The sequence below is a fragment of the Dipteris shenzhenensis genome, chromosome 25, assembly GCF_047967505.1.
Source record: "Dipteris shenzhenensis isolate YYH24624 ecotype China chromosome 25, Dip_SZ_1.0, whole genome shotgun sequence".
NCBI lineage: Eukaryota > Viridiplantae > Streptophyta > Polypodiopsida > Gleicheniales > Dipteridaceae > Dipteris > Dipteris shenzhenensis.
The window spans coordinates 43,575,992-43,648,080 of NC_141620.1; the positions used below are offsets into that span (position 1 = coordinate 43,575,992).

Genomic DNA, 72,089 nt, shown 5'->3' on the forward strand with positions numbered 1-72,089 from the left:
AGGACTTTTTCGTTGAGCATGGCACGAGATAGGAAATGGTTTCCTTGCCTATTTTCCAAATTGAAAGGCTTCACATACCTTATGCATTTCTGCAACCTTGAACTTAGGCAATCCTGCAATAATATTTTTGGCCTGCATTAATTTTAGTCGATGTACATTAACATGACCAATGTGTTTATGCCAGATATCAATATCTGCAACTACACTGGTCCCATGTGCAAACATTGCTGCACTCAATTGAGGCATGTCCACATCCAATGTAAACATCCTGCCCTTCTTCTTCCGTTTTGCTATCAAGCGACCTTTATTTTTCATATCCTCAACAAAGCATCCATGAGGATTAAATCTGACCTACAAGCCTTGCTCAACCATTTGACCAATAGAAACCAGGTTCTTGGTGATATTCGGGATATGAAATACATTAGACAGGTATTTCTTTTTCCCATCCTACATAGACAAAGGAATTTTGCCAATCTGCACAATAGGATGTGCAGTATCATCACCAGTCTCCAGAAATATTGGTCTTTCCATTTTTCTTGCATCCTGCATCCATTCTACATGACCTGTCATGTGGTTTGACGCACTTGAGTCAACATACCACACATCATTGCTTTCTTCTGCACTTGTCACAGAATTGGTCATGTGCTGCACCATAAACAAATGCTCATTTCTGTCATCACCTTGTCTACTACAGGATCATAATTGCCTTGCTAAAATTTTCCAGTCATGATGTCATTTTGCTTTTTATGGCAGTCTTTAACCATATGACCCATTTTACCACAATAGTAGCATTCAACATTGCTGTTTGCATTTTGGCCTCTTTGCCATCCACCATGACCTCTTTGGCTCCCCTGCCTCTAAAGTTACCATGTCCTCCTCCATAGGAATGGTTTTCTTGAATTTGCTACATATTCTGATTTCTGCTTAGAGCTAAAGCAACATGAGGCCTAATGGTGGAAGAGATGATGAACAAGTAGAGGAGGGCTCCTTTTATAGAGATTTTGTCACCCTCTTTCACCCATTTACAATTGCTGCCTATAGATTCCTTTCCCCATCAATCACATAAGCCCGTATGTCACCATCCATGTTCTTTTTGGCTACTCTTGCCATGTGTCCCATCAAAAGATGTTCAAGACTCTTAAAATATTGAGAAAGTCAAGAGTCTCCCCACATGGAGCCCATAGAGACCCTCTCTTTTTCATATGTCCACATCCTACTTGTTCCACATAGGAATTCTAGAAGGAGTCCTATTGACTCCACACTCCTCCACATGCCTTCCACATTCTTGGCATGTGGCCTCTCTTATATGATTGAAACACATGGACATGAGCCCACCTCTTTATACGACTCACTCTTTCTATTTTCTAAAAACCCCATAATGTCCCATACACAAATAACTCTCACCCCATACCAAGGTATTTATAATTCATACCTATGGTATTTACAATGATCCATTCCACTCATCCTCTCAATCCCATACAATATCTTAGAAAATAGAAATAAGTGAGAGCCGCTAGGCTATCACTTGATACTCAAACTCTTATCAAACATAGAAGAAAATAATACCAATGCCAAATAAAAAATATCAATTTTTGGCATCACAGTAGTACAGAATATGTGTGTAGAGTAGTGGCAAAGCTCCGCTTGTACTTGCATAAGGCTAGGAATAATCCCTCTTAGAAATCCAACTCGCATGTTCTACATGCAAGTTCTACATACGATTCCTACGTGCAATTCCTACATGCGAGTTCTACATGCAACTCCTACGTGCAAGTCCTACATGTGTGTTCTACTTGTAACTTCTACTTGCAACTCCTACATGTAAGTCCTACATGCAAGTCCTACATGCGCTTCCTACATGCATGTTCTACTTGCAACTTCTACATGCAACTCCTACATCCAAGTCCTACATGCAATTCCTACATGCATGTTCTACATGCGAGTTCTACATGCAACTCCTGTTGGGGTAAGTATGATCAAGGGCATGTTCTATGGTGCATGTGTGCATCTAGGGGAGTCACATGTGTGTTTGTGTGTGATGTAAAGGCACATCAAGTGCTATGATGTGTCTAGTGTGTGACCTAAGTGATGATGTAAGACAAAGGCAATCCCACTGATGTAGGGATTGATTCCCACTGATGTAGGGGCTGATTGCCACTATGTAGGGAAGGTATTACCTTCTCCCCCTTTCTATAAGAGAGAGTCCTCTCTCTCACAATCATAATAGAAATCTACCATCTTTCTTTCATTGTGCTCTCACACCTCTTGCAAGATGCATCTATTCTATCCTATGGGATCCTACAACTCCTACATGCAGCTTCTATATACAAGTTCTACATGTAGAGAGAGAATGTCTTACAATTCCTACATGCAGAGAGAGAAGCTCTCCAACTTGTATAAATACCCCATAATGGAATGAAGCCCACACTCTTTGGGACATTGTGTTGAGTTCTAATTTGGTATTTCAAGCAATTGTCTCAAGTGTCCATGCTTCCTTGCACTCCACGTCCAAAAGCATGTCCTAACCTTGCAACTCCTCCTCCCCTCTCCTCCAACCTTGCAATCCATCCTCTCCCTCTCCTCCTCCCTCCTCCTCCTCCCTTCTCCTCCTCCTCCTCCCTCCTCCTCCTCCTCCCTCCTCCTCCTCCTCCTCCCTCCTCCTCTCTCTTCTTTCCCCCCATGCTCTTACACCTTCTTCCTCTCCCACTCCTATGCAATTGTCTCAAGTGTCCATGCTTCCTTGCACTCCACATCCAAAAGCATGTCCTAACCTTGCAACTCCTCCTCCCCTCTCCTCTAACCTTGCAACCCATCCTCTCCCTCTCCTCCCTTCTCCTCCTCCTCCTTCCTTTTCCTCCTCCCTTCTCCTCCTCCTCCTCCCTCCTCCTCCTCGTCCTCCTCCTCATCCCTTCTTGTCCTCCCTCCTCCTCCTCCCTCCTCCTCTCTCCTCTCTCTTCTTTTCCCCATGCTATTACACCTTCTTCCTCTCCCACTCCTATGCTCCCCCTAAGCCCTTAGTTCCTCAACCCTTAACCTCCATGATCTACAAGGGAGACGAGTTCTCCACCATGTACTCTACCCTAAACCTTGGATCCTCCTTCTAACCTTGGAACCTCTTCTAAACTCTGGAACCTCTTCTAAACTCTGGAACCTCCTTCTAAACTTTGGAACCTCCTTCTAAACCCTGAACCTCCCTCTAGCCCTTAAACTCCTCCTAAACCGTACAACCCCCAACAAAGGCGAAAACCTTCATTACCTCAACCATGATGATGCACGTTCCTTTTACACATGCATGCACTATGTTTGCTTACCACACTTAAGCTACGTCTCTCATCGAAATACGACTCGAGGTCCTAAGCTACACGTATACTACAAATGACAACCTAGATATATCTATAGGTGACAAAAAGCCTCAGAACCCTACATACTGAGAATACCCTGTTCATCCTATGGAAGCCGTGGGAAAGAGCAAATAGTAACCATCTAAAAGCCCATTCATCCATGTCGTGAAGCTGTCTCTCAACTGTGTCTACTATTGTAGTTCTCTCAGAGCATACTAGCCTAGGTCCCATATAGCTGGCATCTTCCTCTTGAGTGTCGCTGCTACTCAACCATTATTCCCTAGTGTTCTTTCTTGATTCTTATCTAACAGCTCTAGGTTGTCAACTAGAAAGCATGGATCATCAGGTGATGTTAGTTACGGCTTTATGTCTACTTTGCTATATCGGATGGGTCCCTAGATTGTGATCTTGGGTTGTTTCCTTTGTATTGTTTGTGTTCATGGTAGTAGTGTTTTGGGCCCTATGTTTTTATGTGCTTAATGGTGGGTTAGCTCTTTCCTTTATCAAATTTTTGCTGCTAAACATTGATTTGTTAGCAGATCTTTGCTTGCACGTCATAGTCAGGAAGATTGGTAGTTAGTTTCTTTTGTCATCAAGTGGCTCATATTGATTGGCAAAGAGCCCAATCGTGTAGTCTGGTGGCTGTGGGCATCATTGAAGGTGCTCGCTTGTATTCGCCTCTCGAATACGATAGATAAGTCACTAGATAGTGTAATTTATGTTCGATGATGATTGCATGGTTCGAGATGTAGGTGTTCTTGCTACTTGCTTTCATTTTGATTGTATGGCTTATAGTAGATCTTTTTAATAGCTGCAGCTAGTCATTTTTATTTGTAGCTATTTCCACGTATACTTATCTACACGTATAGTTTAAGTTAGTAATTCTTCTTTATATATAGATTATAGTTTATTTAAGGTGAGTTAACTAGATGTTGAGACACACACACACACACACACACACACATATAGGTAGCGGATTTGATGATTATAACAAAAGTACTCTGCTACTCTTATCGGGTAAAAGTGATGTGGTTGGGTCAAATAGGATTTATTAATAATACTTCTAAGGTCATGTGTTCTTCATGATTAATTGTAAACTAGATTGTACTCCCTATATTGATTTATTTAATGTTTTCTTAGGGAATATAAGAGTAGTCTAATAAGTTAATGCTATATATGTTATTTCTATTGGTAGTTGAATAGAATTTTATTCTTTAGATATAGATAATGTTATAGGAATATATTTAAATATAATTTTTCTAACACATGATCATAGAAGTAACAATATTGGTCATTCTTGCAATTATTGATAGGAGCTATCGTGATGTTAGGTGTCATTAAAAAATTTGTTTGAGCTAAGTATGAGTGTTGGGAGTAGGTAGTGTTCTTGCTAAGTTTATAGCTTATATGAGATTCTTGGATTGGAACAGTTTATATCTTCTTTATGGCTAGCTTCTATAGTAATTTTTTTTAAAAACAATGCATTTCATTTGAACTTCATTCTGGAATGCGGGTTTCTCAAATTTGTCTTAATGTTTATTTGGTTGGACGTGTCACTTGTATACTACGATAAAATCTTCAATGTAGCAAATCTAGGCATAAATCTTTTAGCACAATGTTTTAGTAGTGTTGTAGTTTAAAATAATATGTCAATGTCGTGTGACATGTCCTTTTTCTTTTTATATTATATGACTATTCGGTATCAATGTAGTGTCATATTTGGCCTTTTGGCACAATACGTTGATCACTTGAATTGTCACATATATTTGAGTTGTCTTCTGGGCCATGCATATGTATGGTGCTTATCTCTCTGCATTGGGTCTTTCCGCTCGGCTGTAGGTGTAGTTAGATAAGTAAGTTTGCATTTCGACACTTGGTTGTAATACATGACTTTCGATGTTGTTATAAGGACTCCTTCCTCTTGTTTTGAAACTAGTTCAACACTTCATTGTACTATTCCGTTGCATGTGTTGTTCACCACTCTTAGAAGGGTAATAGGATTCAACATTTGGTCATTTATTCGGCTCAAATGGTACATATTTTCTAAAATAACTAGTCTTCAACACTTGGTAATTAATTTGGCTTTCGGTGTGGTTGCGTACATCATAGAATGAATGTTTAGACTGTGGTAATTAATTTGGCTTGCAGTGTCATTGTAACTCTTCACATAATATAATAGTCTAATCTTCAACACTTAGTAATTTATTCAACTTTAGGTGTTGTACTTTAAATTCTTAGTTGTAATTATCTAGGTTTTGACACTCAGTCATTTATTTGGCTTTTAGTGTCATTATGCTTGAATATGAAATGGTTGGATATGCTATTTACTTTAAAATGTTTGTGTAGTATGATTAAGATGTATGAGCTGTGATTTTTATATTTCAATCATAAAGTAATTGCAATAAGATATAACACATTATGCTTCGAATTGGCCACAAAAACTTTCTCATTATTGTAAGGAAGAAGATCTGGCAGAGTAAGAGAAGCAACTAGAATTTGTAAAAGGGAGAGGAAGGGAAGGAAACAAGAAAAGAGGAGTGAAAAAATGTGGAGAGAGAGAGAGTCAATTAGAGAGAATTGTCTTCATTAAAGATTCTATATTAAATCTCAAATAATTTTAAAGGTCCTTGTGCTTCCTTAACATTCTAGGGATCTTCAATCCTCTTATTTAAGGCCCTAAACCTTCAGTTGCACTATTGTAATTTTCTTCTAATATTGACAGCATGAGGTATTTGAAAGATGATATGTGTAAGATCTCCAAGATGAAATACTCATATTCTACCAGTTGAGTTTGATTTAAAGTCTATGCATTCACATAGTCACAACCCCCCTCATGCATTGCATTGAAATATTGCTAAAAACTAAGTGCTAGAGAGATAGGACTTTTCAAAACCATTCACATGAGTTTCAAATGTGCCACATGGTAGTAGTGAAGGGAGATCTCTATCCCTTCTTTTAAGCCCCACCCAATGCTTGGTTCTTGGACCTTATGCCCACAAGGCAATTGGGTTGGTTCTTGGACCTTATGCCCATAAGGCGATGGGACTAGATGGGACCAATCCAAGGTCAGGTTCCTGGACTCTTTTGAAGAGAGAGGTAATGGCTTTTTCTTTCCTATATAGGAAGCATGCCTATTTGATTTAAGGTCCACTCTATGCATTCACATAGTTACAACCCCCCTCATATGCATTACATGAAACAAAGCTAAAAATATAAGTTGCATTCACATAGTCACAACCCCCTCTTATTCATTGCATTGAAATAAAGATGAAAACTAAGTGCTAGAAATAGACTTTTTGATAATCATCCACATGAGGTTCAAATGTGCCACATGGTAGTAGTAAATATAGATATCTATCCCTTCTCTGAATCCCCACCCAGTGCTTGGCAAGGGATTAGTTCTTGGCCCCTATGCCCACAAGGGATGGGACTAGATGGGACCACTTCTAAGGTCATGCTCGCAGACTCTTTCAAAGAGAGAGGTAGCTTGAACAATTTTCTTTTCAATGGATTGAAGGTTATTCATTATACTTGAATAATTTTATTCTTTGCTTACTTTATAGCATCTTAAATGTTATCTATTTCATGTCTTTTGGATTTTGAAATGGAAAAAAGAGGTAGCTTTTAGTATTATTAGTTTTTAGTATATTTGTGAACATAGAAAGTTTTTTTAAATGGTCAGTAATATTTCGCCAAAATTTAAAACAAAATTTCTAGAAAAAGATAGAATTTGCCAATGCTTTGAAAATTAAAAAAATAATCTATTAAAAATTTTGCTAGGATATTATAATACTATATTTCTATACCTTCAATAAAAACATCCCTACATCTAGGCAACATTTGTCATCCCAAATAGATACAAAGTTATGGCACATACCCTTCTAACAATGGAGATGCAAACTATAGTAAATGTACCACACCACGAGTGTCAATCAAAAGCCTTGTATATAAGATTTAAGAGTCTTAGAAGTTAGCATTGTTCTTGCAACACAGGAAACTCATGTATGTGAAGTGCAACCAAGAACTGCTTGTATTAAACTGCTTGTATTCAAGACAATCTGGTTGAATAATAGAAATACACTTGCCCTCAACCATCACAAACTTTCCTTCTTGTTCTCTTTCAATATTCATTTTACGGAGTATGTTTACTCCTTGACCCCCATACTATGCACATGCTTCACACCCATTTGCATTTTTTCAATGAGGGTTATGCTCTTTTGGCTATCTGGAAGAGAAAATTGCTCTATACACTAGACAAACCAATGCCACCATCACCACGATTTGGCATTAACATTTGGCAATCCTGCTAGGAACTACGAAAGTTTGTGTGGTGGAGAAGCCAATGGAGTATAAGTGAATAGATGTGCAATCAATGACAGAGATGACAAATGCAAAAACTGTGAAGATAGTGGGAGAGAGGGAAGGAGTCTCACTTGAGGCTTTCTCACAATCACAATGGGGGAATACACACAAAGGTGGAGGCTGAAAACAGTTTTCCTCTTCTTGTTGTGAAAGCCAAAAGAACTCTAGTACAAAGAAAATAGAAGAACCCTATATGTGGGTCTCAAACCAAACTCAACTAACTAAGGTGGCATACTAACTGAGCCACAAACTAGAGTAGATAAGGATAGTTATCATCCAGCCATTATTCGTGGGCGGTGTACCAACCGCATCTCCAGCTAACAAGTCGGTGACATAAATACACAACGGTCACCCTGGCATATCGCGAGTGGAGCGCTCAATATCTCAACACTCTCCCTCGAGCTCAATCCCAATTCCTGCACACCAAGCAGGTCTCTGAACTTGCGCAGCTTCTCTGCGCCCAATGCTTTCGTGAATATGTCAGCTATGTGATCCTCTGTGCTGACATAAACTAGATTAATAAGACCTAGTAAAACCTTCTCCCACACATAGTGATAATGCACCTCAATGTGCTTTGTTCTAGCATGAAAGACTGGGTTCTTTGCCAAGTGTATGCTGCTCATGTTGTCACAATAAATGACAACTGGCCCAAGATGCATATCATAGAGTAGCTTATGCAACCAAGCTACCTCACATGCAGCCATTGCTGCTTGCACCCCTGTACTCGGCCTCTGTGCTCGACAAGGCAACTGTAGGCTGTTTCTTGCTGCTCCAAGTGACTGCAGCACTCCCAAAAGAGAATACATATCCACTGGTAGATCGTCTATCAGAAATACTACCAGCCCAATCAGCATCAGTGTATCCATGCAACTGTATCTGAACCCCAACCTCATAAAATAGTCCATACTGCAATGTGGACTTCACATACCTGAGTATGCGTCTAGCCGCATCCAAATGCGGTTTCCTTGGAGCCTACATAAACTGACTTACCAACCCAATAGCATAGTTCAAATCTGGCCTGGTAATAGTCATGTAAATCAAACTTCCTACTATGCGTCTGTACATAGTAGGGTCATCCAGAAGCTCACCTGCATCTGCGCTTAGCTTCACATTCTGCTCCAAAGGAACTGAAATAGGCTTACAGCCTGTCATCCCATATTTGGATAGCATGTCCAGTCTGCAAGAGCTGTATCCCACTTGGTGATCTAATCACCTCAATGCCCAAGAAATAACGCAGCTCTCCCAAATCCTTCATCTCAATAAACTTCTGCTCAATAGCATTTTCACATGAAGGATATCTTCATCACTATCACCTGTGATGATCAAATCATCAACATAAATGACAAGCAGCATAATCCCTTTCTCTGTTTTTCTCACATAGAGTGAGAAATCTGCCTTGGAAATCTGAAAGCCGATAGTGACAAGATACTGTCCTATCTTGTCAGACCATGCTCTAGGTGCTTGCTTCAAGCCATACAAGGCTTTCTTCAACCTACAAACAAACTCAGGATGCATAGCATGAACATAACCTGCTGGCTGCTCCATAAAGACCTCTTCTTGCAAATCACCATGCAAGAAGGCATTCTTTACATCCATCTGATGTAAAGACCATCCCTTTGATGCAGCCATAGCAATGGCTGCTCCTACGGTTGCCATCCTTGCAACCGGACTGAAAGTTTCTTCATAATCAATGCCATATGTCTGTGCATACCCCTTGACAACTAATCTTGCCTTGTATCTATTCACAGAACCATTTGCATTGTGCTTGATCTTATAAACCCACTTGTAGCCAATTGCATTCTTGTCTTTAGGCAAAGGCACCAATTCCCATGTAGCATTAGCATCCAAGGCATCCATTTCTTGATCCATGGCTTTCTCCCATTTTTCATTTCCCATGGCTTGCTCAAAAGAAGTGGGTTTTGGTTCCTGTATCACTTTGACCATATAGGCATAGTGAATGGCTGTAAATCCATCATATTTCAGCCTATCCATAGGATACCTAACCCTGGTAGACCTGCGCAAAATAGGCTCACTTCCAGGTGCTCTCAAAACATCCCTGGTCTTCCTTACTCCAGGTGTAACAACAGAAGGAATACCCAACTCATCATCAATGCTCTGCTCTGAGCCACCGGATTCACCATCCACATAAGAGTGACTTGCATTCACATCAAACATGGGCTGATCTACCTTCTCTTTTCCTTTTCATGATACCTGCGTACCATTATCTGCATTGCTTTGAGGAGATTCTCCTGATCTCAATCTACCTGTCCATGGCGAGGTATGTGAACCACTACTAGAGGACACTGCAGGTCCACTGATATTTTGTGATTGCTGCTGTGAATTCTGTGCAGCATTACCATTTTGTGCATCTACATCAATCATCACATTTACTGGTTTATACCAGCTGCTCATCTCATCAAAAACAACATCTCTGCTCACTGTAAACTTACGAGTAGAGGGGTTATAGCATCTATACCCTTTCTGCTACAGAGAATAACCAATAAAGACACACTTCTCAGCTTTTGGATCCAACTTGGACCTCAACTCATCTGGCACATGGACATAGGCAATGCAACCAAAAATTCTCAAATGAGAAATATCTGGTTTCCTACCAGTGTACATCTCCTCTAGCATCATGCCATGTATTGCTGCAGTGGGAGTCCTGTTCATTATATAAACTGCTGTAGCAACTGCTTCAGCCCAATAATAATCTAGTAGATCTTTTTCATTTAGCATAGCCGGAGATACCTCTCCAATATGCCTGTTTTTCCTTTCTGCAAGTCCATTTTGCTATGGGGTATGATTGCATGAATATTGCTGCTTTATGCCATGCTCCTGCAGGAACCTTGCAAACTCATTTGAGAGGTACTCTCCCCCTCCATCTGACCTTAGGCATTTTATTTGCAGGCCTGTTTCTTTTTCAACCATAGCTTTGAAAGCTTTGAAGTGCCCCAACACTTCACTTTTCTTTTTCATAAGGTACACCCAAAGTTTTCTGCTGAAGTCATCAATAAATGTGACAAAATAGTGACAGCCACCAATAGATGCAGCTTTAGTAGTCCACACATCAAAGTGGATTAATTCCAATGGCTTTTTACTCTCTTGAACATGCCTAGGAAAAGGTTTCCTTGCGTGTTTCCCAAATCGACAGGCTTCACAAACCTTGTGCATTTCTGCAACCTTGAATTTAGGCAATCCTGCAACAATATTTTGGGCTTGCATTGATTTAAGTCGCTGTATATTAACATGACCAATGCGTTTGTGCCAGATATCAATATCTGCAACTACACCGGTCCCATGTGCAAACATTGCTGCACTCAATTCAGGCATGTCTGCATCCAACGTAAACATCCTGCCCTTCTTCTTTCCTTTTGCTATCAAGCGACCATTATTTTTCATATCCTCAACAAAGCATCCATGAGGATTAAATCTGACCTGCAAGCCCTGCTCAACCATCTGACCAATAGAAACCAGGTTCTTGGTGATGTTCGGGACATGAAATACATCACACAAGTATTTCTTTTTCCCATCCTGCATAGACAAAGGAATTTTGCCAATCTGCACAATAGGATGTGCAGTATCATCACCAGTCTCCACAAATCCTGGTTTTTCCATTTTCCTTGCATCTTGCATCCATTCAGCATGACCTGTCATGTGGTTTGATGCACCTGAGTCAACATACCACACATCATTGCTTTCTTCTGCACTTGTCACAGAATTTGTCATATGCTGCACCATAAACAAATGCTCATTCCTGTCATCACCCTGTCTACTAGAGGATGCATAATTGCCTTGCTGCAATTTTCCATTCATAATGTCATTCTGCTTTTTGTAGCAGTCTTTAGCCATATGCCCCATTTTACCATAGTAGTAGCATTCAACATTGCTGTTTGCATTTTGGCCTCTCTGCCATCCACCACGACCTCTTTGGCTCCCCCTGCCTCTAGAGTTACCACGTCCTCCTGCATAGGACTGGTATTCTTGCATTTGCTGCATATTCTGATTTCTACCACGGCCTGCAGATCGGCCTCCTCTACCTCTGCCTCTACCTCTGCTAGCATTTGAGTAGAAGACATTTTCTTTTGAAGTTCCTGCTAAAGAAGATGCACCACCATTTCTCTGCTCTTCAGAAATTAGAAGAGCAATCAACTCCTCAAAATCAGGAAATTTTTCACGGATGGCAATGGATGTCTGGAACTGTGCATAATCCTTTCCTAGACCATTCAAGGTCACAGAAACTAGATCGTCATCATCCACTGGCGACCCAATGGAAGCAAGTGCATCCGCAATTTTCTTCACCTTCATGTGGTAGTCATTGATGCTCATATTTTCTCTCTGCACATTGTGCAGCTCCTGCTTGAGCTGCATTTTCCTTGCTTGTGTATTTGTGCTGTACATTTTTGCCAAAGTATCCCATGCCCCCTTTGGCGTACTTGCATCCTGAATATGCACAATCATGGAGTCCGAAATACTGATAGATAGCCAGTACATAACTCTCCTGTCTCTCTCATGCCATCCTTTGAATGCCTGCATTTCCTGTTGATTGGGAACATTAGGAAAGCAGGTTCTTCTTCATTTCCTGTAATAAACTCCCAATAGCCTTTTCCCATCAAGAAATACGTCATTCTAAACTTCCATGCCTGGAAGTTGTTCTTGTCAAGCTTTTCAGTGACAATCTGTGAAAGAGAATCAGATGCCATTACAGAACACTGCAAAATATTCTGTCACTGCAAAAAACACAGCTTTTGCCTCACACGGGCAGATCTACAAAACTGACGAAAGTGGTATTTCACCACACAGTCACTTCCTAGTGACGATTTTGCATCAACAGGCAACAAGCATGAATCTGCAACTTCCAATGTCTCTACGCACAGGCATACGATGCAATTTCTGCAGCAACTTTTCACCGACCTGCAGAACAGTGGTCGCACAGCAAAAAAAGGGCCTTTTTCTGAGTGCCTACGGAGAACTTCCGCCTCCAAAACGGGCCCCGAAATGACCTCGAACTAGAAAAATAAAGTCACCATGGGCTTTGCCCTCTCGCCACATTGCGAAGGGCGTCTCAATCTGAGACAGCGCACTCTTGCACTTCCGGCTGTGCTACCTATAGAGATTTGCTCCCAAACTCGAAAAAGGAAAGCAACACTGGTCCTCTTACCAAGAAACTGCGAACTTGGTTTGCTTTCTTGAGCTCCTTACCACGAACAAGGCTCTGATACCATGTGAAGATAGTGGGAGAGAGGGAAGGAGTCTCACTTGAGGCTTTCTCACAATCACAATGGGGGAATACACACAAAGGTGGAGACTGAAAACAGTTTTCCTCTTCTTGTTGTGAAAGCCAAAAGAACTCTAGTACAAAGAAAATAGAAGAACCCTATATGTGGGTCTCAAACCAAACCCAACTAACTAAGGTGGCATACTAACTCAGCCACAAACTAGAGTAGATAAGGATAGCTGTCATCCAACTATTATTTGTGGGCGGTGTACCAACCGCATCTCCAGCTAACAAGTCGGTGACATAAATACACAACGATCACCCTGGCATATCGCGAGTGGAGCTCGATATCTCAACAAAAACATGAATCGAAATACCAACAACAAAGATGAGAGAGCATTGATGGACTCAACTGAGACGAAAAGACTCGAGATGATTGGTGTTGTAGCTTGCTACAACATAGGGAAAACATTGAGACATGGAAGAAGGGGGCAGCACTGTTACATTGCTTACTTGCTAGTAGCAAAAGAGGCCAGGATACAAGTCCCAAGAAGATCCCCCCGAAAGTTACGTGTGCACACTCTCCAAGATGCCCCACACACCATGATGGATACAAGTCCCACTAAGTTCCCCCCAAAAGTTACATGTGTTGCCCCATAACCCATGTCTATTGTAACTTTCTCCACTACTACACTAGTGCTAGGACCTTTGACCAAGACCACAGTCAAACTCTATGTCTGTCCTATGCGTGGCGCCTAGATACCCCTCAACACCTGGCACTCCCGGTGGATAGTACTTTTTGGAACAAAAAGATGAAGACTCAAACCCTTTCTAACCTCCATGGTGTAGGTTCTACTGATTACAATTGTACCATTGCATGGCTACATGCTAGGGCTGGGAACCCATCAAGTATAACATCATCCATACATGCTGATAGAGAATGAAAATATAGAACCATGAACGTATGAGCATGTCTAGACTTCACTGGCAAGGAGTAGACATAGTGTGGGCATAGCATTGCTCATAAAAGTATGTTGATGAAGCACCAATAGCTGAAACATTATCTATGGGCTCCATGAGAGTCACATTTGCATCATAAGAAAATTTTGTATCAATCTACTTGACCTTCCTCATGCACTGGCATGCATGAGGAAGGTCTTCAACCAACACATGTGGTGAAGGCATGAAACAAAATATACAAACACATAGAGCCATAAATACATCATGTTTGCATGCCAATAGCACATCAATCCATGCTATCCCATCATGCCATATCATGCATAAGCATAATTTAGAACATCCATCCATATGTAGCATGATAGAAATAGACAAATCAACCATATCATGGCTGCTTAAACAATGGTAGAGACCCTCAATATCATGGCATAAACCAACAACCTGCATCTCTTAATGCATGGAATATGTATCATCAAGCATCATGTCATATCCCTGAGAAACAACGACCATATCCTAAGAAATAGCATCATCGGCATATTCTCATGCAAATCATCATCCAATGGAACATCAACACATAAAGGCATATCAATTGAATCATAAACAACAATATCCATGTCAAAAACATGAGCATCATCCTCATGAGCATCAAAAACCTATAATACTGCCTCATCATGAGACACATGCATATTAGCTGAAAGTATAACTATACAAATCATATCATCATGGTGATCATAATCATCTACCAAATCATGGGATATGTCCAATGTGAAGGTGGATACCTTTGAGACCTCTTCTTGGATCTTTTGGTTCACTGGGTTCTCTTGGAGTACTCTCATTCTTCATCATGGCTGGCCCAATGTATTTCCAAACAAAGTAATCCTCCTCACTATCATCATGTCTGGCATATGTGTCCTCTAACTCTTCTATGGCTGACTGCAATGTTTCTATTTTGTTCAAACTTGAACATGATTTGTGTTTATTTCCATCAACATAATCATAAGCATGATGCAATGTCTCAAAAAAATCTGCCAACTTGCCTTTAGCCTTTTCCAATTTCTGAGATGAAGGTGCTTTTCTCCAAGATTTGATGATGCAATACAATTCATCAATCAATTTAGCAAAGCAAAAGTACTTACAATTATCCCCTTGCTAACATGGTTTGCTCAAATATGAACATGCGGAAGTGCTATGATCCTTTTGCAAACAAATAAATCATTTTTTGTTTCCCATTTCGCCAAAAATAAAAAAATATTGAGGTTGAGAAAAAACTTGAACAATTGCTACAGTAGTGACCTCAGACTCTTAGTCTTCTACCTAAAAAAATAGTTTGAATTCTATCAAAACAATGTCAGACTTCAATTGAAATAATGCCAGACCTCTTTTTGTCAAAACTTTCTTCTTTTGCTCATAGGATGGTCTTCAATCTTGCAAGAGCTTCCTTCATGGGCTAGATGAATTATTTACAGCATTTCCTAATGGTGCTTCCTCCCATTGCGAGTATGACCAATAACCTCTTTCTATTGCATTCTCTTCTTTCAAAGTACTTTAAATAAGAGAAGTTTTTAATGACATCATCTCTTTCAAATTTCATCAAGATCCTTTCTCCACAAGGATTTCATCAAGATCCTTTTAGATGAAGTTGGAAATCCTCCTCGCTTATCACAAGCTGCCAATCACACAAGGCTTTTTCTTTGGAATGTTTCATTGTGTAAGTGAAGCATGCCTCTAGGAAAGTTGTCTAGGGTCCATCCACCTCGAGTTTTCATATCAGGATATTTACTCCAATGTTCCCTGATGGGGTTACTGGGAAGTGGTATCTCATCAAAATCATACCCATCATTGGAATTTGGCATGGGAGTACGAATTGGATTATCCGGATTCTGATATTCAAAATCAAATACTGTGTCATTTTGTGCTGATGGAAGCACAAGTAGTGTCGGAGGTGATGATGGGGTAGGGAGAGAATCTGAGGACATTGGGGAGAAATATGGAAGAGTGTTAGTTGTAGAAGGGGGAGCGGAGGGGAGGGGGGGGAAGAACTGGGAAAATGTTTTGAGCAACTTGGTAATCCTCAAGGGTAGGATTAGGAAGTGAGGGGAAGAAGCTAGGTGTGAGGGGCTCGTAAGTTTGTGATTGTTGGGTTAGTTGAAAATGGTGAGAGGCATCAGCAAAGAGATGATGGAGGGAATAGATGTTAGGATGGAGCTCGGGGAAGGTTAAGAGGGTGGTAGCAGCAAGGGTAAGTGAGTTATGAGGTTGGCAGAAAGAGTGGTTAGATATGGAAAGTTGGATGTGAGATAGGCCTTGTCATTTTCCGACACTTCTTTTTGCTGGTGTGATGGGATCATCAGCTGTGCATGGGTGGGATGTCAGTTATGTCATGCCTTGCAAATAATAGTGATGGCCTTTGTAGCAATGGCAACAAACCTGCAATAACCCTGAGGGGAGGACTACCCATGAGGCATACATATGCAATGAAAGCATCCATCCCGAGTGCTATAAACCCGGCATGTGTAGATAGGTAGAAGATATTTTTCTCATCTTCATACAAGTCTTGGCAAATTATGCATAGGGTTTTGGTCCCTATGGAACATTCCCATTTGATTGTTGGATGAGCAAATATGATCCTGATTTGGAGTTGCTTCCATTGGATAAGCACACGTGCATTGAGGTGATCTTCCATTTATAGAGCAGCCACAACCTCTTGGTACACCACCATTGTGCATTGTAGTGGGGCGTCATTGGTGTTTCCTTCCAATGCCTCATTGTTGTGCATTAGCAATTGGAGCTCAAGCTTGGAGATGATTATCTTTTGGGAATGCATCTCATTCATTTTTTCTTTGTATTGCTGGTAGATGGTTGTATATGCTGCCTTAAGCTTTATCATTTGCAAGGTGACCTTTGCCTGTTGAGGAATGTCTTCAGTGGTATTGGACCATTGGTCCAAGACTTGTGCTTGTGAAGTGCTAGCGTCTTGAGCGGTAGCAAGTTGGTCATTTAAGACTCTGCATTCCCTTGTAAGCTCGTTGATGCTGAAGGCTCGTACTACCAAAGATTGTTTCATGTCTTTAAGCTCGTCTTTGCAATCTTGGAGCTCTTCTTCTTTGTGAATTAGAGTGAGTCAAGCTTGTGCCACTACCTCCGTCTGATGAGCATGTGCGGATGTCAAGGAGTTATAGTAGGTCTATAGGATTGCCATTGCTTGTACTGTTAACATCAGCTGTGTTTGACTTTGGTGGAGGTTGGAGGTCACATCCCTCACTACCTTCTCTTGAGCTTGGAGAGCTTGGTTCATGCGCACTTTTTTTACCTCCTTCTCATCTATCTATGCCCAAAGTACCTTGACCTCTATGGCAATTGCCTGGAATTGGTCTTCAATTTCTATTGTAGTCTGTGTATCCAATTCTCTTGCATATTCTTATTTGGCCAAGCTACTGAATAGTTTTGACATTTATATCATTTGGCTAGCTTGATGTTGGAGAATGACATAGGATGATGAGGACTGGCGATACTGCTGATACAAGTGGTGCCCATGTAGCCATCCCAAAGATTTTGTAGTACTTGTGGGAGGTTTTTCCAATGGTATTTCAGTCCCTTGTGTACAATAGTCATACTGTTGATCTGGCACTAGCTCGCCTTGTGGCTCATTAACTGTCATGGTGTCAATGGGTGGTTCTAGTGATGATGTAGCCTCAGGCTCTGGTGCCGATCTTTCCTCAGGTTCTAGTGTTGATCTTGCCTCGAGCTCTGGTTACTGCTGTTGTTGGAGATATATTGGTTGCAATTGTGCACTGAGCTGTAGCATCTCACGGGGCAATTCCTCAATCCCGACCTCCAAAATAGGTATTTCTTCTAAGGCATATGCACTTATCAATGTGATAGTAGAAGAAGTTGGTGACAGCTCCCATACTAGTGAGAAGGGTATGTCCAACTCCTCAATTGGTTTTGGTGACTGGGGCAAAGTCATTTCTCTTTCTTGTAGTTCTTTTTTGATGATTATAGCCAATAAGTGTAGAATTTTACATTTTTGGCATGATGAACCATCTAGTTTCTTTGTAAAGAAGATGACTAAGTGTTGGACCCCATCTTGTTTTAGCTTCCTACTCAGCAAAACAAATGTGCAAAGTGGAAGGGATCGACTCTTGTTGCACTTAACCCCCAGGATTGTGGATAGGAATTGTGCTGCTTCCTTGAGGTGATGGTTAAGGATTGAACGAAGCAATATTTCGTCCCTATGGAACAATGTGCGCTTGGTGAGGAGAGAGTGTACTTTGAGAAGCTTTGCATCGACAGGCCGTGTAGGGTATTTGGCACCGTGTGTTGGCAGTGAGAAAGCCCTTTGAATGACTGTATTTTGCCGAACCCAGACTTTGATGGTCCACCCCAATGATACCGATTGGACATCAAGCTTAACCTTTGTTTGGTGTGGGACTTTATTTTTCATGGGACAATCCATTCAGGCATGTCCTATGCCACAATCTCTGCAGAGTGGTTGGAAAGAAAGTGGGGCTACCACGATGAGGGTACTTTGTGATCCGGTGATTTTTGCCACAACTGTAGCACTTGATTGGTGCTTGATATGTGTTGGGACGTACTTGATTTGCATAAATTGGTATTAGACCCTCTGCACCTTCTACATAGTACACTGGGTACTCTGTTTCATACTCAAATGACGAGTCTACTTCCTCGGCTTGTAATTGATGTATTGGAACTACTTGAGGAGCTGGATTTGGTGCTCTTGGATATGGTCGTGGATTCGGATTCCTGAGTAGTTGTGGGACTTGTGTCCGAATAGGAATAGGATTTAGCCTTGGAGTTGGGGGTGCTTGTGCAAGTGCTGGTTGCCTGTACACTGGCATGGGTGCCGCTTGGTATTGTTGAGGTCGAAGCGAGTTGTTGTACATGTTGAAAATGCAACTGTTTTCATCATGGCTACCGACGACGTAGATATGGTGGATTTTCTTTCTTAGTCATGAAATGAACCAGGCCGTGAGGTACTTTGCATCTGGGCATGGGTCACATTTGGTGATTAATCTTTTCATCTTGCCCAGGTACGTGCGTACATCTTCTCGACAACCTTGTTCAATGTTAGTTGGAGAGCAGGATCATCTTGTAGCCTCTTCGTTTGAAAGCGTCTTTTAAATTTTGTTTGAAGCAGGTTCCATGTGGCCCACTCTTCCACTAGAAGGTCTAGGTACCATTCAGACACTTCATCAGTTAAGGCCATGGGAAACCAAGCCACCTTGGTTTCATGGGATTGATCTCCACCTGCTCGGCATGCGGCATCCAAATGCTGGAGGAATCGGGCTGGGATCTCCCCTACCATTATATTTGGGAAGTTCCAATTTTCCCAAGGGTTCCCAAGGGGCGCCTGCCTGGAGTGTTATTATTTCTTCGATTAAAGAAATTGTTAGCCTTTGCATCGAGGTCGATATCCCCATCATTATCGCGATGGCGTCCAGCCATGTTGTGGCATGGAGGAGTTAAAGGGAGTGATTGAACCTTAAAGGCGAATTCGAGGTAGAGGATTGTCAGGGGTGGTGGTTGCAGCTGACTTGTATGCAGATTTGGCAAGCATTGGAGTCAGAGGCAGTGGTCGGAACCTAGCTGCATACAGATTGGGCGAGATTTGCAAAGGGTGTCTCTGTTGCAAGTGCGGCTGTGGATGTAGTTTTATTGGGAGGGTTAGAGTGGTGATAGTTTGTGTAGGGACCATCATGTTAATAATGTGCCTAATATTGTCCTACATGTGTAGGGAAATGTATCGGTGCAGACGGATCGTCAATCGGAAGTCACGGCGTAAAGATACGAACGAATTTGTGCGAAACGAGGCTTAGGGCGAATGAGCGAGTGCTAGGGATGCCAAAATGGTGTGAAATGGGCTGGAAAAATACCTCCTAGCGTGGTGTTCTGTGTGTAAAATCTTTGTTCAAACGGGGTCCAGTTTGGGTCCCAAACGGATGAGTTATGAGGGGTTAAAGAAGGGGGAAAATGGACCTTTTTGTGGGGGTTGGACTTTAGGTCCAACTGAGGGGTTTGAACCAAGTTAATTCTAGCTAGTCTAACTAGCCTATTACATTAACTGTGGATCTAGCTAACTATAGCTAGTTGAACTAACTGACCTAACAAGTTCCACTTAACCTAACAACAACTAACCTATCCTAACAACAGTTCGGTTAGACTTAACCTAACCTATATCTATGTCTAACTAACATTGGCTAGTATACTAATCAGATTAGAGTTAATGTAAACCTAACCTAATGCAAACCTAACCACTAGCAACACTAACCTAGCCAAGGGGTGGTGGAGAGGGAAGGGGCTAGTGAAGAGCAGGGGACGGGCGCAGGGGGAAGGGGTTAAGGGCGAAAGGGAGTGGATGGTGAAGGGCACGGGTGGGCACGAGGAGGAGGTGGCGGTTGTGGGGAGGAGGTGGCAGGGGCAAGCAGGCACTACGCGTGAGCATCGCCTGCCAGTGGGCATCACTACCCGTAGCAGTAAGGGCTAAGGCCCTTGCTTATTAGGAGAGAGAGAGAGAGAAAGAGAGAGAGAGAGAGAGAGAGAGAGAGAGAGAGAGAGAGGGAGAGGGAGGGGAGAGAGAGAGAGGTGTAGGGAGAGAGTGCCGCTACTGCAGTAGCATAAGAGTAAGAGAGAGAGAGGAAACGGATAGGACGGGGGAGAGAGAGAGAGAGAGAGAGAGAGGAAATGAAGAGGAGGGGAGAGAGAGAGAGAGAGAGAGTAAATGAAGACGAGAGGAAACGAAGAGGAGAGGGGAGAGCGAGAGAAAGAGGAAATGAAAAGGAGGGAAAGAGAGAGAGAGAGAGAGAGAGAGAGAGAGAGAGAGAGAGAGAGAGAGAGATATGATAATCTAGAGAGGGAGGGAGTGAGAGAGAGAGAAGTGTACTAGCGTGAGAGAGAAAATAGAGAAAGAGAGGGAGAGAGGAGACGAGAGAGAAAGAGATGAAAATCTAGAAAGTGAGAGAGTGAGAGAGAGAATAGAGAAAGAGAGGGAGAGAGGACACGAGAGAGAGAGAGAGAGAGAGAGAGAGAGAAAGAGAGAGAGAGAGAGAGAGTGGAGAGAGATGAAAATCTAGAGAGGGAGGGAGTGAGAGAGAGAAGCATACTCCCATGAGAGAGAGAATAGAGAAAGAGAGGGAGAGAGAGGAGATGAGAGAAAGAGACAGAGAGAGAGGAGAGAGATGAAAATACAGAGAGGGAGGGAGTGAGAGAGAGTACGAGAGAGAGGGAGAGAGTAAGAATGAAAGAGAGAAAATCTTACCAATGAGGAGGAGAAAGGAGTACGCAACGATCAAGGAGGGATAGAGGAGATGTTTTGTCGAGGGATGTGGGAGCTACCGGCGGGGGGGTAGAGAGAGAGAGAGAGAGAAGGGGGGAGCGCGCGAGAGAGAGAGAGAGAGAGAGAGAGAGAGAGAGAGGGGGGGGGGGGGAGAGAGAGAGAGAAAGAGAGAGGGGGGGGGATGGGAGGTAAGGGGGGGGGGATGGGGGGTGGTAAAGGGGGAGGGGGGGGGTGGTGGAGGGGGAGATGGAGGAGGGGGGGGAAGAATGGAAGGAGGGGGGGGAAGGGGTGGTGATGGAAGGGGGTGGGGGAGTGGTGGAGGGGGTGGTGGAGAGGGAGGGGGGGGAAAGGGTGCGGGTGGAGATGGAGATGGGGGGGGGTGGTGGAAATGGAGGAGGGGGGGGGGAAAGGGTAGTGGTGGAGGGGGGGAGGTGGAGATGAAGGAGGGGGGGGAAAGGGGGTGGTGGTGGAGGGGGAGATGGAGGAGGGGGGTTGGTGGTGGAGATGGAAGGGGTGGAGGGTGGAGGGGGAGATGGAGGAGGGGGAGGGGGAAAAAAGAAAAAACTTGATGGACAAAAAACTTTGATGAAAAACAGAAAACTTTGACGGAAATCCAAAGGGAGGAAGAGATGGTCACCTGAACGCTCTCCAAGTCTTCCTCAATGTAACAGGATTGTTGAGGACCAATGGATGGTGGGTGGGTGGATGGCTAGGCTATCGCTGCAAGATGGGCTCGAAGTAACTTACCTTGTGAGGATGGGAGTAGGGTGGTGGTCAATGGACAGGGAGGAGTGTCTTGCATAGGGCTCAGAATGGAGAAGAGGATGGAGGCAAGATGTGAAAGAAAAAGTATGAGAGGGAAGGGTGCTCTTTTATAGGGAAAGAGGGGGAGCTGTGGATTTAGTCAAACACATGTGCACCTTTGAATTTGTCCAAGTTTGACTAGGCATTTAGAACCTTTAATCATCAATTGCCCATAACTTTTGGTGGTTGTGTCAGAATGTGCTTCTGTAAAAAAAAAAAGGTTCAAAATTTCAAGCTCTACACTCTAACAACCATCACATGGTCTGATTTATTTCTTAATGTGCTATTTTTCTAGAAAACATGCATTTTCCTAAACCGATAATGAAGAGTTTCAGCTAGGAAAAAAAAAAATTTTTTAACTTGAGTTGGAAAAATTTTAGCTCTCTTAGCTCTTGAGTGATATGTTCATGAAAGTTCGAAGTAGTTTGTTTTTTACACATACTCACGTATGTTTACTCGTTACTTAAGACACTAGTCTCCCTGGTAGTGGCGCCAAATGTTGGCTCTTTCCCATGGCTTCCACGGGAAGAGCAAGGTATTCTCAATATGCAGGGTTCTGAGGCTTTTTGTCACCTACAGATGTATCAGGGTTGTCGTTTGTAGTATACGTGTAGCTTAGGACCTCGAGTCATATTCTGGTGAGAGATGTAGGCTTAAGTGTGGTAAGCAAACATAGTGCATGCATGTGTAAAAGGAACGTGTATCATCTTGGTTGAGGTAATGAAGGCTTTCGCCTTCATTGGGGGTTGCAGGGTTTAGGAGGAGTTTAAGGGTTAGAGGGACGTTCCAAGGTTTAGAAGGAGGTTCCAAGGAAGGAGGTTCTAAGGTTTAGAAGAAGTTCTAAGGTTAGAAGGAGGATCCAAGCTTTAGAGTAGAGTACATGGTGGAGAACTCGTCTCCCTTGTAGATCATTGAGATTAAGGGTTGAGGAACTAAGGGTTTAGGGGGAGCATAGCAATGGGAGAGGAAGAAGGTGTAAGAGCATGGGGGAAAGAAGAGAGAGGAGGGAGGAGGAGGAGGAGGAGGAGGAGGAGGAGGAGGAGGGAGAACGAGAAGGAAGAGGGAGGAGGAGGAGGAGGAGGTGGAGGAAGAGGGAGGAGGAGAAGGGAGGAGGAGGAGGAAGGAGGAGAGGAAGAGGATGGGTTGCAAGGTTGGAGGAGAGGGGAGGAGGAGTTGCAAGGTTAGGACATGCTTTTGGATGTGGAGTGCAAAGAAGCATGGACACTTGAGACGATTGCTTGGAATACCAAAGTAGAACTCAACACAATGCCCCAAAGAATATGGGCTTCATTCCATTATGGGGTATTTATACAAGTTGGAGACTCCTCTCTCTGCATGTAGGAATTGTAAGACATTCTCTCTCTACATGTAGAACTTGCATATAGATGTAGAACTTGCATATAGATGTTGCATGTAGGAGTTGCATGTTGCGTGTAGGAGTTACATGTAGAACTTGCTTGTAGAACTCACATGTAGGAGTTGCATGTAGGAGTTGCATGTAGAACTAGCATGTAGGAGTTGCATGTAGAACTCGCATGTAGGAGTTGCATGTAGGAGTTGTATGTAGAACTCACATGTAGGAGTTGCATGTAGAACTCGCGTGTAGAACTCACATGTAGGAGTTGCATGTAGAACTCGCATGTAGGAGTTGCATGTAGAACTTGCATGTAGAACATGCAAGTTGGATTTCTAAGAGGGATTATTTCTAGCCTTATGCAAGTACAAGCGGAGCTTTGCCGCTACTCTACACACACATTCTGTTCTACCTAAGTCCATGTTGGCATAGAGACAACAGAGTCCCCTGCTTGCTCCATCGCCCATCAGCCTCCCCATACTACACAAGATTTTCTTGAGTTACTCCACCAAGGAAAAGCCTTTCGTGTAGTAGCTCACACTCGCTCTACTCAAAGTCCACTAGAATCCCTTCTTCCATGCCTCATCAGGATTCTACAATCATGACCTTCCCGAAGGCCTATAGTGGCCTGCTAGAATTGTGGAGAAGGCATGCTACTACCAGCTCGATGTACTTGTCCTCTCTAATGACTATTTCCTATCGAAAGGGCCAATGCTAGAGTTCCAATGTTTTTTACTTGACTCAAGCAAGAAAGTTTTTCCCCTCTTTTATGGGTTCTCACAGGATGCCTAGCGGTGATTGCTTGTTGCAAAAAAGGGAATAATGGCATTCATTTTGAGTAAGTTGGGCACCAGAAAGACATAACTTCCCCAAAGCATTCGATGACGTTTCACACAATAGATGTTTCTCCTCCACATGAAGACACCTTGTGCTCTCTTCTTTGAGCATTTCAACATCAACATACTCTTTATGACTGAAATGATGATGGGGGAGGAGCTATATAGATCATAGGAATGAAACCTTAGAATCTTCTTCTTAGTTGCAGCTCACACAGGCTATCTCCTTGTGATATCGCACATTTGCTATTGCACAGGCTATCTCCTTGTGCATTGAGCGGATGGCCAAAGCTTTATTTGCTGCTCATGTCTTCCCTACCGTGGGACACATTCACCTCCGAGAGGTCACTGAGGGAGTGAAAAACCCAAAAAATCTATGGGCTGGAGGGCATATACAAAGCTAGAATCTTAGATTTGCAAGTACAGTCCTCATGGTCTGCTGTCTTTCATTCACATATAGGTGGGATGACACTTCATTCATGCATCCTTTCTTCTAAGATCTCAACAACTGCATCAAAAATTGGCCGATCTACTCCTTGTATCATAGCCTTTTGAAGGTACGAACCTTGCGGAGCAAGCTCCTCCCCAAGAATCGAGCATGAGAGTCATGTGCCCTCTTTCACCAGATTGTCATAGATGTCGGTGCTTCAAGAATAGGATTTCTCACCACAATTCTTTTTCCTTTTTGAATCGAATCTCTAGATCTCTTTCTCCCCTTGGATGGATTCTTCCTTTGGCTGTAGAGCACTATCTTCAAGATCTTTCCACCACTGTTGTCTTCTCTTCCAACACGAATTGCATCATTCATCATTTTCGTGATTCATTGAAATGTTGTATCTCTCAACAAGAGACTAGTATCCTCTCTAAAGTGCTGAATGATCAAACCAACTATAGGGTTGCCAAGGTGTTTTAGCTTGCTACAACATAGAGAAAACATTGAGACATGGAAGAGGGAGGAGAAGGGGGAAGCACTATTGCATTGCTTACTTACTGGCAGAAGAGGCAGCTACAAGATGGATACAAGTCCCAAGAAGATCCCCCCAAAAGTTACGTGTGCACACTCTCCAAGATGCCCCACATGCCATGAATGTTGTAACTTCCTCCACTACACTACTCCACTAGTGCTAGGACCTTTGACCAAGAACATAGTCATACTCTATGTTTGTTCTTACTATGGTGCCTAGATGACCCTCAACAATTGGTAAAGAAGATCAATACTTGATCATGGGCAGTGAGTAGTTGATGCCATCTGCTAGCTTCAACACCGAATGAAAAGAGAAAGAAGGGATTGACGAAAAGAGTCGAGAAACCACACCTCTAGTGAAATTGGGCAAGTTTTGGCAAGGAGAAGGGAGGGGATCCTTATCGCCATCACAAGGAAGAAGACCAAATCAATAATAGCAAAGCAACCATGGATAGAGGCTAAGGTGATAGAGAATTTGGAGATGACAAAGCCAAAGACCTCGCTTGTAATTCCACCAGCAAGCCCACACCGAGGAGCAAGGGAATGAAGATATGCATCAAGTTTCATAACTTCAATGGGGACTAGAGAGAATACCTTGTCTCATGTTTAGAATTTCTTGAGCATGGCTTGTGAAGAGAGTGGGGGAGAAGTAAGGAGTCTCACTTGCAGCTTTCTCACATACACAATGGGGGAATACACACAAAGGTGGAGGTTGAATACAGTTTTCCTCTTCTTAGTTGTGAAAGCCAAAAGAACTCTCTAAGTACAAAAGGAATAGGTGAATCCTATATGTGGGTCTCAAACCAAACTCAGCTAACCTAGGTGGCATACTAATTGAGCCACTAACTAGAGTACATAAAGATAGCTGTCATCCAATTATTATTCATGGGCGATGTACTAACCGCATCTGCAGCTAACAAGTCGGTGACATAAATGCACAACGGTCACCCTGAAATATGATGAGTGGAGCTCGATATCTCAACACTCCCCCTCGAGCTCAATCCCAATTCCTGCACACCAAGCAAGTTCTAAACTTGTGCAGCTTCTTTGTGCCCAATGCCTTCGTGAATATGTCAGCTACCTAATCCTTTGTCCTGACATAAACTAGATCAATAAAACCTACTAGAACCTTCTCCCACACATAGTGATAATGCACCTTTGTGCTTTGTTCTAGCATGATAGACTGGGTTATTTGCCAAGTGTATACTGCTCATGTTGTCACAACAAATGACAATTGGTCCATCTGTAGACTGATGCATATCATAAAGTAGCTTACGCAACCAAGCTACCTCACATGCAGCCATTTTTGAACCCCTATACTCAGCCTCTGTGCTCGACAAGGCAACTGTAGGCTGTTTCTTGTTGCTCCAAGTGACTGCAGCACTCCCAAAAGAGAACACATATCCACTAGTAGATTGTCTATCAGAAATACTACTAGCCCAATCAACATGAGTGTATCCATGCAACTGTATCTGAACCCCAGTCTCATAAAATAGTCCATACTCCAATGTGGACTTCACATACCTCAGTATGCGTCTAGCCACATCCAAATGCAGTTTCCTTGGAGCTTGCATAAATTGACTTACCAACCCAGCACCATAGGTTAAATCTGGCCTGGTAATAGTCATATAAATCAAACTTCCTACTATGCATCTGTACATAGTAGGGTCTTCCAGAAGCTCAGCTACATCTACGCTCAGCTTCACATTCTTCTCCAAAGGAACTGAAATCTTTTTCATATCCTTTCGGATTTTTTTCGTTAGTCCGACAATGAACCAGGCCATGAGGTACTTTGCATCGGGCATGGGTCACATTTGGTGATTAATCTTTTCATCTTGCCCAGGTACATGTGTACATCTTCTCAACGGCCTTGTTCGATCTTTGCTTAGTTGGAGAGGGGATCACCTTGTAGCCTCTCCGTTTGAAAGCGCCTTTTAAATTTTGTTTAAAGCAGGCCCCATGTGACTCGCTCTTCCACTAGAAGGTCTAGGTACGATTCAAACGCTTCATCTATTAAGGCCATGGGAAACCAGGCACCTTGGTTTCATGGGATTGATCTCCACGCGCTCGGCATGCGGCATCAAAATGTTGGAGGAATCTGACTAGATCTCCCCTACCATTATATTTGGGAAGTTTCAGTTTTCCCAAGAGATGCCTGCCTTGATTGTTATTATTTCTGTGATTAAAGAAATTGTTAGCCTCTGCATCGAGGTCGATATCCCCATCATCGTCGCGACGACGTCCAGCCATGTTGTGGCATGGAGGAGTTAAAGGGATTTCTTGAATTTCTTGGGGCAAATCAGGGTAGAGGATTGCCGGAGGCGGTGGTTGCAGCGGAGTTGTATGCGGATTTGGCGAGCATTGGAGTTAGAGGCATGGATGATTTTTTCCTATTAGTTTCGTTAAGAAGCAAAACTTTTATATTGGTGTCGAAAGTTTGTATGCCTTGATAAAAATAAAGGTTTGAAAAATTCGCCAAGATTTGAAACTTTTATGAGAAAAATGTTAAAGTTTCGCCATAATTTACAACTTTTTCTTTTAAATTCAAAAGAAAATATATAAAAGTGTAATCTATTATACAAATATTGTGAAACTAAAAAAACTATCTTGATAAACTTTCGCCAAGATTTTATATTAATATATAAGCATAGCTTCGATAAAAACATCCCTGGTTAGAGGCATTGGCCGGAGCATAACTGCATGCAGATTGGGCGAGAGTTGCAAAGGGTGTTTCTGCCACAAGTGCAGGTGTTGATGTAGTTTTGTTTGGAGGGTTAGAGTGGTGTTAGTGTTGTAGGGACCATCATGTTAATAATGTGCCTAAGATTGTCCCACGTGTGTAGGGACATGCGCTGATGCAAACGGATCATCAATCGGAGGTCATGGCGTAAAGATATAAGCGAATTAGTGCGAAATGAGGCCCCCACAGGGGCGCCAATGAGCGAGTGCTAGGGATGCCAAAATGGTGTGAAATGGGATGGAAAAATGCCCCATAGTGTGTGTTTCTAGTTGTGAAATTGTGGTTCAAATGGGGTCTAGTTTGGGTCCCAAACGAATGAGTTACAAGGGGTCAAAGAAGGGGGAAAATGGACCTTTGTTGTGGGGTGGGGGTGGGGGGTGGCCTTGGTCTTATGGTTTGGTGTGAGTAGTCTTTAAGTCCAATTGAGTGGTTTGAACCAGATTAATTCCAGTTAGCCAATTAGCCCAACTTACTGTAAATGGGCAGTTACTATGATTAATAATTAGTGTAACCTAATTGAACCTAAACAAACTGTGGATCTATCTAACTAGAGCTAGTTGAACTAACTAACCTAACAAGTTCCAACTAACCTAACAACAGCTAACCTATCCTAACAATAGTTAGGCTAGACTTAACCTAACCTAAATCTATAACTAACTAACAGTGGTTAGTATACTAACCTGATTAGAGTAAATCAAACCTAACCACTAGCAACACTAACCTAACCTAAGCTACTAACCTAACCTAAGGTAGTTTAGGGTTAGTCAGGACTAAGGTTAGTTAGGTTTTTTTTTAATAATTTAAAAAAATTAAAAAGAGGGAGGGAGGGGGGTGGCGTCGGGCGGCGTCATCTAAGAGGGGAGGGAGGAGGGGGATCGTCGAAGGAGGGGGGGGTTTTTGTAGAAGAGGTGCCTGGGAGGGAGGAAGACGCAGAAGGGAGGGGATGAAAGGCGATGGCAAGGCAAGTCAGCGGGCGGTGGCGAGGAGAGGCGAGCATTGTCGCTGAACTTTGGCAGAGGGCGAGCTGCATCGTCGTTAGCGGGCGCTGCGCGGGTTTTGCGGTCGTCGGGCTGCCTTACAAGGTTGCAAGGGCTGAAGCCCTTTGTTTAGTAAGGGCTATAAGCCCTTAGGTTAATTTAGGGAGAGGAGCCGACGACGAGGGGGGGATTGGAAAGAGAGAGAGGGGGCAAAGAGAGAGAGAGAGAGAGGGGGGGGGAGAGAAAGAGAGAGAGGGGGGGGAAAGAGAGAGAGAGAGAGAGAGAGAGAGAAGAGGAAGGGGGAGGGAAAGAGAGAGAGAGAGAGAGAGAGAAGAGGGAGGGGGAGGGAAAGAGAGAGAGAGGGGGAAGAAAGAGAGAGAGAGAGAAGAGAAGAGAGAGGGGCCATAGAGAGAGAGGGAAGAGGGAAGGGGGGTGGAGATGGAAGGGGGGGGGGGGGGGGTGGAGATGGAAGGGGGAGGGAGGGGGGTGGAGGGCGAGGGGTGGAAAAAAAGGGGGGGGGGGAGGGGTGGTGGAGATGGAAGGGGGGGTGGAGATGGAGGAGGGGGGGGGAAAGGGGGGTGGTGTTGGATGGGGAGGGGGGAAAAAACTTAACAGACGTAAAACTTTGACAGAAATCCAAAGGGAGGAAGAGATGGTCACCTAAACGCTCTCCAAGTCTTTCTCGATGTAACGGGATTGTTGAGGACGAATGGACGATGGCTAGGTTATCGCTGCGAGATGGGCTCGAAGTAACTCACTGTGTGAGGATGGAAGTAGGGTGGTGGTCGATGGAGAGGGAGGAGTGTCTTGCGTAGGGCTTGGAATGGGGAAGAGGATGGAGGCAAGATGTGAAAGAAAAAGAATGAGATCCTAGATGGGTGCACTTTTATAGGGAAGGGGGGGGGCTGTGGATTTACTCAAACACATGTGCACCTTTGAATTTGTCCACGTTTGAGTAGTCAAATACATGTGCAGCTTTGAATTTGTCCACGTTTGACTAGGAAGGTGGTTTCAATTTTCTTTTGGGTTATGGCATTTAGAACCTTTAATCATTGATTGCCCATAACTTTTGGTGGTTGTGTCAGAATGCGCTTTCGTAAAAAGGAGAAATGTTCAAAATTTTTGGCTCTACACTCTGACAACCATCACATGGTCTGATTTATTCCTTAAGGTGTTGTTTCTCCAAAAAACATGCATTTTCCTAAACCGCTAACGAAGAGTTGGCGGATTTTTTTTTTAATCTTTTTTACTAGAGTTGGAAAAATTTTTGCTCTCCTAGCTCTTCAGTGATATGTTCGTGAAAGTTCGAAGTAGTTTGTTTTTTACACATACCCACGTATGTTTACTCGTTACTTGAGATGCTAGTCTCCCTGACAGCGACACCAAATGTTAGCTCTTTCCCATGGCTTCCGCAGGAAGAGCAGGGTATTCTCAATATGCAGGGTTCCGAGGCTTTTTGTCACCTACAGATATATCGGGGTTGTCATTTGTAGTATACGTGTAGCTTAGGACCTTGAGTCGTATTCCAGTGAGACGTAGGCTTAAGTGTGGTAAGCAAACATAGTGTATGCATGTGTGAAAGGAATGTGCATCATCATGATTGAGGTAATGAAGGCTTTCGCTTTCATTGGGGGTTGCAGGCTTTAGGAGGAGTTTAAGGGTTAGAAGGAGGTTCCAAGGTTTAGAAGGAGTTCCAAGGTTTAGAAGGAGGTTCCAGAGTTTAAAAGGAGGTTCCAAGGCTTAGAAGGAGGTTTCAAGGTTTAGAAGAAGATTTAAGGATTAGAAGGAGATTCCAAGGTTTAGAGAGAGGTTCGAGAGTTTAGAAGAGGTTCCAGGGTTAGAAGGAGGATCCAAGGTTCAGGGTAGAGTACATGGTGGAGAACTCGTCTCCCTCGTAGATCATGGAGGGGTAAGGATTGAGGAACTAAGGGTTTAGGGAGAGCATAAGAGTGGGAGAGGAAGAAGATGTAAGAGCATGGGGAAAAGAAGAGAGAGGAGGGAGGAGGAGGACAAGGGAGGAGGAGGAGGAGGAGAAGAAGAGAGGAGAAGGAGGAAGGAGGGGGAGGAGAAGGGAGGAGAGGAAGAGGATGGGTTGCAAGGTTAAAGGGAGGAGGAGTTGCAAGATTAGGACATGCTTTTGGACGTGGAGTGCAAGGAAGCATGGAGACTTGAGACAATTGCTTGGAATACCAAAGTAGAACTCAACACAATGTCCCAAAGAGTGTGGGCTTCATTCCATTATGGGGTATTTATACAAGTTGGAGAGCTTCTCTCTCTGCATGTGGGAATTGTAAGACATTCTCTCTCTACATGTAGAACTTGCATATAGAAGTTGCATGTAAGAGTTGCAAGTTGCATGTAGGAGTTGCATGTAGAACTCGCAAGTAGGACTTGCATGTAGGAGTTGCATGTAGAAGTTGCAAGTAGAACATTCATGTAGGAAGCGCATGTAGGACTTGCATGTAGGAGTTGCAAGTAGAAGTTGCAAGTAGAACATGCATGTAGTACTTGCATGTAGAACTCGCATGTAGGAATCGCAAGTAGAACTTGCATGTTGAGGATTTCTAAGAGAGATTATTCCTAGCCTTATATAAGTACAAGTGGAGCTTTGCCGCTACTCTACACACACATTTTGTACTACCTAAGTCCATGTTGGCACAGAGACAATAGCCACTCATACACAATGCAGGGTGAAGCGATTTGGGGTTAGTCAGCATGTTAAAACTTTGAGCTATCCATGAAGAAATTATGAGTGCTCTTACACTTCATCCCAGATGAGATACTTTTTTTTTTTTAACTTATGGAATTTTGGGAATAAATGCACCCTATCTACTGTTAATTTCAAAACAATATAAAAATTTACCCCTACTATAAATTCCTGTAAGTTTGAAGAAAGAAATACTCCTCATTTTGAACTCTCATGGTATACTTACATTTCCACAGGTGACCCCCCCCCGAGCATAGAAGCCCACCTTTCCTCAAGAAAGAACTCACCAATACAACACCTCGAGACGGAACACCTCAACACTGTCATCTACATAGGATGGCACGACCCTTGGGAACCAAACACGTCCCCATAACTGTCCACAATCACGATCGTGAACTAAAGGAGGCGGCTTGTGTGCAAAGCATTAACATGCAAATGGAGAATAGTCAAATGACTTGTCATTCCATTGACTTAACTGATAGAACATAATTACCATACTTACCCACATATCTCTCTCTCTCTCTCTCTCTCTCTCTCTCTAACTAACTAACTCTACGTAAAGCTAAGAAAACACCTTCTAGCACCACATTCCAAAAGCTGAAACTCAAGAGTAAGTTAAAGCACTCCATAAAATAATATATAATATATAAATTCTCTCTCTCTCTCTCTCTCTCTCTCTCTCTCTCTCACACACACACACACACAAACAAATGTATATATATGTGTATTTACGATAAGGGATGAAAAACTTCATGTTAGTCAATATTTATCATGCCAAGCATATAAAAATGAAAATACTAACAGAAAAAGTATTAATTAAAAGATTTTCACCAATAATTCAATAATCGAGCAATACAAAAGAGAATCAATCTATGCATTTTGTTTCAGTATCTCTTACTATACTTCTAGGTAAAACCGAATATAGCTATATAAATTATGTATGTATGTATGTATGTATGTATGTATGTATATATATATATATATATATATATATATGTATGTATATGTATATATGTACATATAATATATATATATATGTGTGTGTGTGTGTGTGTGTGTGTGTGTGTGTGTATATATATATATATATATATATATATACACACACACACACACACACACACACATATATATATATATTATACTTGTTTTTGAGTTCTTCTATCGGGCTCTCTTTCGGAGTTCTTTGCTAGTGTGTGGGAGACTTCCCATATTGTAAATTTATGAGCATATAAATACAATGGATTTTACCAAAAAAAAAAAAAGTGTGTATATATATATATATGTTTATGTACATATATATATGTGTGCATACACATATATATATTTACATATAATATACACACACACACACACACATATATATATATGTATACATATATAATATATAATATAATATTTATAATATATACATATTATATATATATATGTGTGTATGTATATATTTTATATATATATAAATATATATATAGAAGGACCACTTGGAAGAAGATGATCATGAGCTCAGGGATGATGAACAAAGGATCATACCATCGTGGAAGCCATGCAGAATCAGGAGGTCATCGAGTAAGTTGACTAATCCATGAACATAGATTAGTGCCCAAATCTTCATAAGGTCGTGTGTTAATGATGAGCAAATCCTTACCGGACTAGAGGAATTAGGAAAGAATACGAGCATCAATTCTTTAATTACCCCACCGATTTAAAAAGGGATTACATTTTAAGACATATAATCAATGGCTAGCAAACCTAGACAAATGCTTCGATTATGACAACAAAATTTTATAAAAAACGCAAAAGATTGAATCCATTTCACAAACATAAACAAAATTCATTCATTAATTAAAGAGATGCCCAAGTCAAGCTAACTTCACTTAACATACCTACCATCAATCACTCTTCACTAGAAACAGACTATACAAATTAATTTAAGTATTCGTGAATGCTTTGTTGAGTTGTGTCTCAACATTGGCATATAGCAAAATGTTAGCTTAGTGAGTCTCATGTTTACAATATATGTCATTCAATTCTATAAAGTGCACCAAGATGTGGGTTGTGATTTTCATCCAAGTAGGATCTTAGGCCAAATGATGAATACAAGACTTATCTTTCATTTGTGATATGTGCATGGTTATGCAGCACAGATAGTGCAGCAAATATTGCTACCTCTATTGTTGTCATACCATAGGCATCAATAGATACCAGGACGCAGGTTGAATACAGTTTGAGAGTACAAATCGGATAATTGAGTAGCACCCATGAAGCCTTCGTGTATGATAGTTTCAGGCTAGACTCAGCAAATGAGGCCTTCTTGTATAATACAGGGTCCATGAAGCCTTTGTGTATAACAGCTTCATTGGCTAGAAAATACAGATTATACCACATCTAGACTCAGCAAATAAAAAATACATAATGTACCACATCCTCTTAAAAATGCCCGGGGAGGAAATCCTCCCAACCACATAGAACCCCTTACTAGGGCTATAATGCTATTGCCCCAACTATGACCACTTTTCAGTAGATTCTATATATTTGTTGAAAACCTCTTATGCCTTCAGAATATTTTTTGCTAGAGAGGGCTTTTACTAACATAGTCTCCTGCTTAACAACAAGATCTGCCGCACTTCCAAGAAGCAAACTCACCAAACCAAAACCCACAAAAACAAAAGCTCAGGTGATGAGTTCCCTAGGAATCACTAGCACTGGCATCCCAATCGATTAAAGAAAGCTTCCCATTTTCAAAACATTAGGAATAAAAGGGCACCCAAAAGGAATCCGAGTATTTGACTAAATATGAGAGATTCTATAGCTAAGTCCAAGATATGAAAGAAATCTTCCATCCTCGAAGACGAGAAAAGACTCGTGTTGAGCTGTCAACCACTAGTGATGCCATCCTGAAGAGAAAATGCTCCAGTTTTGCATGGTTATATAAAATGTTATGTAAACCGATTTTTGGCCTGCCATTTGCAGGTCTTAGTGAAGGACTCCAACTGAAGAGAAAATTGTTTTTGGGGCTTTATTTTTTGAGTTCCCTTTTGCAAGATAACTCTCACATGCACCATTCCACATGTCGCCTGATCCGCATGTCGCTTGTGCATGCATGTGAGACATTTCCAGCAACAAAACCCCCACTAGTGCCCTGTACCGACGTACTGGAGAGAACATCCTCTCCTGGCAGAAAAACTACAGGGCATGCCAATTGAACTTGGTTCAATTTTGTTGTCCAATGCAAGAATATATCAGTTTGTTTCAAAACCTTGTGACCGAGGCTCTATTATCTAAGCTAAAAAAAATTTGGTCATCTAACGCCATAGCCTATTATGAGGCTCAAGTTCTGATTAGTCCTCAACCTATTTGTAAAGGAATTTGAACAAGAGATTCCTTTGAGAAAATCTGCATTCCCACAATAAAGCAGTTCCAGAATGATTGAAGCCAATCAGATCTCGCAACCCCCCATTGGTAGTAGATACACAAAGTATACATGCGTATCAACCCTTACTACGCTCTCGTGAAACCACAAAGTAAGGGCGACCAGCAAAAAAGCTATCGAGATAAATAAGTAGCGATGCATTCAGCTCAAGATGAGGAGTCAGAGCACCTGGAAAAGGCTTGCAATGCTAGAAAATCTCGCAAGAGAAAATGAAAGAAGATACTCTAGTACCTGGTTCGGATCCACTGCTTCCAACCCCTCTGCCGTCTCCACTATGGACTGGCTACTCGAATTGAAGGCCTTGAATAGTGTGTTGGCTCAGCTCCTTGTCGATGTCTGTGCCGAACTCCAAGCAATTCCGAAATGGTCTTTTGGAGTTAGATACTCCCATCTTTCAAAAAAGCCATGCGTAAAAGCTGATGTCTTACAATCATAGTACTACTGAAGGTAGGGTTAGAGAAAGGAGAAGGGAGAGGTGGGCGGAAACCTAAATCATGAAAGCCAGAGCTTCACGAGTGCAATCCCCTCTCCAACTCCCATTCAAGGGTTCACGTCAAAATTAGGATCTCTGCTTAGTATCCCACCCTTAGCCATTAATAAGGCATTATTAAGGGGTATGGAGGTTCAAAGATGTGAGGGATGTCACGGTTGCCTGTCTACATCCTCATCTTATCCCTGCTTGTGCCAAGGCATACACCACTTCTGCCATTAGTTGCCTGGGACTGGTGGTCCTAGCACTGCAATTGAGGGCTTATTACTCTTCTTCTTCACACACTCCTGTTCCAGCAGATTCCATTGAACCATTCAGTTCAAAACCTCCAAATGCTAACTCCCCAAAAACATCTATTGGAATATGTAGTACAAACATGAATCCAGCAGGAATGGACTGTAAAGATTCTGGCCAGTTTGTTTCTATGCCTTAGTCCTCATCAATAAAGGTGGGGCATCCATACAATTGAGATCCCTTGCAAGAAGACCTTCATAGTGGAGGTTGTTCAAGCCTGCAGTCCACAGTGACATTGCAAGATTTGTATTCTCCACTTCAAGGTCTGCACCCCGCTAACTTGCTTAGTCATCAATTTTACTCCTCGACTGCAGAAACAGTAGATATTCTCCCACACGATTCAGGCAAGGAAGGAGTTCAACAGTCTGATTGTTGCCAGTCATATTTGATTCCTGCAAAAACATTTCCATTGGTTCATAGGAAAATTTGCGGTGACAACCTCCCTTCCGAAAGACTGTGCTAAAGACTACAGCGACTTCCCCATCAATTGAATCAGACAATCCAAAATTCATCCATAGAGCAAGTATGTGGCAAGGCTTAAAGCCTTCGACGGCAGGGAAAAAATTCTTAATCATGAATGGAAAAGTCCACCTCCATAAAGGGGGTGACACAGTCACAGATGGGCAACCAGGGAGAGTAGACGATGTGAATAGATACCCGATGTTGACATCTAGCAAGCAAGATCAAGTATACATGGAGATGGCTCTAATGTTAGTCGTTAGATGATTTGACAGCAACTTCTCCTTGTACCATGACCGAGAGTCAGGTGAATTCTCACGTACAGGAAAAGGAAAAAACACTTCTAGGCACTAGTCCGTCATTGTGGACTAAATTGTTTGAAATTCATTAAAAGACCTTTTAAATAGTTGGCTCGGATTGAAACATTATGAATGTGAAGATTCATTAAACGAAGGAATATCACTTACCGAAAATTCCTTAGCTCCAAAATGGTGACAATCACTCCAAAATCACGTAATTCAAAATGGTGATAACCTCATAAAGCGATCAATCAACAGCCATGATTGATGAACGAAAAAGCTAAAAAAATAAAAAATTATTTTTTTCCTTGTTGCTTGTTTTAAAGTCGATCTAAAGAGAAGGACTGTACAGATATGGCAATATACCTAGATGAATCCAGGAACATTCCCAAACTCATCCTCTAAAAACACAACATAGTGCAGTTTCAATCTCACGATAGTCACTCATAAGATTGAAAACCATAAACTCCATCACGCATCGCAGGGACTAGCTACTATGACATCCCCACTGACGTCATCAGCGCCTAGCAGTGGGTGTAGACCATAGTATAAAAGCATGCTCTCACACATACAAATCCACACACCCACACATACTTGAGCATCCATTTATACAAAGTCTTCGTACTGAGTTTCTATCAGCACTCCGGAGGTGAAGGGCAAACTCAACCATGACGAAGGCTAGCACTAAAGGAGAAGGCTAATCAAAAAGTAGTCCAAATCTCTTCCTTCAAGCTACAACAACTGCTTGTGAATTCTAAAGTCTCTCCCAAACAAGCATCTAAATCTAAATCTAGCTGATAGGGCAACACACCATTTAAGATAGAAAGAATTATCGCAATACCAGCAAGCCGCAACTTGGACTAAAACTTCACAAGGTGAAATTTGCATGTCCGCTAATATGGCAGAAGCATATACCTAGATGAATCCAGGAACATTCCCAAACTCATCCTCTAAAAACACAACATAGTGCAGTTTCAATCTCACGATAGTCACTCATAAGATTGAAAACCATAAACTCCATCATGCATAGCAGGGACTAGCTACTATGACATCCCCACTGACGTCATCAGCGCCCAACAATGGGTGTATAGATATGGCAACATGAGAAACTGAAGGGACAGTAATCTTTCCTAGCTGGCACAAGCATTTGTTCTCAGTATGGGTATCCTATCTTTTTAAATCCTTGCAACAGTCCAAGGTGCAGGGGATATTCATGGGCTGTGCAATAGGACAATGCGACTGATGGCAGTAACTCATATGGCCTCTTGTCAGCTAATTCAAATCCGAAGCACTCCAGATGCATCGCTGGTGAAGGCTCTAGCCTGCTACTGGAGCATCGGTTCCTAACTATGTCCTGCGGAATAGCTAATTCCAATCCAAGGCAGTCCAGATGCATGGCTGGTGAAGGCTGCCTGCCCTGATGGTTATCATTACATTTCCTTTGATGAATTCTGCTGTCAAAGACCTGCTACTTATGTTCTATAAGCACTATGTTTTCAGAAAAATTAGATTTACAGGATTACCAAATGCTTCCACATCTAAATACCTGCAGACAAACAACTAATGGGATTGTTCTGATTCAAGCTGCAGGGCCTTTTCATACTGGACCCCACGAAGGCCTTTAGCAAAGCGTGATCATCGCCCCACAAGCTTGCCATGATCGAATATGTTGCTGGCTATTATACTTAGCTCAGGAGATACAACAAGATCTCAGGGTCAAGCGGATTGCTTTTTAAGGATAGGCGAGCACTCAACTTTGCAACTTGCAACAAACTTTGGAGACAGCCAATGTTCCCCTCTAGCATTAAGCCTGTATTGGAAACAATCTACTGAGCTATTTGCAATTTGCAACAAACTTTTTGAGACAGCCGGTGTTCCCCTGTGGCATTAAGCATGTATTGGAAACCCTCTACTTAGGTTTTCAATGGCCAATATCACAAACGTGAGCTGTCTAAAACAACCACATTAACGCCTGCTTCCGTGAGCAGTTGCAACCTCTCCTTATCACTTTCTCTAGTCCCGATAGCAGCACCCACAATAAGTTTTCCGTTTAGTCCTCAAGACATCTGAGCCTGATTCTTGCCACGCTAATACATGGACAATCTTCACACCTAATCTACCTATAAATACATGTAGTCCTCCCTCATTCTAGCATCGCAAGAGCCTTCCTTAGAGAAGCAGCAGCCCCTTCAGTGTTGGCTCCACCTCCAGCCGTAGAGAAGGCAGTAATACCTTCAGCAACAGCAAATGTAATCCACATAGCAGCTCCAAATAGCTCCACAGCTGAACACTTGTCCTTTGACATCCTCCAGAACTGCCACAGTTCAAGCAATGGTTGAATCACAGCCTTGCTCTGATGCCAAAACGCTGGAATTGGAGGAGGAGAGAGAAAAATGCTAAGCCATGAGAAAACAAGAAGAGAGGAAACTGAAAGAAATCTGCCATGAGGCAGAGTGGATTCTAAGCAAGGAGGGCAAATCTGGACTCTGGAGGCTAGGCAGCAGGGCGATTGAAGGCTGCAGCCGCGGAGACAGGGAGTACTTATAGGTGTAGGGGGATTACATAAGGTATACTTATCTCTCTTTCCCTCCTTTTGTGGATTACATAAGGTTTAAAGGTGGTCTTGCTGCATCATAGCAGTTGCATGTTACACCTATTTTCACCCTACTATCTCCTATTGTTTCTTGCCCTTGAGAGTGTCATTAATGCTTTCTTGCACTTCTGTACAGCATTGAATTCTGGTAACCCAGTTTTGTCCTGACTGTAATTACTGTCGCCAGCCCCCGATTTGGTCATAGACTCAGACGCCTATTTGTCAACTACATTGGGCACTGATCACCTACCTTGGTACTATTTTAGCCTCAAAGGAAACAGGAGGGACTTTGGGGATTTTGCATTTCCTTGTGGGACATGACTCTCAAGCAGAACAAAGAGCTTTGTAAGCTGGCTATAAAAACCAACAGCTAGAGAATGCATTGAACCTTCAAGCAATGAAGGTAGAACAACCTGAGGATGCGGTCTCAAAAAACAAGAAGAAGATGAGAATAAAAATGCTCTATACAAGAGAATAATGATGCACTCAAGGCAGAAGTGAGAGCCTTGAAAGCTGAGGTAAGGATAATGGAAGATGGCCATGCAGAGAAGGGAAAATGCTTGACAAAGAAAATTCAACTTGGGGTGAAGTCCTCTCCAAAACGGCACAAATGGAGGCCCCATTCAAACTACAGTGAAGGAGATGCAACCATGTGCCTCAAGAATGGATTCGAAGAGTGGTAGGAAAGAGAGAACAGAGCAAAAAATGTTGTAATCCATGGACTGCCTGATAAGGGGGGGAAACCAGCTGCCTCACAGGCTAGCCACAGATATTGCTGAATTTTTCAACATGCTCTTTTCGCAAGGGATTACACTCATTCACATGACGAATGGTAGGACTGCTGATCCCATTTTATTACCATTGCTGCAATTGCAACAACAAACGATCATTCGTGGTGATCAACAATGGTAAAAAGATCCACGCACGGTGATCAGTAAAAAGACCAACACCGAAACCATTGCAACAACAACGACACCCAAAGAGGAAACCTGCGCTCTCTTTCCCGACAAAACTAGACAACCAAGACATTATTAGCTTTTTATGCATCCTGCACTGAGGTTTCAGGAACTGCACTGCTTAGTACACCGTTGGCGGCCATATACAGCAGCTTCAAAGGGATGTTAAGCAGTGCACTACACTGTAGACGAAAGGACTCTTCGGCATCATCATTCAGAGTAGGAATCTTGTCGAAGCACTGGAATTACGTTAGAACCTACAGAATGAGGACGGGATGGAGATCAAGAAGATCTGCAGCAATTGCCAAGAACGCTTCAGAGGAACAAGTCCTTGACGTATCCTTCACCCTTATCCCTTTCACGCGCGCTTCTGCATGCAATCTTCACCTCCTCACATGGGCTTGATCACCTTGCAGCTCGGCCAGGGTGGTAATCAATTCGGATTTTCCTTCTTTGATGCCCTCTCTTCCCTCCACTCTTCCGCTTCTCCTCCCCATGAGTTCTTCCATGAACCTCCTCACCCTCATTCTCCTGCACCCGCTCGCGCTGTGCTTATCGATATGGAGCCCAAGGTAATTTGCGCCTCGCTCCCAATTGCGCGCCTGCCCATGCCTTTCTTCTAAGTTAATCTACGCTCTGTTTCTTCTTACCGTTCTATGCTCCTTCTGTAGACAGTATATTGACAGTTTCTTGTATCGGCGCAGGTCGTTGCTGCCGTGAAGAAGAGAGCCAGCGTCGGAAATAATTCTTGGAGATATGGAACACAAAGCTCCTTCACGCAGGACAGTGGGTCGGGGAATAATTGGGCCAGGGGATTTTGCAAACACGGTCCCAAATGCCAGGACGCCATTCTCAACCTGATTAGACGGGAGGTGAAGCTGATTGCCTTGCTTTTCCTGCCGATCTCTGCATGTGAGCAGAGTTTCTTCTTGTTGAATGAAATTGCACAGAGAGATATGGTAATGATTTTCATAGCCTGTTGTGTTTTTTCTGTGTTTATCCAGGTTGAGGCATGCGATGTATTGGGCGGTTTTATAACGATGCAAAGCATAGCAGGAGGCACCGGAGCAGGCCTGGGTTAGCTTCCTTTGTCTCTCTATTTTGTCGCTGACAGCGCAAAGCTCTTTGCATTCATCAGTTTATGCTGCAAATTCTGTAGTCGCTTCCACTCCACTGCATTGATCAGTTTGTGCTGCAAATTCTGTAGTTGTTTCCACTCCACTGCATTCATCAGTTTGTGCTGCAAATTTTCCACTCCACTTCCTTTGTCTCTCTACTTTGTCGCTCACAGAGATTAATTTGACGCCGTCGCAAAGCTCTTTGCATTCATCCGTTTGTGAGCTGCAAATTCTGTAGTTGTTTCCACTCCACTGTCTAGTACAGGCAACATACAACTTGAATTCTTACAACTTGAATGCTTCAACCATAGGTGCTTATTTATTGGAGGTACTCCGTGATGAATACCCGTCGTCTCTTATCCTCAGCCACTGTATTTGGCCATCAGATGGCGAGGTGATTGTTCAATGCTACAACACGATACTCTCCCTTGCACATTTGCAAGATTTGGCCGACGGCCTTGTTCTTGTAAGGAATGAAGCACTCATGGCAACGTGTAAGAAGGTGCTTGGGATGCAAAGGCCTTCTTTCGACGACATGAACCAAGTGGGAGCTCGTTCGCTAGCTTCGATCCTACTGCCAGCTTATTTCAGGCAAGTCGAATCAGGGGAAAAAGGCGAAAGGAAAGGCTGCGTCCCTGTTGCTTCATGCAACATTTCTCAAGCAGGCCCTCGCATCAGAATACTTTCCGACCTTGTGTCTCTTCTTTGTGCCCATCCGAGCTATCGTATGCTGGCACTGCGTGCGACACCGCAGGCAACGAACCCATTTAGTACCCTCTTGCACGAGTTCTTTCGTCCAATTTCTCAACCGTTTCGTGAAGAACCTGTATATATATTTGCATTTCCATGAGCGGATCAGATCTCTCCTTCTCGCATTTTACATTCCCTCCACCCAGCATTGTTAATTGTCATTGCCTCGGCGTGCAGGTACCGGCAAACATCATAGATTTTACAACATTCTCGTGGAAATCCCAGATGAAGCAGCTCAAAAGGATGCTCTACATGGAACCACTGATGAACCCAAAAGAAGCACAATCTGATCCGAATGTTACCTCCGACAAAAAACCCAATACTATATACAAATCGATGGACCGCTGCCTTGCCAATCTACTGGTTCTCAGGGGCCGAGACAGTCTGGAGGCTGATGTCTCAATGTTCAATGATAAGGCATTGTATCCAATATGGTCTATAGATCCCTTGACTGTTGCTGCACATCCAGCTAACCTGGGGAAGTATGAAATGTCTGCAGGCCTGCTAAGCAACTGCTATTCTGCCATAGCTCCAGCATCTTGTGCCCTGTCCAGAGCATACTCTATGTACTCAGCCAATGCTTACTTGTTCCAGTACTTTGATCAGGGGCTCAGCAGAGATGTGTTTGACTCATCATTTGCCACAGTTGAGGACCTCCTTGCTCACTACCTTGCTCTCTAATCATATGAAGGATTACCCATATATGAAATATACCTCTAACGATATGAAGGATTACCCATATATGAAATATAACATACTTATCTCTATAGGAACGCTATATTTTCCAACTTAGAAATTGTATTGTATGTAGGAAAACACAATGTTCTATATTAAACAAAGTATAATATAAGAGAATTTGCAATATGTGCAAGATTCTATTTTATTGGATTGGAAAATGAATTCCTAGATGTATCTCTTTGCATTAGTTAACCTTTTATAGAATTCAATGCATTTTTTCAAGTGAAGTAAATTGGGAGTAAATTATATCGATGTGAAACTTCTCGTACGACAAGCATGCGACATGGAGTTGTTGCAAATAGAGTGCGAGATAGATGTGATGCAAAGGGGAAGGAGTGCAACGATCAAACATGAAGGATGAGGGCATGGAGATGAGGATTAGCTAGTCAAGTGTCTACTCGTGACCGATGCCAAGGTGAGGCCAAAGGACTCGAATGTTGCATAAAGCCTTCCCGCAACGACCTTTTCTTATGTTTTGGATGGAGTAGGGCTGCCTTGCATGATCATTGTCTGGTTATTGCATTGAAGACTCTAGAGGTGTCTATCAGAAAAGAATGTAGGGCATCAGGCTTATATCAAGTTTTGGTAGCATGGCAAGTTTTCATGTGCTTGTTAACCTTAAGTTACTCTCGTTATCGATTCTGCCTCTAGTTTCCAGCTACTAAAGCAACTAATTAAGGTCGACCATGCAACATTGGGGGAAATTAGTTCTTGTTACTAAACTTTGCTCATTGGAACAAACATCATCAACCGATTCCTGTAGAGCTATGATTAAATCTCACCAAATAAATATATCCACTTTACAAGTCTCTAAGATAGCAAGCTCTAGTAGCCAAATATGGCTCTAAGACGACAAGCAAGCTTGTCAATGCCAAGTTTGATTTATCAATACAGAAATCTATGACAAAGATCTTGACGTTTTGTGGAGGGAGTTTTTGATGCCTAGTTTTAGGAGTTGGCAATATTAGGTAGTCTCCTCTCTCGCTCCAATTTTGTTGTTTGTATTGATTGTCTTCTCATTTCCTAAAGCCTGTGAACTAATCCACAACTGGCATAAAAAGAAGAACTAAATTACCATGATGAAATTTTTGTAGAGTCTGTTCGCCATTCTTTACTTTCCTCGCACTTGCGTGACCTAATTAAATATATAGGTTGAATTATGAAAGAACTGTAAACCTAAAGACTACCATACCAAACCAATTGCTATCGGGATGCACAACAATGGAAGGCATAGAGTATATATACATGCTTCACTTATGTATAAAATCACAACAAGGATCCCAAATCTCGTAGAGATTTTTCATCACTAGAAGCTATAAACCTACAATTAGTATCCACAAAATTGATTGTATTGATAGCCCTCAGATGCTGACACTTGTATAATTCCCTTGTGTTGATATCCCATTGAAGAATCTTTTTGTCACACATTCCTACTAGAGGAACAATCTACTTATCATCATGAGGGTGAAGCTTTAAAACATAAGGAATCTTCTCGATGGAAAAGGTATTTTCCAGTCTTTGTATCCCAAACCTAATTTCTCATGTCATTATCAGCACTACCATGGATATCCAAAATCTCCACCTTCATGTCTAGACGATCGGATGGCCACTGCATCATTGGGTGAGTTATCTAGTTGCTTGGTTAGGTTCACTGTTGGGGTAAAGGGCAGTGTGCCCACCCACTTGTACAGTGCCCATGTATACTCATATATATATGATAGAGGAATAAGCTGGAGTAGCTTTTGCTCCACCACATTTTGGTGTCTCCTTACCCCTTTTGTGTGTGCTCTCCTCTCCCACAACTGGTATCAGAGCCCATGGCATTCGATCTACGAGGAGCTCGGTGAGAGGAGAACGGACACTGCTTCGAGAGATCTACCAGGAGCTTTGGAGAGCTTGATTCTCTCATTCACGGAGAGATTTTGGGTAGACATGATCCAAATCTGTTTGCTCTACAATGCAGCTGCAAGAATCACTTTGGGTTATCTTCCAGCGCTCCAGTGCTCTAGCAACCTAGCGTTGGAAGGAGACCGCTGTCCGTTGGTCTTGACGTTGTCTCGTGGGAGCCTATCGTTGGCTGTTGATGCATCCTTTGCAGCAAGTGGCTGGCCGTTGTGTGCTTGTTGGAGGCATTGCTTCGTAGATACTTGCTGGAGATCGTTGACATTGGTGTTTCGCAACTCACGAGTGGATATCGTTGGAAGCTGTCGTATGAGTCTTAGAGGCAGCTTGTGTCTTGGAGCTTGGTCGTAAAAGCACCGTTTAGGCTTGCTACTACTGCTAAGGCTAGAGCTTTGAGCGATGCGTTGTTGTTAGGACGTTGACTAGAGAGGTGTGATGCCACGCGACTGGCGTTGTAGGAGTTGCTCAATGCAGAGGTTTCTACGTTGGGGTGTGCTGCAGGCTGGAGTTGAGGTTGAGCCTTCATTGGAGAGCATTGTTTGGAGAGGGCTGTAGGGAAGCTCTTTGTAGCTGCAGCTGCTGCAGATGGCTCGTGAGCCACTGCGAGCTCTTAGATGGAGTAGACAGGAGTCTCTTTCTCTCCATACCATTCTCCTTCTCGTGAGCAAAGGAAGAGCAGCCCAGTGATAGCAACAACATCCACTTTGGAGAAAAAGAGTGAGTTCTTTGTTTTTAGTCTGGAAATCTGACAGTATTTCAGACAGTAAAAGTGAGCAGAATGCCATTTTCGACAGCAAGTATTTGCAAATCCATAAGGATTTAGGCTCGGTGCCCAACAGAGGAGTCGGAGAACTTTGGAAGGGCTACATTTTCTCCGTTGACAGCTTGGTCATCCGAGTTTACAGTACAGAGTTATTTACTATCCAAAATAGGGACAGTTCGTGATCAGTGTGCAGACAGCCATTTTGCAGACTGTATATTGGCAAATGCATACATGTTGATACACTTTGGCAAGTTGATGCGTTTTGGCAAAATGATGCAGTAAATGTCACTTGGTATATGCCATTGGTGATGCATTTTGGATGCATAAGTGAGTGGCAAATGCATACAATTTGATGTTCACTTGAATGCCAATATAATGAGGCCATATACATGCAGTAAATGCATTTTGGGGACTCTTGAAAGGCTTTTTTTATTCTCTGGTATGCAATTTCCAGAAAGCGATTTATGCATTGGATGCCACAGTATATGCAAATATTTTGCTCAGAAATTGGATGTTCAATATCTGGTTATGCTTTGAAGCCCGCGAGAAAATGATTGATATTCTTGACTGACAGGTCATTGAATAGTTGCTGCTGTTTTTTTTTTTTTAATGACAGAACAGTCATTTTCAGGACTGAATATCTCTTTCCTGGTGCGGAATTGCACTTTGTGCCGAACTGAAAAGTTGTAGTTCACAAAAAATACTACAACTTTGCTTCTAGAAGCAAGTTGATCCGGTATAAGCTGCAGGAGTTACAGCCTCTGCAAAACCACAAAAAGTTGCAGTCTACTGTCTATTTGTGACCAATGTGCAGGAAGCTATTTTTCAGGTGAGAATATCTGAGAATCCAGAAGGATTTGGCTCTTGAGGTCAACTGACAAGTTGTAGATCTTTTTACCAGCTACAACTTTGCTGTTTACAGCTTTGGCATCCGGTCTTTCGGTGAAAAGATATCGCTGTTCAAAAACAGGGACAGCGTGTTATTTTGCCCAAAGTGGCTGTGAGGTATTGTTGTAGGAATTTCTCTTGCACAACAGTGAATTGGGAACTCACAGTAAATTACAGAAAGTGATTGGGATCTCACTTCAGTCCAAGGGCATTATTGGCATTTTGGCAAGTCACTTTGGCACATTTGGCAAGTGGTGAATGCTTGATTTTGTTGCTAAAGGATTGCACACTTGAGGTGATGCATTGGTGATGCAGTAAATGCCATTTCGATGCATTATGGATTTGCATTGGTGGATGCCGCACTAATGTTTATGGATAGTTGAGCTGGGCTCCTATTGCCATTGGTTGAGCAGGCATGGACAACACTATATTTTTTGGTCATTTGGGTTGCCTATTGCACTATACTGCTCTTTGGTTGTGACCTATTGTGCCCTCTTTGATATTGAGAGGTTGGATGGATCAAACTTTCAGTATTGGAAAGAGCAGATTTATGATGTGTTAGTGCAGAAGAGGCAGCATAAGCCCATTCAATGCAAAGATGTCAAGCCTAATAGCATTAAACAGAGTGATTGGGATGACATGGATGAGCAAGCATGCTCTATCATTCAGTCATCACTCTCGAAGTCAGTCTACTTGCAGGTACAGGATGGTGTACAGGGTGTAGACTACCATGCATATGAGTTCTATACTCGTATATGCCGGATGTATGACCATGATAGTGTTATGTTACAGCATGATGGGCTGAAATACAGCCTTGATATGCACTCCAGAGGTAGATCTAGTGGTAGAAACAGGTCATGTTCAAGGGGGAATTCCAGGAGCAAGTCTAGCTCTCGGACTTGTGTTAGATGTTTCTATTGTGGAAAGTATGGCCACATGAAAAAGTACTGCTGGAAATGGCTAAGAAAATGCAAGAAGAAGAGCAAGGTTAAGAATGACAGGAAGAAGAAGAAGAAGCATGTTGAGCTTCAAGGCGTGGATGCCAGGGTTTCCACTGACAGTAGCAGTGATGAAGGCATTCTTTTGTCTATGTCTGACACCTCCTTCTTGGCCACTGATGTACCCATTCTCGGTGATTGGATATTAGATCCATGTGCTTCATGTCATATGACCCCTCATAGGTCATGGTTCAGTGCATATCAGGAATGCATTGTGGAGAGTAGTTTGATGGGCATTGATCATTCTATGGATGTCTATGGTTATGGGGATATCCACCTTGTTATGCCTAGTGGCTCTATTCTTGTTCTACAGAGGGTTAGACATATACCAGGACTTGCTACAAGCAAGATCAGTACTGGACAGTTGGTTGAGGCAGGTTATCATGTCTCTTTGGGTGATCGTGCATGGAAGATTGCTAGAGGCAATCTGGTTATGGCTAGGGGATCACGGGTTGGATTCTCTGATGCATTGCATGTATCAGGTGTCCAGGATAAGATGCTTATGATTAGTAAGCAGCCATTAGCTAGTTTATGGTATGCTAGACTTGGACATATGTCTACTGCAGGTATGGAAGCCCTTATAACATTGAGATACATTCCTGTTATGGATGTCTCTCAAATTTTATGTCATGATTGTGATGATGGTCAGCAGTCAGGATCCTCCTTTGTGAGGAAGACAGTCAGTGAGAGGTATCTTGAGCCATTGCAGTTGGGTCATAGTGCAGTTTGTGGGCCTATGCCTACCGTTTCACTGGGTGGCGCCTCTTACTTTGTGACATTTATTGATGCTGCTACAAAGTACATATGGGTATATCCGATTCGGCAGAAGCATGATGTATATGATACATTTCAGCGCTTCTTGGGTAATGCTGAAAATCAGTCAGGAAAGAAGCTATTGAGCTTGATGACTGATGGTGATGCAGAGTTTACCTCTCCTAGATTTCAGCATCTATGTGATACACTTGGTATCAGGAGGGTGTTGACCACTCCTCATCTTTCTGCTCACGATGCCTTGGCAGAAGGCATAAATCAGATTCTATTGGACAGGATTGGTAGCATGCTACGGTATGCAGGTCTTACCGAATGCTATTGGGCTGAGGCATGTAAGACAGCTGCATACTTGCTTAACAGGTCACCCAGGAGATCTCTGAATGGTAGAGTGCCATTTGACTTCTTGACAGGCAGGGCACCATGTTATGAGCATTTACGTGTGTTTGGCTGCGAGGCTTATGCTCATGGTTCCCGATCGAGGAGGTGTATCTTCCTTGGATACAATGAGTCCAGTAGGGACTACAGATTATGGGATTCTTCAACTAGAGAGTTGATACGCAGCCATAATGTCTATTTCAGAGAGGATGCTATGTTTGGACAGCCCAGGACTATGGATAGCAGGAGAGTGGTGTTCCACGAGGGTGTAAGTGCACTGATACCTCCGAATTCTATGCAGGGACAGCCCATATCCCTTGGAGTGGGAGGTTTTTCCCACGGTGAGCAGGTTATAAAGTTGGGACAGCCACGATTACTTTCTGATTTTGGTCAGAGACGGTCAGATGTCTCTAGTATTCCACAGGTTTATACTCCTATGGAGATTGTTGATGCATCTTCTATGGACAGTTACAGTTTACTCCCAGGATGCGGAGTGCCTCTTGCAGATGAGGATGAGGCTATGCATGGTGAGGAGGATACCTTGGCTAATGATGCCCGGTATGATCCATTGGCTGGTTATGCCAGGACAGATGTGGTTTCTGCAGTTATTGACTCGGGTCATATTGCGCATGGGCAGGGCAGGAATCATTGATATGTTTGCTTCATAAGTGCCTTCATGGCCAGAAGCAATCCCCTCGAGCTTGGCTTCATAGGTTTGATGATGCGCAGTGAGACAGGTTATGGTCTCAGTATTCAGGAGGTTGCTATCCTTCTGAGGTTACTTGCCATATGGTTCCTTATGGACAGGGATGCTTTCCAGTGGGAGCTACATGATCTTGATGATGTTTGTCAGATACTTGGTTATTTCAGTATGGACAGGGGGAAGTTACTGAGAGTACTCCATTGCCTGTATTGGCTCCATACTTGAAAACACAGCAGGTTTGATGATCATAGATCAGTTGAGCAGCAAGTTATGGTTGATATGGTAGCCATAGTACTTCATGCATCCATGACTATGTTGAGACTTGATTCTTACATGTTTGCCATTGGGGCTACACTTCCAGTTCTTGCTTTCGTTGCAGTGGGAGTTGGTAGCATGATTATGGTAGATTTTGGCAGTAGGGAAGCGGTTGTGGACATCAGGTCCTTATGCTTCCAGGAGCAGCATGCAGGTGATGCAGGTTGGGTAGACCAGCAGAGGTCTATTGTTGGGCATGTGCTTATGGTCACAGGTGGTACAGAGACATTTTCTTTGCACAGTGACAGTTCGGGTGCTATGGACTTAGCACAAGAGCACGTGGTGGTGAGAGTTCACTCTCCCAGTGAGATCTGGCATGAGATCTTGGTTGACAGCTTGTCATTTTCTATCCTGCAAACCTGATGTCTGCTAGCAGCTTATCCTCTATGCACTTTGCACATTGTAAAGTGCCGATGGGCATAGGATGACGGTCTGGTCATCTTGTTTTTCAGCCTATGGCTGATTGTATTGTATGTGTACTATACTCCCTTAAAGGCACACTGCCTTTAAGTGGGAGGTTGTTGGGGTAAAGGGCAGTGTGCCCACCCACTTGTACAGTGCCCATGTATACTCATATATATATGATAGAGGAATAAGCTGGAGTAGCTTTTGCTCCACCACATTTTGGTGTCTCCTTACCCCTTTTGTGTGTGCTCTCCTCTCCCACATTCACATCGTATGGTTCTATCTCCATTTTCATTTTTACCATCACGGAGGTAATATGGTGAATCATTTATGTGGCATTTTCAGCTCCATGGACTATGATTGCCATCTCCACCTTGTTTGTAATCACTATAGAAGCACTAATTTTCTACTAGAATTATCCTGCAAGAGTATGCTCTGCACACAAAAACAACTCGCCCATTTGGCATCTTAATTGCAGCTTGTGTTTGTCATACAAAAGCATCTATACTTTATTTGTGCTACACACACAAACTTTAGTTCCCTCCGTATGAGAGCAATTAGAAATACCGCCAAAAAGAAGTAACGCAATTAGAAATACACAAGCAATACACCCACTAGCTAATTGGGAAAGATAGCTTGCATCCTTCTCTCATAGACTAATCATTTTCAAAATGGTTATGGGGATACAGAATGTATCAAATGCTTGTGCTGGAAATCCCCACAAGTAGACAAATCACTCTAATGACAACCATATATCTCAATGAATAGTATCAACTAGTGACTTGCTATCCAAGGAATGCTGAAGGGCGGATGGGAATTTTTAAACTGACAAAAAATGGTGGTGCACAATGCCAACAAAAGTTGACAACATCCCCCAAGACCGTTAAAGGGAGAAGCGAAGGGAGAGCAGCTTAGTTAGTAGAATTAACATTAGGAAGGTGTGGATGGTGTTAACTTAGAAGGGTAGAACGTTGGTCTGAGTATACCATCGTCCAAAGAGATACAATTGAAGGAAGGAGGGTTCCTTTATCTGATGATTGGTTTAATTCTTCTAGTCATGAGGGTGCATTTGACACATGCCTTAACAGTAAGTGGAGCATACATTGTGTCCTAAATACAAAGACAAGGAGCCTTGATTGGCAAAGTAGTTAAAACGAAAAAAGGTATTTCTTCCCAAGGCAAATGAGAGGCTCCTCCTTTGGATTCAACTTGACAAAAGTTTGCTTCAAATTCAGTTCTAGATAGGGACGTGGTGATAGCCCCTACTATTGGCTTTGTCGTAGGTAGAGGTAACACCAATTACACTATGTAAGTGGAATTCTAGGAATGGATAGAGTGTTAGATATCAATGCTCCAATCTCGTGTAACTACGTGGGAACCAGCTAACTCTACTTGTAAGCCCCCCATATGAGGAGAAGGCATTTGAGTAGCTCGGTTATCCCGCAGGTCCTGGTTTGGACACCAGATGGGGGCCATGTGTGGCCTGATGGCTGGACGGCTTCAGATAGAGTTGGCACACCGCTAACTAGGCTACATGCAAGTGCGGGAAGGCATCCTTTGACTGTCCGCACTGAGGGTAGACGGAGCATTTCCCGGGGCAACCCACTCTCGGGTTGCGGGGCCCGTTTGGAGCCTCAGATGATCCCGGATGGCTGTGGTCCGGAACGAACCATAGGTCAATTGCTCTGTTTTGCGCACCGGTTCTATCGTATGGTCGGTGGCCTATTTCGGGACCAACCCCTAGTCGACCGTTTTGGGTGGACTGGGTCGGCCACCCAATTGAGCCTAACTGACTACGACTGGTGGCTATATAAGAGCAAGCCGGTGAAGCCCATTTCATCACTGGCTACAGCAACCTTGATTCCTTAGCATTCAGCCTCCGTCTTCTACTGTTTCCAGCATGCCATCGAAGCTTCTTTCACAGGAGCGCACGGCTGGGAGGCAGCGCCATCTATTGTATCAGTTCTATAGTAATCAAATTTTTGATTCTCCATACTATCTTGTTTTCTCTCTTGCGTCGAGATCCTGTTATCTGTTGAGCACAGACGTTGTATTATTTTCTTACATAGAGGATATCATCAAGTGGGGGGTTCATCATAGCTGTTGAGACTTCATTCACAACTTCTATCAAGCAGGTTGTAACTTATGGACTCGGGTGGGCCAAAAAGTTGTTATTAGTACTACTCTCATGGGATCATGAGCTCAATTGGTGAGAGATTAGTGACAAAAAAGTGTTGAATTGATAGTGTATTTATGCAACTGTATCTGAATTCAGTCTCATAAAATAGTCCATACTGCAATGTGGACTTCACATACCTGAGTATGCGTCTAGCCGCATCCAAATGCAGTTTCCTTGGAGCCTGCATAAACTGACTTACCAATCCAACAGCATAGCACAAATCTGGCCTGGTATAGTCATATAAATCAAACTTCCTACTATGCGTCTGTACATAGTAGGGTCTTCCAGAAGCTCACCTGCATCTGCGCTCAGCTTCACATTCTCATATTTGGACAGCATGTCCAATCCATACTGCCTCTGCAAGAGCCATATCCCACTTGGTGATCTAATCACTGCAATGCCCAAGAAATAATGCAGCTCTCCCAAATCCTTCATCTCAAACTTCTGCGTCAATAGCATTTTCATATGAAGGATATCTTCATCACTATCACCTATGATGATCAAATCATCAACATAAATGACAAGCAGCATAATACCTTTCTCTGTTTTTCTCACATAATGTGAGAAATCTGCCTTGGAAATCTGAAAGCCAATAGTGACAAGATACTGTCCTATCTTGTCAGACCATGCTCTAGGTGCTTGCTTCAAGCCATACAAGGCTTTCTTCAACCTGCAAACAAACTCAAGATGAACAGCATGAACATAACCCGGTGGCTGGTCCATAGAGACCTCTTCTTGCAAATCACCATGCAAGAAGGCATTATTTACATCCATCTGATGTAAAGACCATCCCTTTGATGCAGCCATAGCAATGACTGCTCTTACGGTTGCCATCCTTGCAACCAAACTGAATGTTTCTTTATAATCAATGCCATATGTCTGTGCATACCCCTTGACAACTAATCTTGCCTTGTATCTATTCCCAGAACCATCTGCATTGTGCTTCACCTTATCAACCCACTTACAGCCAATTGCATTCTTGTCTTTAGGCAAAGGCACCAATTCCCATGTAGCATTTGCTTCCAAGGCATCCATTTCTTCATCCATGGCTTTCTCCCATTTTTCTTTTCCCATGGCTTGCTCAAAAGAAGTGGGTTCTGGTTCCTGTATCACTTTGACCATATAGGCATAGTGAATGGCTGTAAATCCATCATATTTCAGCCTATCCATAGGATACCTAGCTCTGGTAGACCTGCACAAGATAGGCTCACTTCCAGGTGCTCTCAAAACATCACTGGTCTTCCTTACTTCAAGTGTAACAACAGAAGGAATACCCAACTCATCATCAATGCTCTGTTCTGAACCACTGGATTCACCATCTACATAAGAGTGACCTGCATTCACATCAAACATGGGCTGATCTACCTTCTCTTTTCCTTTTCATGATACCTGCATACCACTATCTGCATTGCTTTGAGGAGATTCTCCTTATCTCAATCTGCCTGTCCATGGCGAAGTATGTGAACCACTGCTAGAGGACACTGCAGGTCCACTAATATTTTGTGATTGCTGTTGTGAATTCTGTGTAGCATTACCATTTTGTGCATCTACATCATCAATCACATTTCCTGGTTTATACCAGCTACTCATCTCATCAAAAACAACATCTCTACTCACTGTAAACTTATGAGTAGAAGGGTTATAGCATATATACCCTTTCTGCTGCAGAGAATAACCAATAAAGATGCACTTCTCAGCTTTTGGATCCAACTTCGACCTCAACTCATCTGGCACATGAACATAGGCAATGCAATCAAAAATTTTCAAATGAGAAATATCTGGTTTCCTACCAGTATACATCTCCTCTGGTGTCATGCCATGTATTGCTGCAGTGGGAATCCTGTTCATTATGTAAACCGCTGTAGCAACTGCTTCAGCCCAATAATAGTCTAGTAGGTCTTTTTCATTTAGCATGGCCCGAGATACCTCTCCAATATGCCTGTTTTTCCTTTCTGCAAGTCCATTTTGCTATGGGGTATGATTGCATGAATATTGCTGCTTTATGCCATGCTCCTGCAGGAACCTTGCAAACTCATTTGAGAGGTACTCTCCCCCTCCATCTGACCTTAGGCATTTTATTTGCAGGCATGTTTCTTTTTCAACCATAGCTTTAAAAGCTTTGAAATGCCCAAACACTTCACTTTTCTTTCTCTTAAAATACACCCAAACTTTTCTGATGTAGTCATCAATAAAAGTGACAAAATAATGACAGCCTCCAATAGATGCAGCTTTAGTAGTCCACACATCAGAGTGGATTAATTCCAATGGCTTCTTACTCTCTTGAACATGTCTAGGAAATGGTTTCCTTGCCGGTTTTCCAAATTGACAGGCTTCACAAACCTTATGGAGTTCTCCAACCTTGAATTTAGGTAATCCTTCAACAATGTTTTGGGCATGCATTGATTTAAGTCGCTATACATTAACATGACCAATGCGTTTATGCCAGATATCAATATCTGCAACTACACGGGTCCCATGTGCAAACATTGCTGAACTCAATTCAGGCATGTCCGCATCCAACGTAAACATCCTGCCCTTCTTCTTTCCTTTTGCTATCAAGCGACCGTTATTTATCATATACTCAACAAAGCATCCATGAGGATTAAATCTGACCTGCAAGCCCTGCTCAACCATTTGACCAACAGAAACCAGGTTCTTGGTGATATTCGGGACATGAAATACATCAGACAGGTATTTCTTTTTTCCATCCTGCATAGACAAAGGAATTTTACCAATCTGCATAATAGGATGTGCAGTATAATCACCACTCTCCACAAATCCTGGTCTTTCCATTTTCCTTGCATCCTGCATCCATTCTGCATGACCTGTCATGTGGTTTGATGCACCTGAGTCAACATACCACACATCATTGCTTTCTTCTGCACTTGTCACAGAATTGGTCATGTGTTGCACCATAAACAGATGCTCATTTCTGTCATCACCCTGTCTACTAGAAGATGCATAATTCCCTTGCTACAATTTTCCATTCATGATGTCATTCTGCTTTTTATAGCAGTCTTTAGCCATATGACCCATTTTACCACAATAGTAGCATTCAACATTGCTGTTTGCATTTTGGCCTCTCTGCCATCCACCAGGACCTCTTTGGCTCCCCCTGCCTCTAGAGTTACCACGTCCTCCTCCATAGAACTGGTTTTCTTGAGTTTGCTACATATTTTGATTTCTACCATGGCCTCCAAATCGGCCTACTCTACCTCTGCCTCTACCTCTTCCAGCATTTGAGTAGAAGACAGTTTCTTTTGAAGTTCCTCCTGAAGAAGATGCACCACTATTTCTCTGCTCTTCAGAAATGAGAAGAGCAAACAACTCCTCAAAATCAGGAAATTTTTCACGGACGGCAATGGATGTCCAGAACTGCGCATAATCCTTTCCTAGACCATTCAAGGTCACAGAAACTAAATCATCATCTTCCACTGGTGACCCAATGGAAGCAAGTGCATTTGCAATTTTCTTCACCTTCATGTGGTAGTCATTGATGCTCAAATTTTCTCTCTGCACATTGTGCAACTCCTGCTTGAGCTTCATTTTCCTAGCTTGCGTATTTGTGATGTACATTTTTGCCAAAGTATCCCATGCCTCCTTTGGCGTACTTGCATCCTAAATATGCACAATCATAGAATCTGAAATACTGATAGACAGCCAGTACATAACTTTTTTGGCTCTCTTATGCCATCCTTTAAATGCCTGCATTTCCTGTTGATTGGGAACATTAGGAAGAACTGGTTCTTCTTCATTTCCTATAATGAACTCCCAATAGCCTTTTCCCATAAGGAAATTCGTCATTCTAAACTTCCATGCTTGGAAGTTTTTCTTGTCAAGCTTTTAAGTGACAATCTGTAAAAGAGAATCAGACACCATTACAGAACACTACAAAATATTCTGTCACTGGGAAAAACACAGCTTCTGCCTCACAAGGGCAAATCTGCAAAACTGACGAAAGTGGTATTTGACCACACAATCACTTCGTAGTGATGATTTTGCATGAACAGACAATAAGGATGATTCTGTAACTCCCAATATCTCTGCGCATAGGCATACGATGCAATTTCTGCGGTAACTTTTCACCGACCTGCAGAGCAGTGGTCGCACAGCAAAAATAGGGCCTTTTTCTCAGTGCTTGCAGAGAACTTATGCCTCCAAAACGGGCCCCGAAATGCCCTCTCGCCACACCGCAAAGGGCATCTCAATGTGAGACAATGCACTCTTGCACTTTCCGGCTATGCTACCTGCAAAGATTTGCTCCCAAACTCGAAAAAGGAAAGCAACACTAGTCCTCTTACCAAGACACCGCGAACTTGGTTTGCTTTCTTGAGCTCCTTACCATGAAGATAGTGGGAGAGAAGGAAGGAGTATCACTTGCAACTTTCTCATGTGATACCATGTGAAGATAGTGGGAGAGAAGGAAGGAGTATCACATGGTACCAGGCTCTGATACCATGTGAACATAGTGGGAGAGAAGGAAGGAGTATCACTTGCGACTTTCTCACATACACAATGGGGGAATACATACAAAGGTGGAGGCTGAGAACAGTTTTCCTCTTCTTAGTTGTGAAAGCCAAAAGAACTCTAGTACAAAGAAATAGAAGAACCCTATATGTGGGTCTCAAACCAATCTCAGCTAACTAAGGTGGCATATTAACTGAGCCACGAACTAGACTACATAAGGATAGCTGTCATCCAGCTATTATTCATGGACGGTGTACCAACTGCATCTGCAGCTAACAAGTCGATGACATAAATGCACAACGGTCACCCTGGCATATCACGAGTGGAGCTCGATATCTCAACATCCCCCTCTATCTCTTGGGAATGTGAACAAAGGCATCACATCCGAATACGTGGAAATAGGAGACATCTGGTTTCCTCCCAAAATAAGCCTCGAAGGGAGTAACAAGACATTTCCACCACGGTTTGGTTCTTTTGCTCAACTACCCCTGCTTCAGAGGCAGTTCTAGTATTTGCAAATTCCCGTCGAATACCCTTTATCACACAAAATTCTTCAAAGAGGTGCCCCAGTCACCCAAAAGACTCAAGGTTGGAAGGCCGTGAGCAGCATGAATTTTGGATGTACAGATAGGTCTCCGCACAATTAGCCACCTGCACACTCGCCCCACGCACTATCCCCCAAACACTCCAAATGCACTTCAACACACTCTGCGCTCAAAATCTCATTTTCCACCTTGACCTCACTGCCCCACTCCCCCCTAACACCCTCCAAACCATCCTCCACCATAATCCCGATCATGGCCACCCCATTCTTGCCATGTCTTATTTCGCATTAGACCTTCAGCCATCTAGCCTCTCTCTCGTTCACCCCTATGACCTCAAAACTCTTGCTGCCTGTCCCATTTTTATTAATTTCTAGGCATGGTGCCGCATCATCACGGAGTTTACAAGTTATCCTACAAACACCTCAATTCCCGTTGCAAACCATATGAGAGGATGAGTGACGAACAATTGCTGCCACGCTTCCTTATCGGATTGGCAGACCCGAAGCTGCATGACCACTTAATGGTTATGAATCCCACGTCCTTCGGACTCTATGGCAAGGTGACTATCCGTATAAGTGATAATGTGATGGATAAGGTCATCCCAGACAAAACTACAACTCCATCAGAGGTATCGCAATCGGTAAGGTCTTCCAGTGCGGAGCCTACCAAGAAGGAAAACAATGAGCCCAAGAACTTGGATATGAGCGATTGGCCTCAAACCTACTGAATCAGCTAGGCCAGCAGTGGAAGTTAGGGACCTCCAAGGAGACACCAAGTATCCCCCATTTGTTTCCTAGGAGAGACAACGTGTGGTGCAGGATATGCAACGGCAATCATCCCTCCAATGAGTGCCCCTGCCTTAGGGCAAGCCAAGCGCTATATTGCGCACACCGATATAGATGGGGAAACCATGACACCTCCTAATGTCGATTCCCGAGGGTCCTTCCCAACCAATTTATCAAGCAAGACCCCCATTAGCCCTGACATCCCCACCCAACCCTATGAATGCACAAGGTGCCCCTTTAGCCAATTTAGGGCAGTATAGGCACAACAGGGTCCCTTAGCACCACCCATACTAGGTCCGCAACCTTCCCCATCTTGTATAACCTCAGTCAATCAAGTGTTAGTGGAGGAACTACCCAACGATTGGGAGGAGCCCGAATAAGACCACAGTCACCCCGACTATTACCCTTGCGAGGAGGGAAGTGGCACCATAAGTCATTACCTCCTACATGAGGACCAACACGTTCCAATGTTCCAAACAGCTCCTGTGGCCACAAGGGCAAGAGATATGAACTCCGTAATGCCAAGGCCCCCAATCCAATGTTATATTACCAAGGTCCACATAGGGCAAGTGAATGCCCGTATAAGGGCTAAGCAAACCTGATGATATTATGCTTTAAATGCCAGGGGCTGCATTTTTTAAAGGACTCCCCTATAGTGATCTTACCCCGACGGTTCCACCCACGACAGGCCCTACGCCCTTGTGTGCAGGTTATAGAGTAGAGCATTTATTCAAGGATTGCCCCTTGCGGAGACCAGCAACTCCGGCCACCCTGCTCAAGAGCACTAGCATCAGTTTGTTGAGTATTGAACACGGTCACATAGCGGCAGTACCCTTGAAGGTCATCACAAGGATGCAAGTGAGAGCCATAGTTAAGGAAATGAAGAAGCAGGAAAGGAAGGACAAAGTGCCCGTGCCGCAAAACCTTGAGGTGCCCCAACCTCCACAGACTAGGTCCAAGAAGGCCCTTCAAGTAGGCAAAGGAGCAAACCAAGTGCTCATCCAAGATGGGTTAGATGAGGAGACAACCACCCTCGCCACCTCCTCTACCTTCGAGCGAGCCCTCTCCCAAGATGACCCGAGTATGCCTCCATATCTGGATCTAAACATGCTAGTGCGAGCCCAAGGCCTCACATCCCCACCTCCATATCAAGGAACCTATCCAGACCCAGCCTTGGAAAAATAGCATGTAATAGATGCCCAAAACTTGTTATGGGAATGCCATGAGAAATTTGAGCATAGGCTCAAGGCCAGCAGAGAGTTGGATACCATCCAACCGGACCACCTGACCACTCATAGAGGGGCACAAACACTTAGGGTGCTAGAGAGGGTGGAAGAAGAGGAACAACCCAGCTACATCAGTAAATCAGAGCTCCAGATGCACTGATTGTTCTAGGAGGACCCAATACTACAAAACCTATGAGAGGAAGGAGACATTGAGGATCTGCTATCAGAAGGTAGGGAGACCTCTCAAGAACCATGTGATAGCACCGGGTTAGCAGCCTTCCTCTCCACCGAGGTTAAGATGCCAATAGAATCCTTGTTAAGAGGGAATCCTACCCTCTAGCGATACCTCTCGAATTGGATGAACAGGCAATATTTGCCCCTAGGACCTACCAACCCCGAAGTCGACCAACCACAAGAGGAAAGCCAGAACCTACCCAAGGTCCCCATCAATAAGTTAGGCTAATAGTTTGAAGGTGATGATACTAATGCAGCTATCCCCATAACCTACCAGAACTGAAAGGTTGATGTCATCCTAGATGGGGGAGTGGGTGTGAGTGTCTGCACCAAGGAATGCTGGGAGAAGTGGGGAAAACCTTCTCTCAAGCAAACCCACCTGGTAGTGAAGCTAGCTAATGGTAGAGCTATTGAACTATTGGGAGTCCTCACGAGTATTAACATTAAGGTATTTGGCTTCACATACCCCGTTAGATTTGTAGTCATGGACTTTACCCAACAGCCTGGATATGAAGTCATCCTAGGCAGGCCCTTCTTGCGAATGTCCGAACTTGTACATGATTGGTGCTCTAACAACATCTATTTACAGCATGAGGAGCAAATCGTGTGAGTGGCCTTGCATACATACAAGACCCACCCACTGTTAGGACAACTATTTACCGGAGTCCCCAAGCCAAAGTTCTCTCAGAATTGGATGCACATTCTAGCAAGCATTGACGTCAAAGAGAGGATAGGGTTCCAATTAACAACCCTAGAGCATGAAGGGTTGAGCACGTTGGTTCCCCTCAGAATGTTTAACATGCTCGAACCCCGCAAGGTGAGCAAGGGGACACTAAGGGTCAAATAAGACCTCCACAGGCTAACATATGTGGGTGCCACTACTGCTCACCATGAGTTCTCCTCCGATTGGGAAGCATGGTTGAGTAAGGTTACCTCCTTGTTTGGCTCCATAAGTGCCCTAAAGGAGCCCCCCTCAGGTCCTAAGCTCCCAACCTCCAAAACCTCAAAAAGGCTCCCACTAGGGCCAAGAGGAATACCCCCTAGGGGGAGTGGAGGAGGAGGACGAAGAGAAGGAGGATCTACGATAGGTACCAGCCCATTACAAGGCCCACATGATCAAGGATCGCAAGATCTTATACCAGCAAGCCAAGAGAACTCAGGAAGAAGGGTGCTTCCAAGGATACGATGCCGCGGCTAAGGTTAAGGAGGTAAACCTAGTGCCAAAAGGGGAGGATCCCCAACCAGTATTCATCACAGATGACCTCACCCCCAATGAGGAGAATGCTTTAATTGCCCTCCTTCAAGAGTATAAGAACAACATGGCTTGGAAATACACAAATATGAAGCGTCTATTTGCTAAAGTCGTGCAACACATGATACCCATGCTAGACAATGTCAGGCCAGTGCATCAGCGTCCCTATCCTATAAATCCCAAATATGCACTCATAGTGAGAGAGGAGATCCAAAAACTCATAGATGCGGGATTCATCTATGAGATAGAGCATACAAACTAGGTGTCACCCATCATGATAGTCCTAAAGAAGAATGGGAAGATTCGAGTATGCATGGATCTAAAAAAGGTCAATGCTACCACCAAGAGCGACCACTATCCCTTACCTTTCAAGTAGCATGTTCTAGAAAGAGTATCCGAAAAGGAAGTGTATAGCTTCCTAGATGGATCACCCCACAGGATCAACATAAAACTACCTTTGCAATCGAGTGGGGTGTGTATGTAGCCAAGGTAATGATATTTGGGCTTACCAATGCGCCCACCACCTTCCAACCATTGATGATCACCGTCTTCAAGGAGTACCTAAGGGACTTCATGGAAGTCTTCTTGGATGACGTGTGCGTGAACTCATGGGATTATCACCTAAATCCCCTCAAGTGTCAGTTATGGGTCAGTCACGGCGTGATTCTTGGCCACATAGTGTCCAAGAATGGTATCTCCATGGATTACAACAAGATCAAGCTCATTCTAGATTTACTTCCCCCCACAAATGCCAAGGGTGTGCAGTAGTTTATAGGCCATACAGGCTACTATCAAAGGTTCATTCTATTCTATGCAAACATAGCCCGGCCATTGTGTACAAGCTGTTAGTAGTCTTTGAGTGGACCAAGGAATGTCAAAAATCCTCTAAAACCCTCAAGCTAGCTCTAGCCACATCACCGGTATTATGGGGCTCGGACTGGAATCTAATATTCCAAGTTCACATAGACGCCTCCAATTTTGATATTGGGTGTGTGTTGGCCCAACCAAGGGAGTATAACTTGAACTGTCTGGTGTACTTTACTAGCCGACAAAATAAATTGATGCCGAGGTCAATTCCATGACAACGGAGAGGGAAGTCCTAGCCATGGTCTATGCAGTTAAGAAGTTCATGCATTACTTATTAGCCAACATCAAATCTGGCATAGCTCAAATCTGGTAATATTCATATAAATCAAACTTCCTACTATGCGTCTGTACATAGTAGGGTCTTCTAGAAGCTCACCTGCATCTGCGCTCAACTTCACATTCTGCTCCAAAGGAATTGAAATAGGCTTACAGCCTATCATCCCATATTTGGACAGCATGTCCAATCCATACTGCCTCTGCAAGAGCCATATCCCACTTGTGGATCTAATCACCTCAATGCCCAAGAAGTAACGCAGCTCTCCCGAATCCTTCATCTCAAACTTTTGCTTCAATAGCATTTTCACATGAAGGATATCTTCATCACTATCACTTGTGATGATCAAATCATCAACATAAATGACAAGCAACATAATGCCTTTCTCTGTTTTTCTCACATAAAGTGAGAAATCTGCCTTGGAAATCTAAAATCCAATAGTGACAAGATACTATCCTCTCTTGTCAGACCGTGCTCTGGGTGCTTGCTTCAAGCCATACAAGGCTTTCTTCAACCTGCAAACAAACTCAGGATGGAATAGCATGAACATAGCCTGGTGGCTCCTCCATATAGACCTCTTCTTGCAAATCACCATGCAAGAAAGCATTCTTTACATCCATCTGATGTAAAGACCATCCCTTTTATGCAACCATAGCAATGATTGCTCTTACGGTTGCCATCCTTGCAACCGGACTGAATGTTTATTCATAATCAATGCCATATGTATGTGCATACCCCTTGACAACTAATCTTGCCTTGCATCTGTTCACAGAACCATCTGCATTCTGCTTCACCTTATAAACCCACTTGCAGCCAATTCCATTCTTGTCTTTAGGCAAAGGCACCAATTCCCATGTAGCATTTGCTTCCAAGCCATCCATTTCTTCATCCATGGCTTTCTCCCATTTTTCTTTTCCCATGGCTTGCTCAAAAGAAGTGGGTTCTAGTTCGTGTATCACTTTGACCATATTTGCATAGTGAATGGCTATAAATCCATCATATTTCAGCATATCCACAAGATACCTAGCTCTAGTAGACCTGCGCAAAATAGGCTCACTACCAAGTGCTCTCAAAACATCCCTTGTCTTCCTTACTCCATGTGTAACAATAGAAGGAATACCCAACTCATCATTAAGGTCTGTTCTGAGCCACTAGATTCACCATCCACATAAGAATGACCTGCATTCACATCAACCGTGGGCTGATCTACTTTCTCTTTTCCTTTTCATGATACTTGCATAACACTATCTGCATTGCTTTGAGGAGATCCTCCTGATCTCAATCTACCTCTGTCCATGGCAAAGTATGTGAACCACTGTTAGAGGACACTACAGGTCCACTAATATTTTGTGATTGCTGCTGTGAATTCTGTGCAACATTACCATTTTGTGCATCTACATCAGCAAACACATTTACTGGTTTATACCAATTGCACATCTCATCAAAAACAACATCTCTACTCACTGTAAACTTGCCAATAGAAGGGTTATAGCATCTATACCCTTTCTGCTACAGAGAATAACCAATAAAGATGCACTTCTCAGCTTTTGGATCCAACTTGGATCTCAACTCATCTGGCACATGAACATAGGCAATGCAGCCAAAAACTTTCAAATGAGAAATATCTAGTTTCCTACTAGTGTACCTCTCCTCTGGCATCATGCCATGTATTGCTGCAGTGGAGTCTTGTTCATTATGTAGACTGCTATAGCAACTGCTTCCCCCCAATAATAATCTGGCAGGTCTTTTTCGTTGAGCATGGCATGAGATACCTCTCCAATATTCCTATTTTGCCTTTTTGCAAGTCCATTTTGCTGTGGGGTATGACTCCATGAATATTGCTGCATTATGCCATCCTCCTGCAGGAAACTTGCAAACTCATTTGAGAGGTACTCTCCCCCTCCATCTGACCTTAGGCATTTTATTTGCAGGCCTGTTTCTTTTTCAACCATAGCTTTCAAAGCTTTGAAATGCCCAAACACTTCACTTTTCTTTTTCTTAAAATACACCCAAACTTTTCTACTGTAGTCATCAATAAAAGTGACAAAATAATGACAGCCTCCAATAGATGTAGCTTTAGTAGTCCACACATTAGAGTGGATTAATTCCAATGCCCTCTTACTCTCTTGAACATGTCTAGGAAATGGTTTCCTTGCCTATTTTCCAAATTGACAGGCTTCACACACTTATGCATTTCTGCAACCTTGAACTTAGGCAATCCTATAATAATATTTTGGGCCTGCATTAATTTAAGTTGCTATACATTAACATGACCAATGCATTTATGCCAGATATCAATATCTACAACTACACCGATCCCATGTGCAAACATTGCTGTACTCAATTCAGACATGTCCGCATCCAACGTAAACATCCTGCCCTTCTTCTTCCCTTTTTCTATCAAGCGACCTTTATTTTTCATATCCTCAACAAAGCATCCGTGAGGATTAAATCTGACCTGCAAGCCCTGCTCAACCATTTGACCAACAAAAACCAGGTTCTTGGTGATATTCGGGACATGAAATACATCAGACAGGTATTTCTTTTTTCCATCCTGCATAGACCAAGGAATTTTACCAATCTGCACAATAGGATGTGCAGTATAATCACCACTCTCCACAAATCCTGGTCTTTCCATTTTCCTTGCATCCTGCATCCATTCTGCATGACTTGTCATGTGGTTTGATGCTTTCTTCTGCACTTGTCACAGAATTGGTCATGTGCTGCACCATAAATAGATCCTCATTTCTTTCATCACCCTGTCTACTAGAAGATGCATAATTGCCTTGCTGCAATTTTCCAGTCATGATGTCATTTTGCTTTTTATAGCAGTCTTTAACCATATGACCCATTTTACCACAGTAGTAGCATTCAACATTGTTGTTTGAATTTTGGCCTCTATGCCATCCACCATGACCTCTTTGGCTCCCCCTGCCTCTATAGTTATCACGTCCTCCTACATAGGACTGGTTTTCTTGAATTTGCTGCATATTCTGATTTCTACCATAGCCTCCAAATCGGGCTGCTCTACCTCTGCCTCTACCTCTTCCAGCATTTGAGTAGAAGACTGCTTCTTTTGAAGTTCCTCCTAAAGAAGATGCACCACCATTTCTCTGCTCTTAAGAAATTAGAAGAGCAATCAACTCCTCAAAATTAGGAAAATTCTCACGGATGGCAATGGATGTCTGGAATTGTGCATAATCCTTTCCTAACCATTCAAGGTCACAAAAACTAAATCATCATCTTCCACTGGCAACCCAAGAAGCAAGTGCATCTGCAATCTTCTTCACCTTCATGTGGCAGTCATTGATGCTCATATTTTCTCTCTACACATTATGCAACTCCTTCTTGAGCTGCATTTTCTTGGCTTGCATATTTGTGCTATACATTTTTGTCAAAGTATCCCATGCCTCCTTCGGCATGCTTGCATCCTGAATATGCACAATCATAGAATCTGAAATACTAATAGACAGCCAGTACATAACTTTTCTGGCTCTCTCATGCCGGCCTCTAAATGCCTACAACTTTTGTTGATTGGGAACATTAGGAATAATTGGTTCTTGTTCAACTCGAGTAATGAACTCCCAATAGCCTTTTCCCTTAAGGAAATTCATCATTCTAAACTTCCATGCTTGGAAGTTATTCTTGTCAAGCTTTTCAGTGACAATCTATAAAAGAGCATCAGATGCCATTACAGAACACTACAAAATATTCTATCACTGCAAAAAAACACAACTTCTGCCTCACAAGGGCAAATCTGCAAAACTGACGAGAGTGGTATTTGACCACACAGTCACTTCCTAGTGACGATTATGGATCAACAGGCAATAAGAATGACTTTGTCACTCCCAATATCTCTGCCATAGGCATACGATGTAATTTTTGCGATAACTTTTCACCAACGTGTAGTACAGTGGTCGCACAGCAAAAACAGGGCACTTTCTTGAGTGCCTACAGAAAACTTCCGCCACTAAAACGGGCCCCGAAATGGCCTCGAATCAAAAAAAATAATTTCACCATGGGATTCGCCCTCACCCATAGCATATTCTGTCCTCTCGCCACACCACGAAGGGCATCCCAATCTGAGACAATGCACTCTTGCACTTTCCGGCTATGCTACCTGCATAGATTTGCTCCCAAACTCGAAAAAAAAGGAAAGCAACATTGATCCTCTTACTAGGACATGCGAACTTGGTTTGCTTTCTTGAGCTCCTTACCACAAACCGAGCTCTGATACCATGTGAAGAGAGTGGGAGAGAAGGAAGGAGTCTCACTTGCAACTTTCTCACATACACAATGGGGGAATATACACAAAGGTGGAGGTTGAAAACATCTAACTAAGGTGGCATACTTATTGAGCCACTAACTAGAGTACATAAAGATAGCTGTCATCCAGCTATTATTCATGGGCGGTGTACCAACCGCATCTGCAGCTAACAAGTCGGTGACATAAATGCACAATGGTCACCCTAGCATATCACGAGTGGAGCTCGATATCTCAACACTAGCTCCCCTGTTGGAGGAGAACTCATGATGCACCATGATGCATCGTGACAACACTAACATATCTTGGCCAATGGAGGTTAAACTTAACCTTCCTCAAGCCCATTCCTTCCTACCATTGCACCTTGTCACATCTCAATGCCGCCGATAGTGCCTGGTGCCTCTCCAGCCATCTACCACCCGATGGTGCATCCATGCTATACTGAAAGGGGGGGAGCCTATCCATCTCAATACCATGGCTATCAAACCATGTGGACATCCACACATACCATGATATATCAAAGCCTCTCTCTACCTGTCTCATCGGGATGACTCCAATGCCAGTCAATCTCCACATAGGTAGGGCCCAAACTCTGTGGAGAAAAGTCACGGTCTGGAAGAGGGCATCCACATGGAGAGGTGTCACAGTCTAGAAGAGGGCATCCACCTGGAGAGGTGTCATGGTGGCGAACTCTGCCTGTATATCTGATGGGACACTGAAGGCTTACTCCAAATCATCCTAGATCCCATGATCACCTGTAGCCTCTCAAATCCCTTCCAGTCAGTAGCTGAAAGGTCACTCCCCTAAAAAGGTGTTGCATACATAGCAGTCGATCTCACGAGAGTGTCAAAGAGCCATCCCTTTGTTGGTGGATCCTAGAAATGTGCCTGGAAGCGCTCTCTCTCTAACCAGGCCAAGGCACCCTTCCCTCGTGTGAGTCATGCTCTAGTAACATGGGTCATCGTGAAGCCTAATCCCGTGAATACTACCCCTAGGTATGTGTAGGATGGCACTATCTCGACTGGCTCCCCTCAGTTAGTGAAACTATGTCAACATCGATGTCAATGAAGTACTTCTTGGGATGTGTTAAAGATCATAACCTTGGTTTTCCCAAGGTTGACTGCCAGGTCCCTCTCTCTGCGGAACATCTCCAAGGCCTCCATGTGTTTCTGCAATCCCTCGACTAAGGATGAAATGTGGACTATGTCATCTACATATGGTACTATCTGTATCATCAAATCAGTCATATAGGAAGCCCTCTCCTCCTAGGGGATCAACAAAGGATGTGATCTCATCAATGTATAGCCTAAAGAGAGTCAGTGAGGAGGGGCAACCCTACTTTACCCCTATGGTTCTCTCAACCCAATCTGATAGCCCTTCAAGAGCACAGATTCACTTGTAGATAGACTCATCACCCCCAGATCATGACCTCTAGGAGATACAACTCCTATCACCTAATTAGGCGAGAGCGAGGGATTGTGTCAAAAGCCTTCTGAAATTCCATGAAGCAAGTGTAGACCTTTTGGCACCTTAACTTCGTGTCCTCAATGATGGCTCTCAGAGTAAAATATGGTCCAGTGTGGAGTGCTATCTCTGGAAGTGTGGTTGCCCAAGAGCCTACTATCCATTGTCCTCTGTATAGCTATTGATTACCCTCTCCAGTACTAATCCACAAATCTTAGCCAGAGTGTGGCCAATCATGAGAGTGTGGTAGTTCCTAGCATTCGTGGGGTCCCCTACCTTATGTATCAATAAAATGGTGATAGTGCTCCCAGTAGGTGGGAAACCGTGGCATACTGCATGGTTGAATTAGCTGTGTTAGAACCGAGGCCAAGACCTCCTGTCCATGTGCAAAGTGCTCTGTACATAGCCCCTCATGGTCTGATGCTCTCCGATTATGCAAATGGAGGAGGGAATTCCTCACATTCTGCGCAATGAACAAGTGACAAGTAGTGGGTCTGGGCATAGAGGACATATCTGGTGGCATCTAACATGGGATGTTAGATGCCACCAGATAGTGCAACAAGCAATAGTGCAACAATTTGCCAACTCTCAAAGGAATAACAAAAAAATAGCAACAGATTGCTTTCAAACATATTTATTATTAGAAATTTTGCAAACTTTGCACGATGTAGAAAGCTATGACGAGTATCTAAATCATATGAGCAAGTTAGCAACATAGAACGGCCTTTGGGAAGACCATTTTGCTATTTTATGGGCATCTTCATTTTTACAAAAACCTATTTATGTATAGTCACTATTACACAAGAGGATTTATATCAAGTATGGTAACCACTTCAATGCAACACCACTGCAAATTCTATATCATGACAATACGAGTCATGCATTCCATTTTGAGCCTATTGTTGAAACTAAGGAAGCGCTCACTCCAACTGCAAACATTAGCCTCACAATCAAAGATGACATCAAGAGTAGTATAACAATCAATTTATCAACCAATGTAACCATTCATCAAAGTGAAACACTTGATGATGTGATGTATAAACAAAATTTATGTCATGTAAGAACTTACAAATACACCCGTGGTGATTTCTTGTTTGATACAATAAAACATTTGGTTGAAATGAGGCTAACATCTGCTCATATGTTAATTGTTGTTAACTAGATACTTTATTGTGTCAAATAAGCAATCATTAGGAGCATAGTTATAAGGTGTTATACGACGTAGATGTTATTCACGTAGCACATCATCAGCTGTTGGATTCTTATTAATCTCTGATTTCATTGATGGATTTGGTGTCATGTTGATCTCTGCACCTTCTTCTTCAATTGTAGGATTGGTATTTGTAGTTAAGAGCTTAATGTGAGGTATAACCTCTTCATTTGAATTCACTTTAAAATAGGATCAAAAAGAGGTGCATGCAAATGGTGGTCATCATATAGTATTTGCAATGGCTCTTAATCAAAGTTTTCCCATGTTTTACACAAACTCTCTTGTTTAAAGATGACCATATGTAGAGTGGCTTTTTCAAGAATGATGATGCCCACATGGCAGTGAAATTATCTCAACCAAAGTCCACCCTTTGTTATTGATTTGCTCATGTGAGTCAAGTATTCTTCACAGCTTTGCGCATGATGTAGACTCTTCAAAAAATCTAGACATAAATATGCTTTATAGCTTTCGATTGCATTTTTGTTGTTATTATGTAAGAAAATATAGAATTACTGAATTGTTGCTGCTCGTATTACTTCAGACGTTGATTCAAGCCCCGTTTATCAAATACGCAATCACCTAGAGTGTATTTGTAATTTTTTATGTGACGCAAGTTTTGAGTATGTAGCACAATATTGATTGCCTCATCTTGTTGAATGCCTAGTGCAGCTGGTGGATCTATGTATTCTTTGGCAGCATTACCTTAACCTTTAGTTCAAAGCTTTGGAATTGTATTGCATGGCATCTCAAATTTAGACAATGCACCTATCTTGATAATTAGTTCAAAATGAGGAGAATGTTCAAGAGTACCATTGTATAAAGCTTGTAATGGATCTAACATATATTTCTCTCTAAACTACAAGAACGCCTTCTTGCTTACGAATGACCATACATGTATTGTTTGTTGAAGAAGTTTAGAAATACAAAAAATAGCAAAATGATCAACTTTTAAAGCTCCATGCATTATTTAAATTCTCATTCATGCAAAATATTAACCATGAGTATGCAACCCATGTTGTTCATATATAAAATCCAAAGGCAAATATGTTTGCAACAAATCTATTACTTTTTTGTCATTAGTATACAAAGATGACAAACTGCTCAAATGCTATAGCGTGAAGTCCTTTAGATGTTATGGGTCCATGCATCAAATATGTCACTATATCAAATAGGCAATCACCTACTATGTGCTCATAATTGCTTAAATGACATAGCCCTTGTACATGCAAGACACTATCAATCAACATGTTTTTACTCAATGAAATGGCTTTTTTTAAGAGCTTTTGCATAATCTTTTTGCTCTTCTCCTCTCTCTTGATGCCCCCCTTTTTGTTCCAAACTTCAACAAAGAAGAAACTGTAAGCAACACAAAACTTGAAAGGAAAATATGTTTTTTGCTTTTTTTCCTCTTTTCTTTGCAAAATAGCTTTTTTGATTCTAGCTTTGTCTAAATAGTATGTTAAAAAATAGCTTTTTTAATTGTATATGAGCTTGCAAAGTAGCTTTATCAAGTAGTGTATGAATTTGCTTTTGTTTTATTTGTCCACATCAGTCTGTAAGTTTGCAAAATGTATATCCCATTTGCCAAAGTAACTGTAGCTACATTAGCATTTCAAGTAGCATCTTCTACACCTAGTTCTTCCCTATCCTTTAAATCTTGTGGTGTTTTGTCATCATCAAGACTGGTGTCAAACCAAACTCTCCATCTACTCAAAGCAGACCAATTTTCCATTGAAATTTCCTTTCATTCTTATTGAGGTACTATTAGCTAGAAAAGAAATAAGGACCAAAGGCTAGAGGCTAAGCATGGCAATGCTCGAGGGCCATAGAGGAAAGGAGAACGTGAGGGCAAAACGTTATCATGGGAGGGGAAAAGGAATTAGAAGGGGAGGGAATGAAGAGGGAGACTATGACACAAGGGGAAAGGGAGAGGGGGAAGAGAAGCATGTACATGATGGGAGGAGGAATGTAGAATGAGCGTGTCTCATCAAGGAATAGCCCCCTCCTTTTATAGCCAAGAGAGGGGGTCTCTCCCAATAAATGGATCCTCCCACATGCATGGTGTGTGTGGAAAAGTCTCCCATGTGGGCTAGGTGGTTATGCACTCTCAATTGTGTGCGATAACCCTTTGCCTCAATTTTCCACATAAATCAAGCCTCATATCTCAAGTCTATGATACTCCCTTGGTCTCTCCCCAATTTTATCATATGTTCAAACCTCTAGGAGGACAAGTGGAGGGTTGGCACAAGGAATCTTGCCACCTCATCCTACTTTACCCATTACTTAACTTGCTCTCTTGGACCTTCTATACCTCCCCCACATGAGCCTATCCTATATGGAGGGAATAACCCAATATAATATCCATCTCCACCTATTTTATATTACTTCTCCCATGGACTTTGAGCCATATCTCGCCATATCTCACTAAATGTAGCCTAGGTGGAGGGGTGGCACATGGAGGAGCCATGCCACCTTACATTTTATAATATTACTACCATGGATTATGTACAACACACTTATTGGTCCTCTTACGTGGAAGGGTGGCACATGGTCATGCCTTGCCACCTCAACCTTGGGCCCTATGCACACCATATATTATTATAATATTTCCACACATACAAACACACACACATATTAATGTCTTTTTCCTTAGACAAATTTATCCATAACAGCTCCCCCCCCCAAGCGAGGAATGCACAGTAATTCCATGCCTAGGTCCATCACGCACAAAGAAGGGCTTGAGGTAACGCTTGTTGATCACCTTCTTGCCATATGGCTCATGCAGCTCCTGAACTTGTACAAACCCATTGCTACATTCCTTAATGACTTTGTATGGACCGGTCCATATTGGTAGAAAATTCTTCTCCATTTGGTGGTCCGATGTGTTATCAAAGCATAGCACAACATCCCCCTCAGCAAAATGTCTTTCCCATCCCTTGCAAATCTTAGCATCCAAGCGGGCCTTTTGTTGATTCTTTTGGATCTCTATTTGGTGTAGTGCAAGGCATCGGGTTTCATCTAGCTTCTCAAGTTGCGCCAATCTGGCCTCTACATGTTCATCTTCTGTCATTCTCTATTCTTGTGCCAACCTCAAGGCCGGAATCTCTATCTCTAGTGGTAAAACCGCCTCAGTACCATACACCACCTCAAAAGGAGTGTGACCTGTAGACGTTTTATAAGTGATGTTGTAAGCCCACACGACTTCAGTGACCTTCTGATCCCACTGGCTCCTATTCCCTGCAGCCATTTTTCCCATGGTTTTACAAAGGAGGCCATTGGTGCGCTCTGTTTGACCCATGGATGCCGGATAATAGATGCTAGAAGTGTGATGATCAATACCCATGCGATCCATGAGTAACTCCACTGCTTCATTTAAGAATGGACTCCCATGGTCAGAGACAATTTCCATGGGTGTCCCAAACCTTGTGCAGATACGTTCAAATATGAAATTTGAAACTGCCTTACCATTTGCAGCGGGGAGGGTGATAGCTTCAGCCCACTTAGTGACATACTAAGTGGCTACCAAA

The 72,089-nt window shown here is 42.8% G+C and overlaps 1 protein-coding gene across 1 annotated transcript; it reads left to right on the forward strand.

The window, feature by feature from the left end:
- The first annotated feature begins 40,221 nt into the window (after positions 1 to 40,221).
- LOC147885921 (uncharacterized) lies at positions 40,222 to 42,647 on the forward strand. Its single transcript, XM_087396812.1, has 5 exons — positions 40,222 to 40,641; positions 40,774 to 40,941; positions 41,074 to 41,146; positions 41,499 to 41,941; positions 42,115 to 42,647. Exons 1-5 carry the CDS (start codon positions 40,444 to 40,446, stop codon positions 42,616 to 42,618), a joined length of 1,386 nt encoding a protein of 461 aa, XP_087252938.1. The 5' UTR covers positions 40,222 to 40,443; the 3' UTR covers positions 42,619 to 42,647.
- The last annotated feature ends 29,442 nt before the right edge of the window (positions 42,648 to 72,089 follow it).

What these genes read in the sequence shown, in the direction of transcription:
- LOC147885921 (XM_087396812.1), top strand. Translation starts at nt 40,444, where the DNA reads ATGCAATCTTCACCTCCTCACATGGGCTTGATCACCTTGCAGCTCGGC. An exon ending in TTATCGATATGGAGCCCAAG is followed by an intron (nt 40,642 to 40,773) that starts GTAATTTGCGCC and finishes GTATCGGCGCAG; the next exon opens with GTCGTTGCTGCCGTGAAGAA. An exon ending in AGGCACCGGAGCAGGCCTGG is followed by an intron (nt 41,147 to 41,498) that starts GTTAGCTTCCTT and finishes CTTCAACCATAG; the next exon opens with GTGCTTATTTATTGGAGGTA.